The following is a 54,786-nucleotide window of genomic DNA, read 5'->3' as shown; positions in this document are numbered from 1 at the left end:
AAGTCCAGAATGTGTTAAGGTCTATGGGAAAATGTCAAGTATACCAAGAAAACATTTAATTAGATCATAGACAATAACCAGCAAGAAACAGTTCCCTCTTCTTCACTTCCCTTTGAGGATATAACTAAAACAGCAAGAAAACAGAAATAAGTTCATAGCACCTAGTTGCCCCTGCCCAGCATGTCTTCACCTGGAAAGTACAGAGAGAATTGAGCCAAAGAGAGGTAAGAAATAGTAAGAAAGCATCCAGTCCCATTAACTATGGTCACAGCTTCTAGGCCCAGCTGGACTGTGCAGGGAACTGTTTTCCTGGGAGACTGGCAGAGCTTGCAGATGTCAGAAGGAACAAGTGCCAAGGAACTTTAAAGAAACCAAGTTACCTCCATTCAAGAAAAGCCTCCTACTCAGTAATTGCTGCCCTCTTAATAGGCCAACTGCTGTTGCCTTCCAGCTTGTCACATCTCAACCTCAACTCCTCAGATCATGCTTCAGGGCTTTTTTTGCCCTGGGTACCGTTGTTCCACTTCATCTCACAAATCCATAGCTGCCTCCAAGGCCACCAACCTCTGCTCTGCACAGTTCCAGAGAAGAATCTATTGCAGCAAGCAATGTGTTCATGCTGGCATTTAAGTGCCTCATTGTCTTTGGTATTGTCCTGTTATTTAATGCCTTAATAGGTTCTTAAAGATGCTACTGGAGCCATTCAAAAGCCATGGACAATGTCTAAGCTAAACATTCTACATATATGCATTTTTCCCTGATTTGTGTCTCCATCTGCATCCACAATCATACTGAAGTTCATGTAAGCCATAGCTTGATTTGGAAACAGATAATCATGTCAGTAAACCAATGGACCAGTGGTTCTCAATAGGAGAATAGGATTTAGCCCTGAGGGAACATTTGGCAATGTCTGAAGGCATTATTGGTTATCACAGTGATATCACTGATATCACAATGATATGGTTTGGCTATGTCCCCTCTGAGAAGAGGGCTACCATCCTCCAGTTAAATTGGACTTTAATTAGAAGTCCAATTAAACCTCTTTTTTTCCTAGTTTCAGGTATGTCTTTATCAGCAGCATGAAAATGAACTAATATAGTAAACTGGTACCAGTAGAGTGGGGCATTGCCGAAAAGATACCCCAAAATGTGGAAGCGACTTTGGAACTGGGTAACAGGCAGAGAGGTTGGAACAGTTTGGAGGGCTCAGAAGAAGACAGGAAAATGTGGAAAAGTTTGAAACCTCCTAGAGACTTGTTGAATGGCTTTGACAAAAATGTTGATAGTGATATGAACAATAAGGTTCGGGCTGAGGTGGTCTCAGAAGGAGATGAGGAACTTGTTGGGAACTGGAGCAAAAGTGACTCTTGTTATGTTTTACCAAAGAGACTAGCAGCATTTTGCTCCTGTCCTAGAGATTTGTGGAATTTTGAACTTGAGGGAGATGATTTAGTGTATCTGGCAAAAGAAATTTCTAAGCAGCAAAGCATTCAAAAGGTGACTTGGGTGCTGTTAAACGCATTCCGTTTTGAAAGGGAAATGGAGCACAAAAGTGAAGAAAATTTGCAGCCTGATGATGCGGTAGAAAACAAAAACCCATTTTTGAGAAGAAATTCAAGTCAGCTGCAGAAACTTGCATATGTAGCAAGAAGCCTAATGTTAATCCCCAAGGCCATGGGGAAAATGTCTCCAGGCCATGTCAGAGACCTTCATGGCAGCCCCTCTGGTTACAAGCCCAGAAGCCCAGGAGCGAAAAGTGGTTTTGTGGGCCGGGCCCAGGGTTCCCGTGCTGTGTGCAGCCTAGGGACTTGGTGCCCTGTGTCCCAGCTGCTCCAGTCATGGCTGAAAGGGGTCAACGCAGAGCTTGGGCTGTAGCTTCAGAGGTTGGAAGCCTCAAGCCTGGCAGCTGCCATGTGGTATTAAGCCTGTGGGTGCACAGAAGTCAAGAACTGAGGTTTGGGAACCTCCACCTAGATTTCAGAAGATGTATGGAAATGTCTGGATGCCCAAGCAAAAGTTTGCTGCAGGGGTGGGGCCCTCATGGAGAACCTCTCCTAGGGCAGTGCTGAAGAGAAATGTGGGATCAGAGTCCCCACACAGAATCCCTACTGAGGCACTGCCTAGGGGGCTGTGAGAAGAAAGCCACCATCCTCCAGACCCCAGAATGGTAGATCTACTAACAGGTTGCACCGTGAGCCTGGAAAAGCCACAGACACTCAAAGCCAGCCCCGGAAAACAGCCAGGAGGGAGGCTGTACCCTGCAAAGCCACAGAGGCAGGGTTGCCCAAGACCATAGGAACCTACCTCTTACATCCAAGTGACCTGGATGTGAGACATAGAGTCAAAGGAGATCATTTTGGAGCTTTAAAATTTGACTGCCCCACTGGATTTCAGACTTGGATGGGCCCTGTAACGCCTTTGTTTTGGCCAATTTCTCCCATTTGGAACAGGAGTATTTACCCAATACCTGTACCCACATTGTATCTAGGAAGTAACTAACTTGCTTTTGATTTTACAGGCTCATAGGCGGAAGGGACTTGCCTTGTCTCAGGTGAGACTTTGGACTGTGGACTTTTTGGTTAATGCTGAAATAAGACTTTGGGGTACTGTTGGGAAGGCACGGTTGGTTTTGAAATGTGAGAACAAGAGATTTGGAGGGACCAGGGGTGGAATGATAGGGTTTGGCTGTATCCCCACCCAAACCTGAATTTGAATCGTATCTCCCAGAGTTCCCACGTGTTGTGGGAGGGACCCAGGGGTAGGTAATTGAATCATGGGGGCGGATCTTTCCCGGGCTATTCACATGATAGTGAATAAGTCTCATGAGATCTGATGGGTTTATCAGGGGTTTCTGCTTTTGCTTCTTCCTCATTTTTCTCTTGCCTCTGCCACGTAAGTAGTACCTTTCACCTCCTGCCATGATTACAAGGCCTCTCCACCCATGTGGAACTGTAGTCCAATTAAGCCTCTTTTTGTTCCCAGTTTCGGATATGTCTTTATCATCAGCGTGAAAATGAACTAATATACATACAACTTGACCAGGTGGTTGGGTGGTGCTATCGGCATCTAACTGGCAGAGTCCAAGAATGCTCCAAAATATCCTACAATGCACAGGGCAGTCCCCAACAACAAAGAATGATCCAGCCCAAAATGTCAACAGTGCTAAAATTGAGAAACCCAGTAGTAATCTAACAAAATATTACTTATTCAGTAATTATGATCTCATTTCTCATGTCATACATTCTTGAATAGAATTGCAGCACCTGACTTCAAATATTTAACAATGAAAAGAACCAGAATATGAGCCTGTTCTGCATACCTGCCATGCATACATTTAAAGCATATAGAGTTCAGCAGTATCAGATAAACAAAATGTCACAAACATTGTCTACTCATTTTTTGGTTTGTTTTTTGGGTTTTCTTTTTTTTTTTTTTTTTTTTTTTGAAACAGCCTCGCTCTGTTGCCCAGGCTGGAGGGCGGTGGCACAATCTCAGCTCACTGCAACCTCCACCTCCTGGGTTCAAGCGATTCTTCTGCCTCAGTCTCCCGAGTAGCTGGGATTATCGGTGCCCACCACCACGCCCGGCTAATTTTTGTATTTTTAGTAGAGATGGGGTTTCACCATGTTGGCCAGCCTGGTCTCAAACTCCTGACTTCAGGTGATCCACCCACCTCAGCCTCCCAAAGTGCTGGGATTACAGGAGTGAGCCACCGCACCTGGTCCGACTCATATTTTGTTTAATTTCCAAAATGCATGTGAGCTACTGATATGCATAAATCATTAAAAATTCATTTCATACATGCATAAAATAGTGAAGTCACTAAGAGTTACTATCCATCTGTCTCCAGAAGGGTGTCTCAGCCTCACTAAACCCTTGCCTTCATTGAACGTAACCGGGGAGAATGTATGAAGTCCCTCTCTCACATCAGGAGCTCTGAGCTACATACCTGACCCTGTGTGGTCAGAATGGACAATATTCTGGATCCTCCTGGTATCTTTATGATGCTCCTACACTGAAGTATTGATTTTTGTGTATATTTGTTAGAAAAAAATGCTAAGAGGAAAGATAAGCAAGCAAATGGTTTCAAAAATGGGTATAATGCAGGAGTGAGCAAGTGGAGAAGGAAGAGGACTGGGAGCACAAAGAAAGCGAGAGAGATTTTTTTAATCCTTTTTTTAATGCTTGTGTGAGAGATGTTGGGGGTAATTGGTTCAGCTGTGTTCTTTCTTCACCCTGCCTCTGAAACCCTGCCATGGCCGACAATTTGTGACTTGGTCCATATTTCTCTTGATCAACCTGTCACTCTGTCAGTTAAAATTTACCATCAAACACAACTTTTACCAACTGCTACCCTTATGCCCATTGGACTTACACCAGCTACACTTCCCAACATTTTACACTCTGAATTAAATTGTGTGTGAAAATTACCTTTTATTGACTTTAGTGAGTGCCTTATACAAACAACTGAGGGCTGATTTCAACTGCCCACTGCCAAAATAGCCCTCTGTCCCATCTGTTGGATGCACATATCATTAAGACTTTTATTAGCCTCAGAAATAGAGAACTCATTTTATGGTGTTAGCTAAAAAACCTGTGAAAGTCCGTGAAATGCAGCACTACTAGTCCCTGGTAACCACTGTATCTGAGCAAATGATGTTAAAAAACCAGGTTGGCATCAATATTAAAAGATAAAACCATGTCCAAATGAGAGCACCAAGATGTAATTTTATGTCTGTAAATTCACACTTTACATTAGACTACTCAAGGAAAATAAACGTATTGCCCTTCCAAGAAATGAAGAGCTTTAAAAATGTAGGTGTTGAAAATAATAAGAAAATGTCTTATTCTGTTTTTACTGATTTGTTAAGAAAAATACTTGTCAAAGGACACAAAATTTAAGTTAGACAGAAAAAAATAAGTTTGAGAGATCTGTTGTACATCATGATGACTATAGTTAATAACAATATATTGAATATTTGAAAATTGTTGAGAGTACATTTTTAATGTTTTCATCACCAAAAAAAAGACTAGTACATGAAGTAATGCCTGTGTTAAATATCTTAGCCATTCCATAATGTACATACTATAACAAAACAAGTAATACACCATAAATATATTTAATTTTTATTTGTAAAGTTATTTCTAATTTACAAATAAAAATTACATAAAAGAAATAAAGGGAAATTTCCTCAGAAGCACCAGGAAAATGTAAATTCTTAATGAAACCACTGGGGAGTAAAGACATGGCTTAAGAGTTACCATCAGAAGAGATCAAGAACTTTCTTAGAAAAGTAGTAAGAGGTTTAACCATTAGGGGCCCAGGGAGAAGTAATGATCTCTTACCAGAAGAAGAGAATAAAATCATGGAAGCCTAATATGGCTTTTTACAGTTCTGCTTACAATTACGCATTAAACAATTTACCCCTTGCAGATGAGTTCCTAAAGCCTGCTGAGATGTTGCACTTGGAGAAACGAGTACATGCTGTTTTTTCTTCTGTTGTGGTTTATTTTTATTAAAACAAAAACTTACAACAACTAAAAAAAAAAAAAAAATCCCTTTTGTTGAATTTTACTCTTTCCAAGAAGACCAACAGCTTGGATGAACATTTGTCCAATGTTTGTAGTAAGTTCGACCATAAAAGACAATGGCTTAGACATTCATGCCCAGTCAATGTCCTATGGGCTGAAATTCATAAAATAAAGGCAGCAGATGGCATACCTAAATTTAATCTGCTATTTGATTTATCCTTGTGTTACCACTCTGAAATGCAGATACCGAATGTTTATCTAATAACGCTGTTAGAAAACACAAGATCATGCTTCAAGCAAGTTTATCATGGAATCTGATGCTAGACCATCAATCCTGAGAATGAAAACTGTAGCCCGTCCACAGAGGCACTCTCCTCTGACTAAGTAGGACCTGTCAACAGCCAGTACTCTATGGTTCAGGAAAGGCATTTCATGTGGTTTAGAACCACTATTCTGGCTGTAATGCAATACCAGAGACCATCAAGAGGAAGACTATGCCTTTGATTCCGTCATTGCCATGAATGACAGAATGAAATTAGAGGGGATATTTTTGTGTGCTTGGGTCTTATCTCCTAATGTTCACTGAGAAAATTGATGATTGTTTAATTGTTGTGGTCACTTTTCCTTGTCAGTTCTTCTCTTGAACATTATGCTACTGTCTGATTGTCCATTGGCATGTATACATCACACCAATATTCTGGAACACCACATAATAAAATGAAAACTTTTTGAGTCTACGTTACTGCTCTGGCAGCTGTCAAAATAATTCTTGCTGACATCATGTTGAACAGACTTGCCTCCAAGTCAGATCAATGTTGGGGAGCATCATGCAGTGCTGCAAAATTAGGTCATTAATTGTGAAGCAAGCACAACCCTTCTTGCATTTGGAGATCAAAATTCTGACATAAAAGAAAATTGAACAATCAAAAACTCTGTAATCATCTTTTAAATCTCAAACAAGTTGTCAATTTAGTCATTTAATTCCCAGAGTTCTTTGGAAGGATTTTTATCACATAAAAGTATGGTAATATAATACCTCATTTCCAAAGGAACTATGAAACATTCCAACGTTAAAATATTTCACTCTTAAAGGGTAAAAATCCATGTCCTAACATCCATTGCACTGATCATATTTCTGAGCACTCGAATGCCAACTTTTTCAAATGAGTCCAGGAACTTATTGTCAACCTGTTTCTCTCAAGTATCAACCATGCTGATTATAGGTTTGTTTATAAAATTATCTCGTGGTAATACAGTAGGAAGAAACTAGAGTCTCAATGATTTAGAATCCGAAATAGAAAAAAAAAAAAAAAGGAACCCAATCTGGTGGTTAGAACTGGATTGCCAAATGACAGCATAACCAGCATTATCTGTGTGCTTGGGGCTTGCCCTTCCAAACTAATTTTTAAAATAAATTGAAATTGAACTGGAGCCATGCAAAGTAGAACAAAGACCTTTTTGAACATTCATATCAGGTAAACAGTAAACAGGTTGTCAGAAAATATTGACATTTGAATTGACTTTATGCCTTTATTTCCTATCCAATATGGCATTTTATATTATTAACATTTATTTATTAAAACCCTGCCCTTTCCTCAAAAGGTTTTAAGGAGTTTTAATGTTCTGTTACAGCATTTTAAGAATAAAAATAGTTTCCCCTTACCTTATAAACTGGAATAAAACAAATATTTCTCATATTTGAATTAAAAGTAGAAATGTACCTCTTCTTATACGTTTCCAAGAAAGATATTAATTTGAAAATATAACATGTAATTTATTTAATAATTCAAAATACCTAGGAATTTTTTTCTAAAATTTATTACCTATTACATGAATCAAAGATCAGAATCTTAAGACGGCCTATGAGAATTAACAAAGATAAATGTAGGAACAAAAATAGGTTGATTTATTTGGCAGTATTCCAGTTTATCTCCCCACTCTTCTGTCCTGATTAATTGCCCTTAGCGAGGAGCTGGAGCCTAGTTATGCTGTTTTCTTAATTCCTGTTGATGGAGTGTTGATATAAGAATAGAAAGAGAACCAACTACCTTTTAACTAGTCCATTTTTCTTGTACTAATCAATCATAACTTGTCCATTTTAATTATCTCCCAAATTCCAAATAGAGATACGCTTGGAGTTTCCAAATATTTGCATGATTAAATATGTTTTCCTTATTTCAATAAGGAACCTCAAATTGATGACTCAGGTGGTAAGATTTATGGAATGAAGCATTTGTGTTTGTCTCCCAGCTTTCAAAATACTGGTCTGCAATTCAGTAACAAACAACAGTCCCACCAGAGATATGCAGACTATGCCCATTAATGATGATGATCATGTTTGGAAATAAAAATAGAACCATACACCAACATTAGTAGATGCCAAAGAGTAAACCCAGCCAAGAAAATGTTTACTAGCATCTCTTTTCACATCCATAAAAAGACAGTTTATTCAAATATTAAGTGTAATTATACAAAACTAACAGGCCATGGGTGCACCTGTACAACATTTTCAGGTTGTTTTTGCCCTCCTTGGGGCAATACCAGCAGATTAGGTCACCAATCAGTTATATCCATCAAGTTACAGGGTAATTCTGTCTGCCTCACAAACAACTGGACAGTTCAGTTAAGAAAGGTATATAAAAGGAGAATTTTTACTGAATCACCTGAAGCAATCAGTTGTTTTGATTGGATGCAAACAAACAGAAGTTAACTCTTTTCTGAAATAACTCCCCATTTAGGAGCTTGCTTCTTCTATAATACAAAATCCTATTGCCTTTTTAACATCAGAATTGAAGCAACAAGGTTCTATTTTCATAGTAATTGGTCTAGGAATTGATGATAGAATATGATGATGATGAAGGAGGAGGAGGAAATAATGACAATAATAATATGAGAGGAAAAATAATTTTTCCTCTTTCAATTGGGATGGATCCCTAGAACAAACGATAGATTAACAAGAGAAAAACAAGCAGAAATTCATTAGCATGTATACATCATGTATACATGGGAGCTACCCAAAGCAAAATGAGTAAATATCAAGAATATACATCTAAGAAGGTAGACTAAATACCATCATCCACTGAAACAGAGAGAGGTTTACTATGCAGGTTTCAATCAATACTTCTCTATTAATAATACTTTCTAGTGATTTAGAGTCATCCTTCTCTTCCTGGCACAAAGTGGAGATACCATACAAAAGAAAATTTTTTAAAAGATGTAACTTTTTTTACAAATGATAACTTCTACTCTAGTTTTAGAGTTCCTCCTATGTCTCTTGTTTCCCATAATAATCAACTCAAAATAATCCTTAGGCTAAAGAGGCATATTTTGTGGTGGCATATTCGGTTCTTCTACAGTCATATTTTGGAATAGCATTTTCTGAACTTCATCAATGATAATGATAATAATGCAGGATTTCTTTTTTCAGTTTTAGATTCAGGGTGTACATGTGCAGGTTTGTTACACAGGTGTAGTGCATGATGCTGAGGTTTGAGCTTCTGATGATCTTGTCACTCAAGTAGCGAACATAGTACCCAATAGGTAACCTTTCAACCTTTGACCCCCTCTACCTTTCCCTTTTTGGAGTCCCCAGTGTTTATTGTTCCCATATTTGTGTCCATGTGTACCCAGTGTTTAGCTCCCACTTATAAGTGAGAACATGCAGTATTTGGTTTTCTGTTCCTGCATTAATTTGCTTAGAATAATGACCTCCAGTTGCAATGAAGTTTGCTGCAAAAGACATAATTTCATTTCTTTTTTATGGCTGTGTAGTATTGTGTGGTATGTATATACAGCATTTTCTTTATCCAATCCACCGATGGACACATGGGTTGAGCTCATGATTTTGCTATTCTGAACAGTGCTGCAACACGCATACAAATGCAGGTGTCTTTTGTTAGACTGATTTATTTTCCTTTGGGTATATCCCCAGTAATGGGATTGCTGGGTCAAATAGTAGTTCTATTTTTAGTTCTTCAGGAAATCTCCAAACTGCTTTCCACAAGGGCTGAATTAGTTTGCGTTTCCACCAACAGTGTATAAGCATCACTTTTTCTCTACATCACAAATATCTGTTATTTCTTGACTTTTTAACAATAGTCATTCAGACTTGTGTTAGATGGTATCTTATTGTGATTTTAATTTGCAAATGATGCAGGATTTCTGAAGGAATAATTTTCAGATAAAAATGTTCCTAGTTGTTTACAGACAAATTAAATGCAACAGAGTTTAACTGAGTACAGAACAATTCGTAAATTGGGCAGTCTCCTGAGCCAGAGTAGGCTCAGAGACTCTGGCACAGTCACATGGTAGATTTATGGACAGAAAAAGAAAAGTGGCATACAGAAAATGGAGGTGAGGTACAGAAACAGCCAGACTGGTTACAGCTCAGCATTAACCTTATTTGAACATGATTTGAGCAGTTAGCCCCCTTTGATTGGCCAAAACTCAGTTACTGGCACAAGTGTAGGCTACAGTCTGTATACACCTCTACATAGTTTGTACTTTAGTATGTACAGGGAAACCTATAGGCCAAACTTAAAATATGTTAAGTAGTCAGCTTTAGGCTTAACTTGATTTAGCATACTCAATATCTAACAGACACAAATACATGTACAAAGTACTTGAGCTTCTCCAAGTAATTGGAACTTCCTCTGACTTAACAGGAAGTACTCATTCTCTGATTTCTCTCTCTTCCCTGGTATCATCTGGTCATTTTAACAGAGAAGAAGACAGCCTTCTGTTTACTCCTTACTCATCCGTTCTAAGTAGCACTCAGGTTGAGAGAATGGTTTTTCCAGAATCATCATTTGGCCCAGTTGTTAAACTCACACCCTAAAACAAAGAAAAAGAAGAGCCAAGAGAACTACTTTAGTTTTTTTGCCTGTTTGCCTGCCTGGCACTGCAGGTATTAAAGAACACAACTAAGCCTTTTTTATCTCTGAATAGCCCACAACACTTAGCTCAAGAACCTTACCATTGAAATCACAATAAATTCTTTGGTTTTGAACAAAACAGACCACGAATCCACAGGGCTAGATCTTTAAGTTTACGTAATTGTAATTATGTACTCTGTCTAAAGCGTCCCAAAATGTATTCTCAAAATAACTAGTCTGAATTGATGATTTTGAAGAAAATATTCCACAGTCAAATGCACTGAAATCATAGGAGTGCTCATAAGTCTTCTAATTTTAGCTGGACTTTGTTATCCAAACCCTCTACTGTGAGACATGCTTGGGAAGTAGCTGTATGGCATAGCCCCTTTTTAATGATTTGTAATGCATATTAAAGACTCCAAGAAACCTTACACTAAAGGAGTTTGTTTGTTTTACTTTAAAGCAAATGTATTTGACCTCAGAACCTTTTTCTACTTAATATTATGGAATGCTTGGGGAAATCCTTTTCCAGAAATTGAGACATCACATAGGATAAATTATCACACCATGGACAGTTTAGAGAGTCTCCAAAATCTCACGCTGTTACATGAAACACAGATAGACACAAAGGTGCCGCTTGCCTTATTAATCACCAAAGCTTTAAGTAAAAAAGAAATTTAAAACATGTACATGAGACAGAAAGAGAAATTTCAAAATCTATGGAAAAAATATTGCGTGCCTGTAGAGGCCAAGGAAACACTTCCCCTTCGCATTCCGAAGTTTTGCTGAAAAATCAACTCACAAAATGCAGATAACCTGGAGAAAAGAAAAACAAATCTATTAATGTGCACACAGGAAAGAACTACAGACTGATTACTCTCCACCTTCCAGTGGGGTTCAGAAGGTCAAGTGCACCTTGAGGATACAGAAAGAATGAGGGCTTGGACTATGACAAAACAGGTTATGGGAGGGGAAGAAGAGGCAAGGCTAGCAAAAGTGGCCTTGTTATGCAGATGAAACCTCACAGGTAGCAGCCCTCAGAGGGAAGAAATAGTAAATGTTTCTTTCAGACCTTTAAAGGGGTCAGACTCTTCAATTAATCTTCCCTAGATCTGGACAGATGAGAGAAGGAAGGCCTCAGAGAAAAACTGGCTGCATCAATGTGGATTCTCCACAGATGTAAACCTCCCCCATGAAAGACCTTGCAGGGTTACTTCTGTTTGCAGGCCTTCTGAACAGACAACTCAAAATATGTCAAAGAAGTGTATTTGGGGGAAAGATATTTTGATTTCCCTCATACCTAACAAAATTTTTTTTTTTAATTACTAACTGAAAATCTTAATTGCCCTCCCTTGGAATCACAGTGCATGGATTGAGATAAACTTTCCAGTGTGTTTACAGTTCCAAGTACAGCACATCACAAGCCATCCACAAATAATTATGTCCTCCTTTAGTGGATATTCGTCACTCTTTTTAGCTCTCCAGATCTGAACCCCACTCCCTAAGACTGGGGAATGCTCTAGCTAAGGAGTCATAGGAGGCAGAGACACCCCTTACCATTAAAGTTAAAGTCAGACCCTCGTTTTCCCAGCCTCCTAGTAGCAAGGGCACTGACCTACGACTTTCACTTTGACTTGGAAGCTGGTGACAAACAGAAGTGAGGATTACTCAAGATCTCTTCTGCAAAGGGTGGCAACAGCAGCAGCAGTAGTAGCTGCATTAAGTATTTTGCGTGAGGTTTATGCCAGAGTCCTAGGGATGATCCCACTACCCTGGCCTGGCAAGCCAGCACATCCCACCATCCTGACCACAAGAATTGGTTCCAGATAGACACACATGTCCAAGTTGGTCCACTGAGATTCAATCTAAATATTTGGTTTAGAATTTGGTGGGGAAAGCCGCACGCGTTGGCTCATGCCTGTAATCCCAGCACTTTGGGAGGCCGAGGCGGGCAGATCACGAGGTCAGTAGATTGAGACCATCCTGGCTAACACGGTGAAATGCTGTCTCCTACTAAAAATACATACACACACACACACACAGAAAAAGTAGCCAGGCGTGGTGGCAGGTGCCTGTAGTCCCAGCTACTCGGGAGGCTGAGGCAGGAGAACCGTGTGAACCCGGGAGGTGGAGCTTACAGTGAGCCAAGATTGTGGCACTGCATTCCAGCCTGGGCGACAGAGCGAGACTCCATCTCAGAAAAAAAAAGAATTTGGGGAAAAAGGAAATTATCTTTTCAATAGGATTACCAATCCACTAGGATGCAAAACTGTACTTATTAGTGGCCATCCTGTAACTACATGACACAGGTGACCAAAAAATAGAGGCCTAGGCTTAACAAATATTGTAACTGCCCAGTGGGTTCATTTTGCTTACTGCCCAGATAGAGTCAATTTATCAAGACAGAAGAATTGCAATAGAGAAAGAATTTAACTCACCCAGACCTGGCTGAACGGGAGACCAGAGTTTTACTATTAGTCAAATCAATCTCCCTGGAAATTTGGAGACTAGTTTTTTTTTTTAAGGAATAATTTGTTGGGAAGGGCGTCAGGAAGCAGGGAGTGCTGATTGGTTGGGTCAGAGACGAAGTCATAGGGAGTCAAAACCATTTTCTAATGCTGAGTCCGTTCCTGGAGAGGGCCACAGGATCAGATGAGCCAGTTTATTGATCTGGGTGGTACTAGCTGACCATTGAGCACAGGGTCTGAAAAATATCTTAAGCAACAATCTTAGGTTTTACAACAGTCATATTATCCCTAGTAGCAATTGAAGAGGTTTAGAGTCTTGTGGCCTCTAGCTGTAAGGTTCCTAAGCCATAATTTCTAATCTTGCGACTAATTTGTTAGGCCTACAAAGGCAGTCTGGTCCCCAGGCAAGGAGGGGGTTTATTTTGGGAAAGAGATATTGTCATATTTGTTTCAAATTTCAACTATAAACTATAATCCTCACAAAGTTAGTTCAAGCCTACACTGAGGAATCAGGAATAAACGAGAACAGCCTGGAGGTTAGATGCAAAATGGAGTTTGTTAGGTCAGTTTTTTTTCAGTCATAATTTTCTTGCTGTTATAATTTTTGCAAAGGCAGTTTCAATATCATCAACTAAACCTGTGATGTCAGCACTATTGCTAAACTTTTTAGTTATATAAATAACAAGTTCTCCCGTTTAGCTAGTTTACTTTTAGTTTTGGTTGCAAACAAGGGGAACTTAGGGAAGTGAAGTGAAGAAAGAACCCAAATTGGGGTTGATGGATTGCAAAAGCTGAAGCTAGAAAGACATTAACAAAAGCCAAATCCAAAAGGCAAGGTCAGTGGGGAGGAAAATACATAAAACAGAACAGTGAGCAATGAGGTTATAATCTGGAAGAATCAGCAACAGACTAAAATGTGGTGTACGAAGCAGATTAAGTTACAATAATTTAGAACAAATCCATGAATAAGCAAATATTGTGATGTATCATTTTTGTGGTACCCAAAGCATAGTGTAAAAAAGACATCCCATGTGTCTATGACCATACCGCCCTGAATGCACCCAGTTAGCTGATCTTGGGAAAAAACATTTTATGTGTACACCACTCGATCATTAATTCTGAAAATAGAGAAGATTCTAAGAAGCTAAAAGGAAATTGTCAATTCTAAGAATACATACATGGGTCAGAATAAGATGATTTCATGACTTCAGATTAAGTTTATAATTTTTATTTGATGTAAATTTTCATAACCAAAAGGGAATTCTGGAAGGTATGTTTGCTATTAACCCAAGGGAAGAATAAAATTTGACTTTCCTAGGAAAGCAATATTTGTCTTAATATTACTCTCCCTATAATGTAATTATTGAACAATGTCAAAATAATCTGGTTTTCTTGTGAAAATGTCAGATTGTCATTATTTCTATATCCTTCCACTCAACAAAGTACCTTGCACTTGCTAAAGAACAAATTAAAATGAATGAGACAGTTTGATATTTCGAGGAGCTTATAATCTCAGGGAAAGAAGATTTCACAAATATTCAACTAGACTACAGAAATAAGAAACAATATGAAGAAATAAAAGCAAAACACTATGAGACTATGCAGAAAAGGAAATAATTAACACACACAAAAGAAGCAGACTTGTCAAAGTCAATGAATTGCCTAAATTTTCAACTTTTTAATCAGTTGTGTTGATAGAGTATCAATATATAGACCATTTATATCCTTTATATCCAGAAGGTTATGTAATTGGGCTTTAATTTATTTAATAAAAACACTTCCATCGAAGCATTGAGAACATCAACAAAACAGCTGTGACTTTTTTTTTTTTTTTTTTTTGCAATTACAGCACGGTATTCAGATAACTGAACAATGATTATTTTATATAAACTGCATCAGAGACAACTGAAGATGAAAACACTACCATCCTCATATATAACTAATTTGAACTGTGCAATGACAAGAACCTACTTTAAATTTCCACGCCCATTTACAACCCCAGTACTGTAGCAGGCAATGTTAGTGTCTATTGAAAATGCCAGCAGGACAGAATAATCAGAAGATATATTTAGTAGTGTGTTAACCATACAGAAAAAGATAGTATAAATAGTTTAAAAACATATCTTAGGCAGCCTTACCTTTCATTTTTTTCTTTCAAAGGAGTGAGGGTTTACAGGGGATTTAAATGCTTTATAGACAAGGGGAACAAGTTGTACTAGAGCCAACTTATTTATCATTATCTTCTTCACCTTCATTTTTTCATCTTTCTCCTCCTCATCCTTTTCATCTTCCTCATCTTCTTCCTCCTTCTTTTTCTTGCTTTTTTCAGACTTAATGACTCCCTTTTTTGCTACATCAGGCTTTCCTTAGCTCAGTGTGCAACAACATCCTTTTCATATTATTCTTTCAGCTTCAGAGCCTTTTTTTTTTTTTTTTTTTTTTTTGTAAGGCTGCTTGTCATCTGCAGCAGTGTTATTTCCTATCTCTCCCAGTTTCTTTACAACATTGCTGATGGATAGGCCGAGATGTTCTGCTTTGATTTGGGGGCAATACTCAGAACAGAACAGGAAAAAGGCTGAAGGTGGCCTCTTGGGTGCATTAGGATCCTTGAACTTTTTTACCCCCTTTTAGGAGGGATATAGGTTTTCATTTCCTTTTCACAAAGGCTCTGTCTGCCGTTGCCATGTATTCAAATTTTCCTTTCTCTTTAGTAGAGAGGGTCTTCCATTTCTCTGAGTACTTCTTAGAAAACTCTGAGAAATTGGCTGAAGCATCTGGGTGCTCCTCCTGGCAAATTTGCACAAGGAATGCATATGATGACATTTTGTCTCTTGGCTTCTGAGGATCTCCTTTGCCTATGTTTGGTTATTTTTCCCCAGTAAGGCATGCAGTCGTCTAGTGCCTGACCAACTCTCACTTGTTCTAGCACTTTCTCTATGGATCTCAAAGTATGGTAATGGCTCTTTAACTTTAAAAAAAAATTGTTGTACGCAGATTATTGCCTCAGGTGAAATGGAACAGTCAATACTGAAACTTAAGGAAACAGCTGCCTGTCTTTCTAAGGCAGACATTGATGGTTAACTATTGTTAACAATATTAACTATTGCACAAACCCTACCATGGCCTGCAAGGAGGAAGTCTAGGGTAATTCTACCATCCATAACAACCCTGGTCAGTGAATTGGGGCTCACCTTAATGCCTCCCAGGGCTAACGTGGTGTTTAGTGCATTTTGTGTGTGTGTATAACTTAGGATCCAATCTAGGATGTCTCTTTAGTCTTCTTTAATCTGGACTAGTACCTCAGCCTTTATCTTTCATAATATTGACATTTCTAGAGGGTAAAAGTCAGTTTTTGTGGAGAATGTCCCTAATTTTGGTTTGTCTCCTTGCTTCTCATGATAAACAAGTTTTTATAAAGGTTAAAGAGCCATTGCCATACATTGAGATCCATAGAGAAAGTGCTAGAACATGTGAAAAAAACCTTTTCAACAAATAATAGTGGATCTACTGAATATCCCATATTTTAAAAATGAATGATTCATATCTTACACTAAAGACTCATATCTTACATAAAGACCCCAAACTACAAATCTCTTATAAGAAAAAATAGGTGAATGTGTTTGCAACCTTGAGATAGGCAAAAATTCCTTTGAAAAAATGTAAAGGCATTAATTATAAAATAAAAATGTTGGTAAATAAACTTTATCAAGATTAAAAACATCTGTTCATCGAAAGATAACATTGAGAAAATAAAAATGCAAGCCACATACCGGGAAAAATATTTGGAACACATATTTCTAACACAGGACTTGTATCCATACTATATAAAGAACAGCTACAACACAAGAATTAAAACACAACCAATTTCTTTAGAAAGGCAAAAGACTTCAATAGATGCTTCACAAAAGAAGATTTGCAAATGATCAATAAACACATGAAAAGATGTTCACCACTACCAATCATCAGGGAAATACAAGTTAAAATTAGAAATTAAATACCACTTTATACTCATTAGAAATACCAAAATTAAATACTAAAAATAACCAGGTGTTGGAGAGAACACAAAGCCACTAGATACTGATGGAAGCTTAAAATGGTACAAACCATGATGGAAAAAATGTTTAGCAGAATCTTATTGCGTTAAACCTAGATTTACACTATTGCTTAACAATTCCACTCACATGTTCACCCTCCTTAAATGAAAACATATGCCAAGTAAAGAACTTGTAAAAAATATTTATTGCAGCCTTATTAACAATAACACAAAATTGGAAACAACACAAATATCTCAACAGTAAAACAGCTAAACAAATTATGACATATCCATATAATGGAATATCACTTAATAATAAAAAGTAATAAACCAATAATGCCAACAAAGCCAAGCACAGTGGCTCATGCCTGTAATCCCAGCACTCTGGGAGGCTGAGGCAGGCAGACCACTTGATGCCAGGAGTTCAAGGCCAGCCTGCACAACAAAGGGAAACTGCGTCTCTACTAAAAATACAAAAATTAGCCAAGCATGGTGGTGCATTCCAGTAATCCTAGCTACTCGGGAGTCTGAGGCACAAGAATCACTTGAACCCAGGAGGTAGAGGTTGCAGCAAGCTGAGATCACACGCCACTGCACTCCCACCTGGGCGACAGAATGAGACTCTGTCTCAAAAATAATATTAACAGTAATAATGGTAATACAAACAAAAATACTGATAAATCTCAAAAACATTATCTTCAATGATAGAAGCCAGAAACAAAGGAATATATATAGTATAATCTCATTTACATTAAGTTTAATACAGGCAAAATTAATGTATAAAGCTAGAAATCAGAGTAACATTTGCCTGAGAGGAGTACAGAAATAGACTGGAAAAGTGCACAAGGGAATTTGTTAGGGTGATGAAAATGTTCTATATCTTGTTTGATATGTTTATTACATGAGTTTATACATTTGTCAAAACTCATCAAACTTTACACGAAAATCTGCAGAATTTATTGTATGTAATTCTCAATTCAAAATGGAAAAAAAATACAAAATAGATTTGATTTAAATCTAACTTACTCCCAGGCTATTCAAGTTGTGATATCCAAATTAAATAAGTTGAATTTGAGAGTATTTACTCTATTTCCACAGGTGTTGAGAGAGATACTCTCTCAGACTTTACACAGCTACCAAGGCAACAATGCCAGGAAAACTATTAATCAAGATATGGTAGCACCTGCTTGCAATCAGGAGAAGAAAGCAAAGAACACTGGATTATAAAAGCAGATGAGACCTACCCACTAGGCCTAGTCAGACAGAATGTTGGCGCCCTTGGTTCTGGCAACTGTGGCCCTGGCATCTGCTCATCATGGTGGTGAGCACTTTGAAGGGTAAGTAAGCCATCTTTAAGGAGCAAGTCCTTCTTCCTTGCTAGCCCCAAGATTTGGACACATCACTCAATTTACATTTTCTGTGCTTCTACTATCTCACTATTCAGCGAGAAGGTGTTCCGTGTTAATGTTGAAGATGAAAATCACATTAACGTAATCCGCAATTTGGCCAGCACCACCCAGGTAAGTAACAATTTTGATTTGCTTCACATGTAATTTAAAATCGTAGATCGCACTGTGATTCCAACAATGGGAAAAAATAACATGAAATATTAACTATAGTACTTTTGGTAGCAAGAAATAAAATCTTGGAAAACATTTAATGCCATAATGTCTTCTTTTTCTGCCTAAATTAGATTGCCATAAGCCCTGTGGTATTATAAATCCATGGTAACTTTTAAAAGAGCTGACAGTGTGACAACTGGATGAGTTGGAACTGTCACGAAGGTCACAGAACATCTAATGTGCAGTCACTTTCCTTCTAAGGCAAAAGAGAAAAATGATCAACTTGGATATTACTGAAAAACTGGGCTTTTGTCCAACTTCAAATTCATTTCCACATCCCATGTATCATCTGTCCTCTTTGATTTTCTTTCATTCCAAATCAAACAGCTTGGGTTTTCATGACCTTGATTCAGGTCCCCCTAATGATATGACATGAGGGGGAAAAAGAAGGTAAAAAGCCATGAGTGATTTTCATACTTTTGCTTTCAAATCACTGACATCTCTGTGCTATTTTTTTTTTTAATCCACCATATACGAGATGAGAACTGACGTTTTAAACTGTATATATAATGTAGCAGGAAGCTATTGCTGACCACAAATACAGCAGTTCCACTTGGGCCAATGCCATTTTTTCATAAATATATAAACTAAAATAATCTGCTAGCTTATACACACACACACACACACATACACACATGTATAGTCATTCTGTAGCTTTTAAGGCCTAGAGGAAGGAAGAAGAAGGTGGATAGTGTCATAATCACAGGCTCAGAAGTTCAGAATTGAAAGAAATATAAACTCATCTATTCTGGCGATTCACTCAAATCCGGAATTTCCTTCTGGGAAACAGCATCCGCAGTTGCTACCCCTGGTAAAACCTGTTTGAGTAATTCCGGGAATAGTTCGTTTACTACTTTTTGGAATAGCCCACTTGCCTTACAAATCATTCCAACTGTTTGCTTCCTTATTCTAAGCTGAAAACTTCTTTCTCTAACTTTGACCTGTTGGGCTTAGCTGAGCCGAATATCATGTTACCTCTAAGATTTATCTTTTTCAGCCTTTCTGTCATTTTTCTTAAAACTGGTTTACAGACTCTTGATCATTCTGCTCACCTCTAGATACAGCTCATTCTTTCTGTCTACATTTCTTTTTTTAAATGTAGTTACCAGAATTGACAATTGGCCTCCAGGTGTGCTCTGATTAATACATACTACAGGGCCGTTGCTTGCCTTCATTTGTAAAGCAGACATTTATTAATGATGCCTAAGATTCTTTTTAGCATCTTGAGCAGTCATAGAACACTATAAGCTTATATTAAACCTGTGTTCAATCAAAACCATTAGGTAATTTTTTTTCCTCACATGAATCACCCTCGAACGGGGTATCCCTCCTTCTGTGCTTACCTAATTGACTTTTTTCACCTATATGTAGCATTTTAGATTTACACTTTTAAGATTTATCTTGATAGCTGTTTTCAGCATGTTGAGACCTTTTAGGAGACTAATTCAGTCATCCAGGGCAATAATTCTTCCCCCTAACGTTGTATCTCCAGCGAGTTTGATAATCATGCCTTTTCAACTTTTATCCTTGTCACAGATAAAAGAAAATATTAAGTAGGTCAGGAGTCACAGAATTAGAGGCCTTCTTCATGTTTCACTCATTCAGTACATATTTATCATGAATCTCCAATGTGCCAGACATAATGTTAAGCACTGAAGTGATTCATTAACCTAGTCTCCTTGCACAAGTTTACTCAACTGCCCAAACTAGTGGGGTGTTACCTAGGGGTAACTCTGCCTGATGCTTTCTGGTTTATAAAGAAAGATATCAATGCAGAGACTTCATCAAATACTTTACTAAGATCAAGATTCAACATTCTACCAGGTTAGTGTTCTCATCCAAAAATAAGGTGAAGTTAATTGGGCCTGACTTATTCTTGCTTTAAACCATACTGACTCCCAGAGACCACAGCTTCCTTTTCTCAGCATTCACAATCCATCTGCTTCCAGTTACTCTGCAGCTTTGCCAGAATCCATGCCAGGCCCTAGCAGCTCCTGCTTCTGGGCTTCACCTGTTTTCTTGTCTCTAAAATCTAAAACTTGCCCCCTCTACTCCCCAGTAAGCCCTTCAAGCTCTGATTCTTCCAAGATCGCTGAGAAAGTTCTGCAATCACATCTGCAGTAATTTTTTTTTATTATCTAAAATTCAGCATTTCATAGTGGTCAAGAGCAGAGAGTCTGGACTAAGACTGCCTGGGTTCAGTTCCTAGCCCTACTACTTGTTAGTCAAACTTGGACACCTCTCTGGGTCTCAACTTCTTCATTTGTAAAATGAAGATGATAATACTATTTTATGTAGGGGATTGATGTGAGATGTAAATGAATTAATATAGGTAAAGCACTTAGAACTTAAATAGTAAGAACTATATGTGTTTACTGCTATTACTATCATTAGGTCTGAAATTTTGAATACAATTTATATGGCTGGTATAATCAATCACCTATGTCCTCATCTACCTTAGGCCTCAATGTTCTCTTTCCAAAGAAGGTATTTCTGCTTAAATCATAACATGAAAAATTCTTTACTTATCCTTGTGGTAATTTCATCTCCAAGTAGTAATCGAATAAACAAGGGATAGTGTAACTCTCTCTTGGAAAACACAGAAGCCAAAAAAGAGTTAAATAGGGCTTCTTTCTTTCCCCTGGCTGCAGACATCATGCTTTAGCTCCAAGCAGTTGGACCAACATATTTCTTCTTTATTCTTTTATTTTCAACATGATTGAAATGAGATTTTTATTCTCCTTAGCAATTATGGGAACAGCATATTCTGGTCTGCAGCCTTCCTGATAAGATCATTACAAGGGCATCCAGTCTTTGTATTCATCCTTGGCCATGTGTCCTTCCTCTCAGCTTTTGAACATGTCCTTTTAAATGCTGAATATATTGGACAGATCTGTAACCACACTGTACTCCAGCAGCCCGTCTTTTCTCATCTATAATTGAATAGTAAGGATTTTATTTTATCTCCTCACAATCAGGGTTGTACTTTTTCCTTTATTGAAGGCATTCACCATAAAACCTGTTCACTTTTCTCTGGACTGTCTTGAAGTCTGTGTTTCTCAAATTTAAGGTGCATTTTTCTCTATACCTAGAGTAACATGGCTATTGTCTTCCAATGTTCTTATCATTCCTATTGTACCAGTAAGTTCCTCCCTGCTGTCTGGAATTGGGCCTTGAGTAGAAGTTGCTTTCTTTTCCAACAAAAAAGGAAAATCTCACCAAGATAAATGAAAAGTCTATCAGATGTTTGACTTATAGTCAAATGCAATTGTGAAGAAACAAATTCAGGCAAATTTCTGAAGAAACAAAGATCCCCAACACCAATATTTATGTTTTTATTGGCCAATCTTATTCCCAGAAAAATTTCAGGTTGGCATGCTACTTTATCTTGCTTTTGGCTAGTTTTCCGAGATATTTTAGGAAGGATTCTTTAGTTGTTAGGCAGCCGACTGATTAAATTAATATAATGCTATCACTTAAAGATATCTCTTAATCATCCAATAAATGTTCTGTATGGTTCTTTGTCCTATTTATAATTTTATAACTTCAGTTTTCTAACTTCATAATGTATAGTTTAATTCCCTACATCTACATCCTATATTTCACTCCATGTTTATATTTCAGACATACATCTCATTCACAACGTCTTAGTAATTTCTGAAATTTATATTTATCACCTTATGTTATTACTTTGACTTTAATACCTGTATTCATATTTGGTGCATTGGTAACTGCTGTGAGACTATAGCATCGCTCCTGATTTCCAGCCATGTTTCTCCTAGGAAGTACCAGAGACTAACTCCAGTATAGGGGGTCTGTGTCACACATGCGGCACTCCAGAGGGTTCTATGTTGACAGATTTGCTAACTAGTTTTCTCCATGTCAAACTGAAATTTTTAAGCAACCTCAGGTTAGGTCTGTAAGTTTCTGTCAAACATATTTATGAGATTTATTTGCCCCCCACTTAAAGAATCCCTAATGCTCATACTGTAATCTTAAAAGTAACACTTTCTCTACATATATATATATATATATATATATACTCTTCTAATATTTGGTAGAGCTAGGACCAATGGGTAAGAGCTTAGGAGGATACAGATGGCAATTTTCAGTTTGATATTAGAAAGAAAACCATTTATAAGCAATTAAGCTGTTCTGAAGTAGCACTAGATATACACAAGGTTCTGCTAGAACCACCACCAGGAACATCATGCAGGCATTTGATGCTTTGAGTGGAAAGCTGGCATCTTCATATTGGCTCTTCCAAAGTAGACCCTGAGACAAAGATTCAAGGGAAAGAATTTTATCTGGGAAGCTCAGGGAGCCCTGGTAAAGAAGTGGGGAGTGCTACATAGAGGTAAAGGCAGCCAACAAAGGAAACGGTGTTAAGCCAGCTACTAGAGGACAACTGGAGGTAAATCCACAGGGAAACTCTAGGAATGTGTACAAACAACACACTTCAGAATTATCCCACCTGAGAGGTGAAGGAGTTGGAGTAGTTCAACATTCGCTTTTCAGGATTATTGGTTGAACCACAAAGAGTAATTTCCTTGGTACCTCCTGTCTACCTGGAGCTGAGAATTTGACTTTTCCCAGTTCTATAGGAAAGAGCCCTCAGGCACAGAGAGCAGATCTTAGCAACAGGAGTACACGGAGCACACTAAAAGGTCCCCGCAATTATGTACCAGCGGGACACTGTCAGGTCAGCTACAGATACATGGAGGACTTTATGTGTTTTGCCAATTCTCAACCTTGTCGTCTATAATAAAGACATCCCTCCCTATCCCACCACACCATAGAATGACAGGTGTTTATTAGGAACATAAATTCAGAGCTAAGTTTCAAAAATACGTTTTCTCTTATAATGTGCTTATCTTCATTGCCCTTTTCTCCACAATGTTGGCTAACTAGAAGTTGTCACCAGCCCCTTGCTTTCTCTGTCCTTATCTAAGCATGTCTTTATACTTCCACACTTCATTTAACCCTCTCATCCTTGACTCACTAGGTCACCTTCTACAGCCAATCCTTATCCAAACATTGATATTCTCTCCTTTCAATCCCTTTGTGATACTCACCTCACCTCACACTTTTTTCTTCTGGAATGCCAGTATCCCTGCCTCCCATGGCCCTGACATTCCTTATGGGCCTGCTTTGTGACTCACCACCTCTAGATATCTACAGTGGTTTGAAGCTTGCCAGGACAGAATATAGGTTACTGGGAGCCCCACAAGTGTATCTGAAACTGAGATGTCTTATAGTATTACCTCATCATTTTCTGCTGCACAACCTCTAAGTCTGCCCAGACTCCCTTCCAAGTTTCCAAGCAGTGGTCCTAAATATCACCATCAGACACATTTCTAGCCCCAAAGCAGTGTGCAAACATGTGAACAGAGATTGGCTGAGACACAGGGACAAAGAAAAATCCAATGTCAGGCTGACCTCAGACTTCTAGGCTTCCACTTAGCACAAGCAAGGAAAAGAAAAACAGACACCTACAAGACGCAGTATGTTTTAGTTAATATTTTTCCACTGAAAAGTGATACTTAAAACTGCACATCCACAGATTTTTTAAAAATGCTGTTTTGGACTTCATATTCTCCAACGTCTCCCCCATAAAGACAAAGGCCATGTTTGATTTGCCCACTAATGTATTCCTAGTCTCAGACACAGAGCCTAGCATGTCGTAGGTTCTCAACAATAGTTGATGAGTAACTAAATAAATGAAAATGTCAGTACATGACTGGATCCCCAAGAGCAATTTGTTTCCAGCCACAGTGCCGATATACCCATTGTGAAAAGATATCATTTTTCTTTCTGATGTATCCACCACAAATCAGGGATGCTCCTGGTTCCACATATTACTGTGACTTGCACAGAATTGAGTTCCAAGAAAAATGCATAAGTCCATTAAAAAGTAAAACAGCTTTATATTTCTCCATTAAATTTTGTAGTTCTAGTTAATTCATCATTCATCTAACACATAGATCCATTACCACAACACTACTATCCCAATAAGCTAGTGATCCAGAAAATCAATAAATAGAAAAGAACAGTTACAAAATACAACTAACTAGCATATGATGATATGATTTTCATGTTCATTGATAATCAATCAAGGTTATATATGTATTAGTAAACAGTTTTATCAACATCTAACTGCTTGGTTCCAACCCTTGTTCACTCAAAGGAAATATTTTCAACAGATTTCATGGATGATTTGATTTTGACAATAACTCAATTGAGTAGAGCAATAACATGCTCACAGATGATCATTCACCCATTGAATTATAGGTATGCAATATAGTTTATCTTGCCCTTTATTCAGATTGACTTCTGGAAGCCAGATTCTGTCACACAAATCAAACCTCATAGTACAGTTGACTTCCGTGTTAAAGCAGAAGATATTGTCACTGTGGAGAATGTTCTAAAGCAGAATGAACTACAACACGAGTAAGTTTATGTTTTATAAATATTAAAATTCTCTCCCATGCATGCTTTCATCTGAGCCTTTGAATAACTCTGGGAGGGTAGAAATGAGACCAAGACCATGCCTTCCCCAGGACCCCATAAATAGGTAACAGCAGAGCTGGCCCTGGATTCCAAGTCTTAAGACTTCAATTCTGATGGATTTTGTGTTTAGTTATTGCTCTAATGAAAATGGTTTTTATTCTTGAACCCCAAGTCTTCTGCCAGATATCTGACTTGGTCCATTTTACAAGCAATGTATAGAGTACAGGCCTAACCAATGGATACTCTATTCTCAGCCAGACATAGTTTTAACCCCAAATCTTATCAGCTCTTCTTTCTAGGGTATCAGCCAGACCTATTGTGAGCTATGAGGGCTATTTATGCATTTTTAGCCTAAGGAGAAGTATAGAGTCAGTCTGAATGACACTTCTGTCCTTTTTTCTCTAAAGTCCCACCACTATCTCTAACGGTAGGAGAAGGCATGGAAAGAAAGATGCAAAGACTAGAGTAGTTGGCTAAGCTGATCCTGTCTCCCTCACTGAATACCACTTTGGTTCATCTAGGTCTTTCATACAAGAATGTCTTCCTAAGTAAAGGCAATTGTCCATTTGCTGATCCAACAAATCAATATTGAATGTCTACATGTATCAAGTTCCAATAAGGACAGATATGGCCTCACATCCTTTAGGGGAAAACAGACTTTAAATAAGGAATTGCGGTAGTATTTAATAGATGGTAAGAAGAGTAAAGAGCTGGAGTTCAGAAGAATAGACCAAGTCTAGGGGTCAGGGAGGGCTGTCCTAGGAAATGATTCTTCAGCTGAGAACTGAAAGATGAGTGGGAGTTGATTAGCCAGACAAAGACGAGGAAAAAACCATACTTTAGGCAGAGAACAGACCATATGCTAGGGCTTAGAAGCAGGAGAGACCATGCTAACCCAGGACATTTGCATAAGAGGGAAGGAAGAAACAAGGTCTCTAGTGCAAAGCAGAGGTCCTCCTCCAGTGGGTGGATTAGGGAGGAACAAAGACAAAGTCTTGGGCTCTGGTCCTGTAAATTCGAATGTTTATCCAGCAATCCACCATCACAAACTCAAGTCGTCGTTATGTTTTGGAAAAATGTAACCTATATAATTTTAACAGAAATTTCTCTTGTTTTTCGCATCTTAAAAATGTAAAAGAATAGTATCTGTGCCAGTGAAGATGTCAGAATTGTCACCTATAAAATCTGTACCTCCATTAGGAGAAGTGGTATAGCATAGTGCAACAAGTAAAGGCTTTGGGGAAAAAACAGACCAGATTCTAATCCTGGCTTTGCACATTGCTGTATGATTGTGGGTAATTTGCTCAACCTTTCTGAGCTTCAGCTTTCTTATCCATAAAATGAAGACATAATGCCTCTCTCAAAGGGCTGTTGTAAAAATAAAACAAAACAATACATAAATAAATTACAACTGGTATTATATTGCTGAGAATGCTGCTATGGTTTACTGTTGTACAAAGAGGGAGATTATACATTTTTTAAGAGTCTACAGAAACTGCTATGTTTAACCCCATTATCATGCCTCACAAAGCTTAGCTATGTGCTTTCTGCCTGAGGGAAGTGTCAAAATGTGACCTTAAGAATTGACTGTCTTTTTACAACAAAGATATAACCTAGTAAGTCTCAAAATGTGATTAAGATTCATGTCTACAACATTTTGCTCGTTTTATTATACTGAAAAGAACATCTAAAATTCTAGTCCTTGGAGCATTCAGAAGCATTCAAAAAGATGAGTTTCTTTGTAATTCTTTAAGAAAAACAAAGATCAGCGACCATAGATTAACTCTAGCTACCTGAATGATGTCTTAATTCTACCCTTATCACAAAACAGTAAAATGGTTTCTGATAGAATTTCAATCTCTATTTATAATCAGATAGAAAATTCACTTTCCTTTTTAGTGGTGAACTTTTTGGGAATTGTGTATGAATGTTGTCTCATCTAGAACATAGGACACCCCCTGAGGGCTAAGAGCTTGTTAATTTTTGCTTCTCTGTTCACTGCTTAGCACATTTGTAGCATATAATTTTCAAAATATTAAATAATAATAAGTCCCTGGAAATCCTGGAGAAGCATACCAGCAATATCCTTGCTGGGGTTGCAAGCAGTCCCTGTGCATCCCATTATTACCTCATATGGTAACTAACTTGTATTTAGACGATTTCCTGCTGGCAAAAATTTGCAGTAGTGTTTGTGTATGACAAGAACCATCCGCTGCACACAAGTTCTACCAAAATAACTTCTCAGATTTTTTCGGTATTTCCAACCCTCTTCACCAAGACCTGTATTATTTGGCAGCTTTAATCAGATCCTGAATTATCATAGGAAAAAAATCAAAATGTGTGCAAAAAGAAAGATAACTGTAGTTTTAAATGCCAAAGCTTCACCCTTAGTAACAGAAAGACTAGGAATCAGACAGCATAAATTTCCAACTTATGGTTATGAAGCTAAGTTGACAGAACCTTTAGGTGGTCTGCCCTCCATGGAATTCTCTGCTACAGACTGTAGAAAGATTGCCTTTGCCCTACTTGATCCAGGGAGACTGATTGTTGCTCAAACATATATCAGCATTTTTCTGCATATTTCAGAGGTATACAGGAAGGTGTCCTAGGATAGCAATAGGCACGTAGTAATGTTCTTCAATAGCAGTGGGCACAAAATCCAGGTACTGATCAAATATTCCATTTTCCAGACATCTGAAAGGGGGATAAAACTGAGTCATGTCTTTCTTTACTTCTCAGACATTGTGTTCCTTGCTTTTTGGGGAGTCCCAGTTATCTAATTTGCTTGCGTGTTTAAAAAAAAAAAAAAAAGGAGAAGTTGGATGGCACTATAAAACGAGCATATAAAAGTATAAAACACTATACATGCTTCTCTATTTTGGAGCTGTGAGGCATTGTTTTAATCTTCTAGAATGGAAGCTCATTATTTAGTAATAATATTTTGTAATATAGCTAAAGTAGTACTTTGTCCTAAATCTAATAAAATCAAATAACCACAGGACTGGGAAGGATTATTTGAGGTCAGTCCCCCACCTTCAAGCAAAAGTCGGCACCACATTTCAACCGCACTCTGATGCTCTTTTGCAAGTTACTAGAGGATATTTTTACTCTTGGGTGTCATCTTCAATTTAACTAACTGGTTTTTTATGCTTCTTTGTCCTGGATATTGATGAAAATGTTTAATATTTAACGTAGTAATAACTCTAACAGAATGTCTCTTAGTACCAAACGAAATGCCAGCCCCCACATAGTCACCAATCCTCCTAAATAATTTAAACTCAGCCAGTCGCGGTGGCTCACGCCTGTAATCCCAGCACCTTCGGAGGCCGAGGCAGGTGGATCATCAGGTCAGGAGATCAAGACCATCCTGGCTAACACGGTGAAACCCCGTCTCTACTAAAAATACAACAAATTAGCCAGGTGCGATGGCAGGTGCCTGTAGTCCCAGCTACTTGGGAGGCTGAGGCAGGAGAATGGCGTGAACTTGGGAAGCGGAGCTTGCAGTGAACCGTGATTGCACCACTGCACTCCAGCCTGGGTGACAGAACAAGACTCCATCTCAAAAATAAATAAATAAATAATTTGAACTAAAGGGTTGGGTACAGGTAAGAGGATAGCAATATGTCTGGAAGCTTTGAAATGAAAGAGATGTCATTTTCTGGTTCCTCTTGGATTTTTTTTTTTTTTTTTTTCATTCCAAGAAGCTCATCCTTGCTAGGTAAGATTTGTTCTTTCACATTATGATATCGAGACATAATTGTCTTCTTAGCAGTTTCTGTCGGTCGATTTTTTGTTGTCATTGTTTCCAGGTTTTTGTCTTGCTTGGCTTGCTTTGTTTTGGTTTGGTTAGTCTGTTTTTAGTTTTTTGTTATCCTTGAATATCATTTTCCTGAACTATCTATTTTTTAGTTTTCCTCCACGTTTTCCTGAGTTATGACAGTGGTAACTGGCAAATTTTTATTTTTTTCATAAACTTGGAAGACATGTATGTAAATGACTAAGGCTTATGGATTGGAATCAAGCCACAGCATTTTGGAATTGAAAAAGATGTTGAATATTTACTAATCAAATGACCCCATTCTAAAACTTATGACATAAGGTCCAGGGATTAGATGACTTTTCTAAAGTCAATTTATGAGTTGGGCAAAACTATGACCTTGATCTTTTGATTCCTTATTCATGATTCCTTCTACTTCCACCCTATTCCTTAACAATTCAATTGGGGTGGTGAATATAATTGGGATAGTGAATATAGTGCTGACTAAAATCACTGTTCCTAACTATAGCAGACTGACTGATGTTCCCCAAAAACTCTATATCCTAATTCCCAGAACATCTGAATATGTCATGTTTATCACAAAGAGGAATTAAGGTTATAGATGGAATTAAGGTTCCTAATCAGCTGATGTTAAAATAGGGAGATTATTCTGGATTGTCCTATAGGTCCACTGTAATCATGGGTCTTTAAAGTGAAAGAGAGAGGGAGAAGAGGTCACAGTGATTGGATGTGAGGACTTTATCTGCTGTTGGAGCCTTGAAAGTGGAGAAAAGGGTATGGCCAAGGAATGCAGGTGACCTCTCAGAACTAGAAAGGGCAAGGAATTAGATTATCCCCTAGAGCTTCCCTGTTGATACCTCTTTTTTAGCCACACCTCATTTTTATCCCAGTGAGACTTATGTTGGAATTCTAACCTACAGAACTATAAAATAATAAATTTTATATATTTCAAGCCACTAAGTCTGTGGCAACTGACAGCAGCTATAGAAAACTAATATACTCACAAAGCATTGGCAGCTGTTCAATGGAAAATGTTTTTCCATGGAATAACTTCTAAAATCTGCATTTTTTCCTTTGTAATTACTACCTTAAGATAGTTAAGACCTTAAGAAAGTGTTTGTCTTTTGCTAGGAAACAGATCCCGTTTAGTATTAATTTATTACACTTTCCAAAAACAGACGCAAGTTCATACCCAAGTTAACCAATTGAAGGAGTGACCAGGAGGAAGCTTCAGAGGATGTCCCTGACATACTTCATCAGAATGTCCTTGGGGCAGCCAGAGGAGAAGCAGACTTTTGATGTGTGTCTGCAATTCTCTGTATGTCAGATAAAATCATTTCAAGGTTTAACTGGATAATAGAAATTTCTGCAAAGTGGCCTCTGTCTGTAATATTCACAGTACTGTGATCAAGGATACTAATGATCATCAATTTTTCTCTCTTCCAAGCATACTTTTCACTCAAAGTAGAAAGGGAAGTGAAGTCACACACATACACACCTTCAGACTGGCCTCATAATGGAAACTATCACCTGAACAATTCATTTATCTAAATAGGTAGGCCTCAAAGGTTTCTGTTACCACTTTTCATATTACCTTGCTACAGAACCATTATTAGATTACTTAAACCACCCAAAAGACAAGCAAATAGAAACTAGTTCTTTAAACCCATTCTTCTTTTACCTGGTAAATCTTCAGCTTGTTAATATTTCAGAATTTCCAGACAAGATATTTTTCTCAGAACCTAGAGACAGTTCCAAAGTGACAACTCCTCCCATTTACCCAGGATTGAGTAGCTCTCTGGAACACAAGACTTTTAGTTCTAAATTCAGAAAAGTTCTGAGGAAGAAAGACCATAGACAGGCTTCGAGTACATACTGTTGTGTGGAAACCCAAGGTCCTGACCCAAAATGTCCCAGGTACCAGGGGCAACCATTTTTCCAAGTTTAAGGTTCACAGATAGTCAAATACCTGAGGTTTGGGCTGAGGAAGATCCTATTTTGCTTGCACTCTCCAGTATCCTTCTTCGTGACTTACTCACTCTTTATGATCAGTAACAGAATCTCCCTGGAGCAGCTGAAGGTCATCAGGAAGAACCAGAGGACGACATGAGAATTTATGGAGAGTGCACTGTGCCATCTGCTAAAGCAGCGGCTCTGGGGCTTTATGTGTGTTCACTGGGGAAAAATACACTTATGTTCATAGGAACACCCACTTTGGTTCATTGCAGGGTACTGATAAGCAACCTGAGAAATGTGGTGGAGGCTCAGTTTGATAGCCGGGTTCGTGCAACAGGACACAGTTATGAGAAGTACAACAACTGGGAAACGGTATGATGTACACATGATTTAGACAGATATTACTTTGGGAATTGAACCAAGAATGCCACACTGATCTACAAATGATTCTATTTGGTAGATAGAGGCTTGGACTCAACAAGTCGCCACTGAGAATCCAGCCCTCATCTCTCGCAGTGTTATCGGAACCACATTTGAGGGACGTGATATTTACCTCCTCAAGGTAATCATTTTTAACCATGACCTTGCCATGTCTGAGGGCTTTAAATCAATGAATTCTAACATATGAACATCTGTTTCACAGACATGCTTATCCCAAACATTGTTATAACTCTTTCCCGCCTACACCCCCGAGGGAACCAGATTCCCCAGCTTCTTTTATCATATGTGGATTTTTAAATCATTATTTTGATTTATTCAAAAGGAAAAATGCAAAAAAATAAGAGAAGACCTATAAATTTAACCACATTCCTGTAAGCAATGTAAATGATTATCTACCTTGATGAAATTCTTCTTTCCCAGCTGTCGTTTGCAAATCCATTTGCTAAAGAGGTTCATAAACTTCATGTCTATCAGACAACATTACAAAGCATATCAACAATTTGTTTCTGTCATTTTCTAACACCATTTTTGTCATGTAATTCTAATGAAGGAAATAAAAAGACAAGGAATAAGTGAGAGAGTAGTAAAAATTCTTACAAGATTAGCAATAATCATGATTACTTCTAATTACTCATCCAGTTGTCTTGGTCATGTCACCTAATAACAGCAGCTGAAAATAACCTCCACATGAGTAAAATTAAGCAGGGTAATCAAGCATCATCTGAAAATACGAGCTTGTCAAGCTTAATAAAAGTAATAAACAGCCATATAAGCTTTCAGCTCAAACATTGTGAGTCTAGAAGCGAGAACATACTGTGTTAGTATTATATTTTAATTTGATTTAATCATGGGATCCAGCTCTTGCTGCTGTTGGGTTTCACTTGTTGAGTCTCAAGCCCAGATGGGTAGTGAAGGTTAACCCCTGAATGTCCTATGATGAATCATGGTTTCCCTTTTCCTTTTGCTTGCAATAGGTTGGCAAAGCTGGACAAAATAAGCCTGCCATTTTCATAGACTGTGGTTTCCATGCCAGAGAGTGGATTTCTCCCGCATTTTGCCAGTGGTTTGTAAGAGAGGTCAGTGTGTGAGTGGTTTTTGGCAAAGAGAATGTATGTTTTAATTTTCAATTAATTCCTTAAAACCTAGAGAGAATAATAACACAGAAAAAAATCCACAATTACAAGTTCCCAATTTTGGAAATTTGTTTCAACTTCCACCAACAGACCTTTATAAGGCAAGATTTTAAACAGAAAATTCCATTTATGGGCCAGGTGCAGTGGCTCATGCCTATAACCCTAGCACTTTGGGAGGCCGAGACAGGTGGATTGCTTGGGCCCAGGAATTGGAGACCAGCCTGGGCAACATGGTGAAACCTCATCTCAAAAAAAAAAAAAAAACAATTGTATTTATTTGAATTTCACTCATCTGAACTTTCTCACCCACATTTGGTAGAGAGTCCAACAACTAGCATAGTGGTTGGTCATGTAAAACCTAATGGTTGTGGTTAAACCAATTGGATCATTATCTCCTGGCTAATAATAATTTTATACTTCAGAAGAAAACAGTGCTTAGTAGTCCTTACTCTAAATGGTACTGTTTTTCATGCCTTATCATTCTAATAATAAGATATATGTAAAAGTCTTTTAAAAACAAGTTTTAAAATATGCATAAGTCTATACTGATATGCATAGATGATTCAATAAATAAAAGAGAGGCAAAGAACAACTCCTTCTTGCAGAAGAATTACAACTAATATATGTACAAAGAATGAGCAAAACATAAAATCATCACTAGAACACCACAGCAATAATCATGTCAGGCAAATCCACAGATGGATATAAAATTAGTGGGTAAAAGTTTAGGGAGAAACAAGATATTTGCACAGTCTCAAAGTTATCTCCTCCCAAAAATGTGTTCATTATAAAGGGAAAACTTACAGTGGATAAACCTAGCAGAAGGAACTACCTTAACTAAGTAATCAAGGTTGACATCACCAGTAATAAATAAGACATATCAATATCATGTACCTTCAGATATTATGAAGTGAAAAGACATATCACACTGTGATATGTGGCATTCTTCCCTAAAATAAGTGACCTCCCTTTAATCATAAACAAAATTTAATTTTGAAAAATAATTTAGACAAACTCAAAGTAAGGGGCATTCTGCAAAATAACCTGACCAGAACTCTTCGACAGTATTAAAGTCATAAAACACAAAAAGACTGAAGACCTGTCACAGATCAAAGGAGACAATGGAGACAAGACAAATAAAGGCAATGTAGGATCCTAGATTGGAAACGAGAATGGAAAAAGGATATTAGTGGATAAACTTGTGAAATCTGAATAAAGTCTATAAATTAGTTTATAGTATTGTATCACTGTTAATTTCTTCACTTTGAAAATTATACCATGGTTTTGTAAGATGGTAACATTCAGGAAGCTGGATGAAGGGTATATGGAAACTACTTTTGCAATTCTTCTATAAGTCTAAAATTATTTCAAATTTAAAAGTTGAAAACATTGAAGTGCTTTAAATATATAAGAATATTATCATATACAACATAATTTTTTTGTGAAGCACTTCCGTATATATTTGTTATATAGTCTTGGTTTCTAGACATTATGTATCAGATTGGCATCACTTCGCTTCACTATGTAGCTCACCGTCTGCCTTTTAGAAGAGGATAACTGGATCTTAGAATGAAATTTTACTATTTTTCCAATTTGCAAACCATTAAAAGAACATGATTGTATAGCTCCTGTAACCTAAAAAGCACATGCTTGATCATGTAATATTGTAATTAATTTATATATATATATATAATTACAAATAGTATATAAAAACTGTTCACACATAGAAGTCTAATCTATTTTAATGTTTGTTCAAGCAAGCCTAGGGAAGGGTTGAATTTAAGTTTAATATGATGCTGGATCAGAGGGACCATGACTAAGGGAACATATTAAGTGGGCATGATGTCCCTCATTCATAGACAAGTGTCTACATTACTTAACAGGGACAACAGGATTGTCCCTTCTTGAGAAAGACAACAAAGGAAACTCCCATCACTATGCAGCTTGGGGTGTTGGTGAGAGCCTTCCCAAAATCCCTGAGTATCAGCTTATTGTGAGAGGCATTTCATTACCTTGTTATATCGGACATTCCCTCTAGTGAGATCATCTACAGGAGGTTTCATAGAAAAGAAATACATTTCTAAATGACATTATTAGGAACACGCAGAGCTATCCACAGAACTTCTTACCAGAACTAGGTCTTACACTTATACCCTACCAACTTTGAAAAAATCTATTGTAGTTGTTATCTTAAAAGAAATGAGTATATATGTTCTTCAGAAGTCTTTAATTAAATAAGTTTCTCATTAAAGTAAAAAGTTAAAATAAGAAGGATGCAATAGAAATATCCTGGAAGCAGAGAAGAATTAGAAATAACAATTATAAATAAAAACATCAAGTATTGGTAGTAATTTGCTGACTGCTTTTTAAATATTAATATTGTCCATCCTCAATAGGAAATACTGTTTTTGTTACCAAAGTTAACATTCAACAGTCTTTGTAAATTTTAACAGCATCATATGTTTCATTTTTCCATGACATTCCTCTTCATAATTCACATACAGGCTGTTCGTACCTATGGAAGTGAGATCCAAATAACAGAGCTTCTCAACAAGTTCGACTTTTATATCCTGCCTGTGCTCAATATCGACGGCTACGTCTACACCTGGACCAAGGTATATGCAACAATACTGAGAGAGGCTGATTAAATTAAAACCAACCTCTCTCTATTATATTTGTCCTAACCATATAGTCCACTTTCAGAGCCGATTTTGGAGAAAGACTCGCTCCACCCATGCTGGATCTAGCTGCGTTGGCACCGACCCCAACAGAAATTTTGACGCTGGTTGGTGCGGTAAGTATCTGGCTAGCCATTTTGCATGTATCCATTGAAAAACATAAGAGGAAAAATAAGAAAACACAATAGTGTCTAAAATAAAAAAAAAACTGCAAAGTTTTATATTTTAAAGTTCTAACTTTCTAAAAGCACCAAAAAAAAAAAAAATTTAATTCAATTGACTAAAACATATTGAGAACTCTGTTGTGTTCCCAGCTGTGCTAGATGCTGAAAATACAAGGCTGAACAAACCAGACATAATCCTACTACTCATGGAATGTATAGTCTAGAGAGGGAGACAGCCATTAAATAAGTCATTATTTACATAAAATTGTAATGCAATTAAGAATAATCACACTAAAAATGTTTTCATGGATATTAGTTTGTCCCCTGCTTATTAATATTCTTACACTATATTGATACTACACGGAGACACATTGGTGATTCCACGTGCAACTTTTTACCATGTTAGCTTAAAAACATACCATCCTAATCCTGTGATTAAATGGGTATTTTACTACATAATATATACATAATAGGGACAACTATAAGGACTCCTTGATTAGGACTCCTACGAAACAACTTCCTAATTTGAAAGTTTAAAACATCCTCACAAAAACCTCATTAGGCGATCCTTGCCATTAACATTACATGTTTTTCCAGAAACTGGAGCCTCTCGAAACCCCTGTGATGAAACTTACTGTGGACCTGCTGCAGAGTCTGAAAAGGAGACCAAGGCCCTGGCTGATTTCATCCGCAACAACCTCTCTTCCATCAAGGCATATCTGACAATCCACTCGTACTCCCAAATGTTAATCTACCCTTACTCATATGCTTACAAACTCGGTGAGAACAGTGATGAGTTGGTAAGTAGCAAAGTAGTAGGTATGACATTTTACTGTTGAGATTTTTAAAATTCTAATCCTGAAAAAAAAAAAAATCATTATAAGAACACTTTCTGGAAGCCCCTTTATTGATTTTTTGGTAGTAGAATTGAAAAACTTATTACAGATGTATAAGGAATCTGGAGTTGGCTAAAAGAAATACGATTTTCATACAGGAAATTGTTCCCCACATGTGATTTATTGACTAATCTTCAAAATGACAATAGCTCCATTTCCTCTGGCTTCACCACAATACTGACTCACATGATGATTTCAGATGCATTTGAGATAATCAACAAAGTTGCTTGATCACATACGTATTTTTTTCAGTCAGCTTTGTCAAGCTGCCCTGAGCTGAATTTGACACAGATCCAGAGCATAGCAGAGCATAGCAGATGTCATTAGGAATTTGTCACACTTGGGTGATGTCAGGTTTAGTCATTAAATACTAAAACTGTTTATTTCACTTTTTGATTGGGTGAGACTCAAAAGTAAATCAATCAAAGAACAAATAATGTGAATGAGTCTTTACCACATACAGGGCATAAAGCAAAGAAATTTAAGAATCTCTGACATCAAAAAAACTAGCAATCTTATTGAACAATCAAGACATAATCACTTGAGCAGTTAAATAATGAGTTTTCTCGTTGAGAAATATCACATGTCAATGAATAATTTTTTAAATAAGCATGTTTGAATCTTTCAAACAATATTTCATTAATTTGTGAAACATCTGGCTGCCAGAAGTTGGCACCAATAAACTAAAAGAGCAAATATAAGATTTAAAGCATTTGAGTTACGCCAAAAAAAAAAAAAAAAAAAAAAAGTATTCCACTTAGACAATGACATGCATATTTGGCTTACCTAAATGAATAAATTTGAAGACCCAGTAACTTTAAAACTAAAAAATGTTGTTTTATACTTTCAGAATCAGTCTTTCAGAGACCAAATAAAATATGTAATGCTGTAAATATTTTGAGAACAAATCGGAAAAATAACCCCATCTCCTAGAAAATTGATAGCTAATAGTTGGATGGGCCCTTTTCTTTAAAAAAAAATACAATTTTTCAAAAAGCTTTTCATTTTTCCCTATCCGTAGCCAATATATATATAAGTTAGCACCGCTAAGCATTTCAGTTTTTCATTTAAGCTCGGTCTGTATATGTTCCCAGTGGGCGCTCACAGTCTTGCTGTCCCAGAGATGGGTGTGGTTGGCTCCTCATTTCTGTCCAAAATTTCTGGCCACCAGAAAAGAGGAGGTGGGGGTATGTAGTTTGTATAGCTCATGTAAATATATTTAAGTTGTGCCATATCAGAAGAGAAAAAGTCAAAGCCATAACCACATACTAATGAGTTAATAATTTAAATATAAAAATTAAAATTACAAAACACATTGAGAGTAGCAATAATATACATATCCAGTTTGCTTCAGTATCAACTAGGTTTAGACATAAATACTAAAAGACTAACACTAACAAAATAAAGCTTAAAGTGTTCCTGGAAGCTGAGCTGCCAAAGTTTTCTTATTCAGTACACTTCCTATTCAAGGAATAAGTGTAAGCCCTTTTAGTGATGAGACAGCTTTGTTGCCACTAGTTGTATACAATAACAACCAGAATCTGGGCTACCCTAAAAGTCTCCAAATCATCCTTTAAAAAAAAAAAAAGGCAAGTAAGTCCTGCCTCTAGAATATTACGAATAATTTTTGCTACTTCCTAAGGGAATTTTCTCCAGCAAAAGAAGCAAGCCTCAGAGTTAGCAGTTTTAATGGGCCAATTCACATGTGCGCCAAATGGTGTAAAACTGTTCCAACAGAACGTGAGTCACTGATACTCTTCCCTAAGAGTCACTTCTTTGTTTAAAGTCAAGGAGAGGTAATAGTAAAAGAGATACTATTCAAAATCCTGTCCTCCAAAATTGTTGTTAAATTCTAATTGCCCATGAAGTATAAGTAGAATTCTACCAAAGTAAAATGTTCATAATCTATTCTCAAATGGAGAAAAAGCACAAGCCACAAAATAATCTTATTTTGGATGCTTGTTTCTATATACACAAAACTAAAAAGTTCAAATAAAAGTACATGCCACTTTTTTTTTTTTTTTTTTTTTTTGAGACGGAGTCTCGCTCTGTTGCCCAGGCTGGAGTGCAGTGGCCGGATCTCAACTCACTGCAAGCTCTGCCTCCCAGGTTTATGCCATTCTCCTGCCTCAGCCTCCCGAGTAGCTGGGACTACAGGCGCCCGCCACCTCGCCCGGCTAGTTTTTTGTATTTTTTAGTAGAGACGGGGTTTCACCATGTTCGCCAGAATGGTCTCAATCTCCTGACCTCGTGATCCGCCCGTCTCGGCCCCTCAAAGTGCTGGGATTACAGGCTTGAGCCACCGCGCCCGGCCACATGCCACTTTTATGTTTACCAGAGTACAAGACAGGTGACTAAAGTGCAAAAATTGAATTTGATATATCATACTCATTGATTTAAAAGTTATTTTTAATTTCCAATAATTTTCTCTATTGATTAAGCTTTCCTCTACTATCTTAAAAGAAACGCTTAAATGCCACTAGTAAGTGGCATGCTACTTAATGTGACTGTTACTTGATTATCTGATTCATTTGGTGTCTGAATTTAGTTTAGTACACCAAAGCAACTTTAATATTTTGAGTAGCTAGAGATCCTTCCAACATTTTCTTGTATGGTAGAATTCCAATTTACTTTCTTCCAAAGCACATTTTGCTAAAACAAGCTCATTAACTATAGTGCAATTACAAATATATGTATAGACAAAAAAGAATATGAGTCTCTCAAAAACATCAGTCTTAACATTTTTAGTTTTTATTTGCAAAGAGGATTTCAGGGGGAAAAAAAAATAAGCCTTGGTCTAGAAAGGTTAATTTTCCACCCAAATCTAGTGCCTCTGTATTAATTCTTACACAGAGAAATGTGACTCTGCTGCAGAAAACAAAAGGTAGCAAAACATTAAGAAGATGAATTCTTGCGTCATACCACATTAAAATTTAAAGGAAACAATGGGGACTTATATAGCATTCTGCCAAGTCATTGGTATACATGGGATTTCTATTTTTCTTTATATCTATAAAATTATTATTATATTTATAGCAAAAAATATATGTTTCAATGACAATAAGACTAGACTAAAGGAAATTATTTTGTTCTTATGTTAACATTTTCAGCCCAAACTTAGGACATCCTATAAGCAGCAGCCCTTTGATATCTGAGTCATGATAAAAATTTATGTGGCTTCATTTCTGAATGATTTTACATGTAGCTTGCCTAATAATTGCTCACATCATAAGACAACCTTCCAAAGAAAGAAGGGCAGAGATAAGAATGCAAAAGACCAATGAAGTAAAGAACAGGAAAAGTATTATATGGATTGCAGAGAAGACTACTAGAAAAGATATGTTTAGCAGAGCAGAAGGGAGATGGAATAACAAGAATATCTCACACATATAATGCTTTCCCATTTGCAAACTGCTTTTACTCATACTATATTGTTTAAAGCAAGAATACAAAGTGCACTCTGAGCTTCTAAGGGCCTCATAAACTGTCCAGCCTCTCAGTGTAGACCTCTTTAATATAAAGTGGCCACTACTGTCAAAGGAAGTTTTAAGACTTAGAAGAAAAACAATGAATTTAGATTTCCAAAATTGTAAAGGACAATGAAATATTGAATTCTGTGACCTCATTATTGCCAGAGAAATTAAAACTGGGAAAAAAGGCTTTCAAACCTAACCAAATGGCTGCATTTATTGGGCAGGAAGAAGCACTCAATCTTTGGTACACCTTCCCCTGCAAAGATGTCTACATGACACTGTTAATAATAATAATAATAATACAACTTCAAAGTGAAAAATGGGATGCCAGAAGAATATCCAGCCAACAAGTATCTTGTCCCTCTCCACAGATTAACAAAATGGAAAGCAGAGTGCACTACACAAAGGTGCCAATCCAGGGCATGAGTCTCGCACCATTTCTCTGCATTAGAAGCACAGAATGTTATGCCTAGAAAAGTCTTAGAAATTCTCTGGTCTGTTTCTCATTTTCCAGCTGAGACATGGAAGACTTGGTGAAGCCAACACTAGTAGTCAGGGTAGCCCTGGGTCTAAAGCTACTGGCTCCTGAAGAATCTTCTAAGCTGCCTCAACTTCCAAAGACACTCAGACACATATTTAAGTGGGTACATTCTATGGTGGTACCCCATAGAACTGCTTTCCAGAAGAAGATTCATCAGAAAGTCTTTAATCCTACACAGTACATCATAATTACCTCTGCCTCTGGACATTACTAAAGATGTACTCTGGTTAGCTGAGATGACTGACTTCTAATGGCCTAGTTTTTTTGATTCTGGCCCATTCTTTTGAGAGATATATATTCATTAACCAGGAAAAAGATAATAACCAGAAGAAAAAATATGACAGACTTTCTAAAAAATTATTAAATGTGAACAAAAGATAGAAAGCTACTTCTAAATTCTAACACCTTCCAGTCCAGTGACACCTCACTCACTGCCTCTTAATTGAAGTTTTAATTAAGGCATTACTAAGACACAAGTCCACTGCTCACCTCAAGAATGTGAGTATAATGCAAGATTATGATTAAAGATAAACATAAAAATCAGAGGAAAGAATATTGTGATTAGAAGGCAGACAGTTGCAGGGCTATGCACACACCCATGCACATCACCCATCACAGCTGCTCCATGTCCCTAATAGCAAGAGCAGCAAGCCACAATTCTGCTTTCAGGTGTGCTTATCAGCGGCTCAGGTGAACAGAGCTTTAGACACAAAACATCTGCTGCAGGAATTTTCTCCAAATTTATACTCTCACTTAAAAGACAAAAACTTTAAATGACAAACTCAGAATTTATTTAAGAAACTAGTTGCTTATTCACCGTTATGCTCTTTAAGGGACTTCTTGGCCTGATAAAATTCTCCTACTAGGCCTGGTCAGTACATGGCTTATCAATCATCAAAAATTTCATAGCCAGGCCTGGTAGCTCATGCCTGTAATCCCAGCACTTTGGGAGGCCGATGCAGGAGGATCACTTGTGGTCAGGAATTTGAGACCTGCCTGGCCAACATGGTGAAACCTCTTCCCTACCAAAAATACAAAAATTTGGCTGGATGTGGTGGCACACACCTGTAGTCCCAGCTCCTCCGGTGGCTGAGGCATGAGAATTATTTGAACCCGGGAGGCAGAGGTTGCAGTGAGCCAAGATCATGCCACTGCACTCCAGCCTGGGTAACAGAGCAAGACCCTGTCTCGGAAGGAAGGAAAGAAGGAAGGAAGGAAGGAAGGAAGGAAGGAAGGAAGGAAGGAAGGAAGGAAAGAAGGAAAGAAATTTCATTAAGCAACTATTAAGTGCTCATTATAAAGTATGTTTCCCTGCCACTGAGAACTTACAATCCTACTGAAATGACTAGACTTGGGTACCAGAAACCATACAAAAGGAGAACAGAATTGGGAGTTTCCCATTAGTGCAGTAGTAGGAATTCAGGAGAGGAAAATGGCAATGTTTGCTGAAGCTACTCAGTGAAGATCATAAAGAAGGGATGCAATTTGTTCTGAGCTTTGAAGTCTGGGCAGAATTTGAGTGGCAGAGAAAGGAATAGGATGTTTTAGGCACAGAAAATAGCCAACAAATGAGCAATGGAGAAACTGAAAGATGAAGTTGAGGAAGGAAGTAGAATGGGGTCATCTTGTATCGAGTGTTCTCCCTGGGGAAGAGTTGGGGCAAGGGCCAATCAATGAGATGACCAGGTTGTGTAGGCACTTGAATGCCAGGATGAATCCTGTGTCACAGTGGGCCCTGGAGCCAGGGACCTGGAAAATAGGATTGTAGGTCCATTACAGAACTTCCAGTAGAATTTGGAATTCAAACAACAAACAATTTTTATTGTAACCATGTCCAAATATTTCATGGGACAGACTATTACTGAAAAATTATTGTTCATCTGAAATTTAAATTTAACTGGCCAATCTGTATTTTTTCCTAAAAGCCTGAAAGTTCTTGGGATAAAGTGATGTTTTAGCAAAAGTGACCTAGCAGAGATGTTTAAAAGATACCTGTAATGTCATCAACAGAGAAAAAGGCATTCTCATAGCACCTTTAAAATCAGTTGTCTTTCTTTTTAATCTTTTTCCTAAAATAAATCCTAGTTTGCCATGATTAAATATTTTATATGACTTCCATTTCAACTAATTTTGTCCCCCACCCCCACTCCCACCCTGAGATGACATTTGGCAATGTTTGGGAGACATCTTTGGTTGTCATAACTGTCAAGCTCTACTGGCATCTGGTGGGTAGAGGCCAGGGGATGCTGATACACTTCCTACAATGCACAGAAGAGCCCTCCCATTCCCAACAAGTTATCCAGCCCAAAATGGCAAGAGTGCCAAGGTTGAGAAACTTGCTTTAAATAAAGATAAGAACAAAGTCACATTCCTGGACAAAGCCTCTTGCCTTTCACAGGATCTTATACTTTCTTCACAAAACTTTACAATGTTCTGCAAATTTCAAGTGCAAGAGAACCTACAAATCCCCCATTAGACAGTATTTATTTATTTGGGAGAAACTCCACTTCTACCAGAAAAATAAATAAATAAATAAACAAATACATTCTCTAGACTTTGAAATTTCAGCTGACTCACACTTCACATTTCCCTTGAATGTCAAAGAGCTTAAAAATATGTATGCAGATCAGTCCAATACAAAGTTTGGTTTTCATCAGTGAAAGCATTCCCACACTCCCCTGGGCTCTGTGGAAATCGGCAGGCCTGGTTCTCCTAAGTCAAACTTTTTCCTAACTCCTTGCCCTTCTCTAATCTCAGGGCCTCCTTTTTCTCAAAACACATTTGCTTTTTCAGATCTCAAATGCTTTCTCCTTGGTGCCTGCTTATAGACTGTAAGGACTTCTTCTTTTGCACCAAAATTATTAAAGTTAAGTTTCGTATTGGTCCCTTGGTATAATTTACCCATTATGGCAGGACAGAAGGAAGGAAACTGCAGTTAAGGGTCATTTTGATGCTTCCCTTATCACAGATATTCACCCATAGGGATGGCTAAACTCAGAACTTTCAGTCAGAAACAAAGTTCTACAGAAAATTTTCTTTAAATTGTTTTATACCTTATAGTTGGTTTGGAGCTTTGTTTTCTTATACTGTAATAATGGGCCACTGGAAGATTGATGCTGGCCGCGAACAAGAGATTGGAATGAGAGCGATGTGCACAGTCACGAAAGGGGAGTTTATCATATATTCAATGGGAATGCAGGTCAGTGGAAAAGAATATCCTCTCCTTATTCATCTCACCAGGTCCTTGGAACTCAACACCTGGAGAAACATTACACTAGCTTTTACTTTGTCTCTTGGGCTGTGAGCTAGATGTGACATTTTAGACTCTCTCTGTCTTTTGTTCTAGGACCAAGGCCTCTTTTTGAGGAAATAGATGACAAAAGAGAACATGCATAAGATGTGGTAGGAAATTCATAGCTAAGGATTAATAAAGGCTGACCATGTTTGGCCTTGACTGAAAGCAAAGTTTTCTCTGAGGCTGATTTATATTTAGCTCCCTTCTGTTCTTTACAATTGGTAAAACCAGCTCCAGCAACACTTCTTTTGAAGTATTCCAAGGCCACAAGGAGAAGTGAAAAAGAGCAGAGGATTTAAAGAAAGAAGAACCTAGCTCAAGTCAGCCACTTATGGGGCTGTGTGCCCTTGAGCAAGTTCTTTTATTCTCTGTGAGTTTTAGTTCTTTTATCTGTAAAATGGGGATAAAAATATCTAGCTCTTATCAAGAGCTCTTTGTAAAGCTTAAGTTTTTATGTAAATGTTAGTTCTGATTTTGAATCCACTGAGAAACAATGTAAGATGTCCCTCAAAAGACAAGTTGTATAGAAATCGTCACTAATTGGAATTTCAAGATACGGACCGAGCTGTCTGCTGTGTCGTTGCTTCTTGGCTCTTCCATCATCTGCCCTCATATCTTTTTACAGAAACATGCAAGAGAACAGAGTTACTGCTCTAACATTGTAGCAAATGCAAGAATTACCTTTCTCTCTACCATTCTTGGCAGGGGTCAGTCATCCAGGTTGATTGGAACATTCCCACTGAGCTTGCTGCCCCGGATGGCATTCCATTCTGCTAGAAAATTCTGTGTCAGTGAAATGTGGACAGATAACGTTGAGAAGATAAATGAGTAACATTTGTGAAATTATTTGAACTCTTCTAAAGAAAAGACGCACACTGATTCCAGGGATTTTTGTTAACATAATTGGAATTTAAAATATGATATTTTACTTGATTAATGTCTGTTCTGACTTTTTTTTTTGTCTTTTGGCCTTGGAGGGGCTGAGAGAAAGGATCCATAGACTTTTTTTTAATTAATAGAAATAAGTAAAATGCACAGAAGATGTCAATGTCTAAATGTAGCAACCCATCAACCATCAATAAATGGTACCACTGCCCTCCCCAGAGGCATCCCCAATCTCCACTCAGGTGGGTTCAGCCTCTGCAAAGCTCAGCACTCTGCACCTCCACCCAAATCTTGACTATTCATAATGCCCCTAAGCCAGAGTGTTAGACTCAGTTGACTAATCATTTGCTAGGTGCTATGCAATTTGCTGAGGATACAAAATGAATAGCCAACAATTCCTTCCTTCAAGGAGCTCACCTGGACAGGACATAGATGCAAAAAGAACTGATTATAGCACACAGTGAACACTGATAAAAGTGTGGGCACCCAACAAGGAAGGGTGCTCAATGCTTCCTAAGAGAGTAGAGGCAGTTTCTTAAAGAAGATAACACTAAAACTGAATCTGGAAAAACAATAGCAATTATTCATATTAGCAAACACAGAAAGAGGATTCCAGTGAAGAGAAAAGGGTACCCACAGTCATGGAGGTCAGGAGAAGCAGGAAAGGGTGTACAGAGAAGTAATTCAGGAAAATCTACCTCGGAAGGAACACGAGAATACACAACAAATGATGTAGCCTGAGAGACAAGGCCGGACCTCGTTTGTAACAACTGTTTTTGCCAAAGAGGTTTGACATGATAGAGCCATCGAAGACGTGCTGATGAGGTGATCTTCAGAAGATGAGAGATGAGGTGGATATCAAGATGAGAGAGCAACTGAGGACAAGAGCTGAGAACTTAGGCATAAATTAAATGTTCCTCCAGTGTGCACCTGTGACATCAATAAACTAACAACCTTTTTAAGCCCACATCAACCTCAGGTATTCCTTCAGCATCAAAAAAATAGAGCAACTGTTTCCAAAAGATGCCAATGAAGGCATAGAGAGAACTCAGATGTCACTTCACATACCCAGAGTGTGGTTTGAGGAAAGGACAACTAAACATTTTTCTGTGGCCTTAGTGGAAATCATGATTACATTGACAAGACAATAAGTCAAAAGAGATAACAGATCACAAATAGCCCCCTTTGATTTTGTCTGAAAACTGTATTATCGCATTGCACCAGTAAATATGTTGAGAGACTTGAACGACAATCAATCAACACAAGTCCAATAGATAATGACAGCGACTATTAAATCTTCTCAAGTCTTCGTAACTTTTCATGTTTGGAACTAATCTTGAAGAATATTTCCACTAACTAGAAATAATAATTCAAGGCTTAAGGAAAAATTGAAGTAAAGCCTGAAGAAGGCAACCAGGGAAGGAATAAGAAGTCTGTAAGATCAGAGGTTCTGCCTTCCAGAAAAATAACTAACTAAAGATTTCCTCGGATAAATGGCAAGTTAAAGAAATTGTAGAATGGTAGAAAATATCATGTTTACCTACAAAAAGAACTATTGCCTCACCATGTTTCACATCTCTAGAAGATGGTTTTAAATCTATTCTGAGCATTATGTAACGTTTAACTGGTTCTGGTTTCAATTGGCAGTGGAACCTAAGGGTTTAACCAAAGGGTTAAAAAAATCTAAATCTAGTGTGTTTGTTACAGTAAGATTAAACAAGAGGAGCAATATATTTAGGCCACAACAGTAAATATTTCATGCAGTTAGAGAAAGCATGTCTTAGTTTATCAGTTTAGAAACAGGAAAATGGAACCCTAAAATTTGCAAGTACTGAACCAAAACTCTGAGAATAATGTTAGTTCCAGGAAGCTGATTGCATCATTTCAGTGGACCAGAACAGAAAATAATGAATTACATTTTATAACTCTCTTTAAGTTTTCTAATTTACCACCTGGCTGATGAAGTATTAATGCTTTAGGAATTGGAATCCTTGAAGTCTCATGGCCATGCCCTCATCAGTTTGACATAAGATTCTACTAAACTGGTTTCAACATTAGAATAAGGGAAGGAAAATTCCTACTTTGTAAAAATCATATTATTCTGATTTCATCACCAACCTCACAGTTTTCCAGGCATATGTAGAAGAAGTAATTATAATGCCAAAGTATGAAATACAGCCAGTTTCATTACTGGAATGAATTATGGCTAATTCTCCTGCAGTAAACAATTTGTTTTTCAAATCTGTATTCCCCAGACAGCTGAGCCAGGCCTTGCTTCTCAAGTGTTTTATTTAAATAGGCAGTATGTCAGCGGAGTTTTATCACAGAGTTTCTGAGTACAGAGAGCCTTTCCCTAGGAGTTGGGTGCAGGGAACCGGAGGGCAATGGTTCTTATGAGAAGGTGATGATGCTTCTAAGAGAAAAGATTACACGTAAGTTAATACTTAACAACTTTTTTAAATTCTGAAATTCAAATGTTCTGCATTTTGAAATAGAATGAATATTCTCTAACTTTTTAGTCTAAAAATTTTCCAAGCTGCAGCTACCACTCATCTATGGAACTGCCAGTCCTAAGCATTTCCATGCTGGCACTGAATGTTGCATTGACTAGCCAATCCTATGGGCAGTTTCTAATGCTCCTGCCCTAACTCACACAACCCTATAGTAACTTAATCTGGCTTTATAACCTGCACATTGCCAAGCGGTTTTTTTGTTTTGTTTTGTTTTCTTTGGGTTTTTGTGTGCGTGTGTTTTGGTTTGTTTGCCTGCAAACAGGTAGACAACTTCTTTGCACAGCCATAAAGCCTTCCTTGTCTCCTGCTTTACTCTTACAAACTCTTACAAGACAAGATAAATAGAGGCTCTGAGTGAATGCTTGGGGAGGGTATTAGGGAAGACATCCTTGCACAAGAATTACTTGGATCATATCACTGAGTTAGGTAGAAAAATGAAAATGGGTCCTGAAAAAGCATATAATACTATCCAAATTGTTACTTTACACATTTTGAATGCCTTAAAAATAAGGTACAGGGCATTTATTTAGCAGTGTACTTTTACTTCTTTCCTTACTTATTGCTGTTTCTTTTGCAGAATGCCCTGGCTAAAGCTGCTGTAAAAGAACTTGCCTCACTGCACGGCACCAAGTACACATATGGCCCAGGAGCTACAACAATCTGTGAGTCTTGGCTTCAGAACTGTGCAAAGAACCATGTGCCTAAAAAGCCAACAAATGGTTCCTGGGGCGTTTATTTTCTGATAGTTTGAAGCATGTGGCTTTTGCCTCACAAGTAATTTTTCTAAAATATGTAATGTTTTCTGTTCAAAAAAAAAAAAGGAGGGAAGGCCTGGACAACATGGCAACCTTGTCTCTAAAAACATTTAAAAATTAGCTGGTCATGCACACCTGTAATCCCAGCTACTGAGGAGGCTGAGGCGGGAGAGTCCCCTGAGCCCAGGAGTTCAAGGTTACAGTGAGCTATAATTGCACCATTGCACTCCAGCCTGGGTGACAGAGCAGCACCCTGTCTCAAAATAAAAAGGGAAGGGTAGAAAAATATCCTTTTCAACCCACAGAGATATTTGCTCTCTGTAAGTATTTACTGAGCACTTACTATGTGCCAGGGCCTCACTAGGCACTTACAGAACAAGAAAGTAAGAACAGAGAGAAGAAAAGATGAAAAGAGAAAAGGAAGGAGGGAGAGATCAGGGCAGTCTTTAAAAAACTGGCAGTAGGGAAGCAGGAAAAAATATGCAGTCTTTTGTGATACAGGTGCCAAGTGCTGTGACATCAGGATGCACAAGGAAAGCACACACACAAAGACCAACCATCCCCACAGTATCAGAATTAACTTCCCAAGATGATGACACCACAAAAGTTTTATTTGAAAGGACCGTTGCTGGAGGAAAATATAAAACAAAGTGTTTCCGGCCAGGCACGGCGGCTCATGCCTGTAATCCCAGCACTTTGGGAGGCCGAGGTGGGCGGATCATGAGGTCAGGAGTTCGAGACCAGCCTGCCCAATATGGTGAAATCTCATCTCTACCAAAAATACAAAAAACTAGCCAGGCATGGTGGCGGGCACCTGTAATCCCAGCTGCTCAGGAGGCTGAGGCAGGAGAATCACTTGAACCCAGAAGGCAGAGGTTGCAGTGAGCTGAGATCCTACCACTGCACTCCAGCCTGGGTGACAAGAGCAAAACTCCATTTCAAAAAAAAAAAGACAGAGTGTTTTTTTTGTTTTGTTTTGTTTTTTTGTTTTTTTTTTTTTGGCTAAACAGACAAGTACCAGGGCTACTTGAGGCACAAGTCACCTTCAAGAGGTAGACACCAGTCCCTCTAATCAGTCACTCAGTGTATGCAAGCAAGTGGCTAGAGTGGTAGGGGCTAGACTCCAGAGCTGTAGATGCTGCAGCTTAGATCTCTCTGGAAGGCGCATTCCACAGGCCTCATTTTCAATTTCTACGTATATCTTCCTTTGCCTTCAAATGATTTCTTTCTGCCTGAGGTTGGAAAGAAATTGAAACACACACATGAGAAAAGACCTGGTCTCATCATCAAGTGGCCTCCAGTGCAGTTGGAGAGGCTCTGGTCCTGAGTTGTTGGAATTTATTTTAAGCCTTTATGAAGAATACAATTTTCTTTCTTTTTATTATTTTTTAAAAACCGCTCTGAATCATACGAGGCATACTGTTTTCTTAAGGGATTTCTAGCAGAGATAGCCCACATATTTATATATTGTGAACTTGGTGCATATTTTATTCAATTCAGCTAGGTTTCTTTTTCCATTACACTGTAAGACCTTGGAGGGCAGAGCCAACATCTCTCCCTTGTTCTGGCATCTTCAGAGTTGAGGCCATAGCCTGCTGTTCAGTGGGGGCTATACAATTGTTGACTGAAAAAAGAGATGAGTGAATAAATGAACAAATGAATTAATTAATACATATTTTATGTGTTAGTGACAACATGATTGTTATTGAATAAATTAATAACAAGTACCTTATCTATGCCAGGCCCTGTGCTAGATAAACACTAAAAATATGAAAATGAAGGCATAGCCCTGCCCTCAGCTTCTTTAATCTTATCATTTGGTATAGTTTCAGCCGGGTTTAGAGTCTTCTCCTCTTGCCGATCATCACACAGCTTTCCTTATTTTCCTGAGAAATACATATCCTTTCACATATAAAGTATAGTTCACCATAGCATACAAGTACACTGGGAATTTTGCATTACAGGCTACATGCTTTCTGAAGTATTAAACACATCATTTCTACAAAGTGAAGTGGTGATACGTTTAATAAGATTGGAGTAATTTTTTAAAACGGCCCCCAAAACATTTATGATCCAGTTTACTAGAAAATTGGCCTACTCAAAATATTTTGCACAGTGAAACATTTATAATGATAAAAAGAAAGTGGCAAATTTTTAAAGCTCCTTCCTAGATTTAAAGTTTTTTTTTCATTGCTATTTGCACATTTCAGATCCTGCTGCTGGGGGCTCTGACGACTGGGCTTATGACCAAGGAATCAGATATGCCTTCACCTTTGAACTCCGAGATACAGGCAGATATGGCTTTGTCCTTCCAGAATCCCAGATCCAGGCTACCTGCGAGGAGACCTTGCTGGCAATCAAGTACATTGCCAGCTATGTCCTGGAACACCTGTACTAGTCGAGAAAGCTGATGGCCTTGTTTCAAAATTCTCATTTTTCATTTCTTTTCCTTCTTGAATTCTTATTTTGGTTTGCCTGGATGTTTTACAGATCCCAATCTTTCTTTTAAGTTTCTGAGTCTATTAAACTAGGTAGATCTTTTCATATTGATCATAATAAAAGTGAATCATTACTATTGGAAAACCTGACATACGGTCTACTTCTTTGGGGGTAAACCGACGTGAATGAATGACTAAGCAAGCTGTGCACAGTGAGGATCCGGTCAACTGTATAGGAGTTAACATCCTCGGGTGCTGGCCAAGACCATCAGGGTGCAGATGCACTGATTACAGTGGGAGGCTTGTGAGCTAAGAAGAAATGTAAATGGAAATTCAGGACTATAAAACCTGGCATACATGAAAAGACACCATCTTTCTTGGTCTAGCTTTGGTATACACTCATTGAAGTTATTTTGTCAGCTGTCTACTACATGCCATGCACTTTGCTAAACAATTGAAGATGGAACAATGAAAAAGAAAGATAACATTTCTGCCCTTAACGTGTGTATAGGCCCTTAGGAAAGACAGACATTACACAAATAATAAACTCATTAATTAACAATGTATTAATTAGTGATCTAATTTACATTAATCAAATAAGTGCTGGATGAACTACACAAAAAGAACGTACAAGAAGTCTACCTGCTTGATGTAGGGGAGAAGCCTCCCTCAGAAAGTGCTGTAACCTGACAAATAAATCACAGTTAGCTGCACAAAGGGAGCACCCCTTCCAGGCCTGTGGCTATCCCAAAACTGTAAGAAGAAAGCCATTGAGGGTGAAATTTAGAGAGCTGAGGAAAGAAGAGCATGTGTACAGGCTAGGGAGGGTGGTAGGAACCATGTCAGGCAGAGCTTAGAGGTCATGTTAAGGATTGGGGACACTGGTCTAAGAACAATGAAAATCCATTGAAGATATTAAGTCATCAATGACATGGTCACAGTGTTTTTCGAACACCAACTAGGCTAGGGTGTGGAATGCAGATCAGAAGTGAGACAAGAGGATGCCAGGGACCCTGACTGGACCACTTGGACCAACGAAAGTGGCAAAAATCACTCCAAGACTTGAAGTTTTCCAGGACTGGAATTGAACATACTAATGTTGGGAAGTATTGTGCCAAGTTCAAATTTTAAAATAGAATGAGATGTATTAAAGTTATGATTTAGGAGCATCTCTTACTTAAAAATAATAGACTATTAACTCATTACTTTCTATATAGACGTTTTGTAGTCTGCTTTCATAGACTATTAACTCATTACTTTCTATATGACGTCAAGAAAAATGAGACTCCATATTGGACATGATATCTTAAAATATCTGTAACAGTGTTCTATTCATAAAGAGAATCCATTGAAGTAGCAACGGTTTGCGAAAGTTGTCAAGCCAAAGAATAATTAATTGCATTAATTGTCCACTAGATGGTAGCAGTGCAGCTGCTACAATGTGTCACACACTCATCTTCAAACTCATTTAGTAATATGTCATTTAAAAGAGAGACAGAGACCCATACGTGCGAGAAAAAAAAAATCCCATTAATTTATCAGCAACATTGGTGGTAATTAAAAACCAGATGTAATTTAGCTAAATATTCTTCCTCCTACTCTTTAAGTTATATCAACTATGTGTATTGGAGGGTTAACATAGCCATAGTTACCTGAGTGAGGTAATCTTGCTGGAGGTGTATCATTAACTCCTGTTCCACAGGAGACTCCCCTGTGCTATCTCTGGCAAGTAACACCAACCCCTGACTAAGGGATGCTGTGGCCCAAAGTATGGAAATCTTGGCAAACCACAAAGAACTCTCCTAATTCCCTAAATTGAACACTTTAAAATAGAAATTAGGAATATGTGTGGGCTGCGTTTTAAGTTTTAAGGGTAGGAACAAAGAATAGGAGAGCAAATATACAAATATTCTTATTTGAAATCCCATGTATCTGAGATGTCCTGCATCTGAGAAATTTTTACTATAGCCATTGTCTACTGAAAGTTAACAGGAAGCTGGCTAGAATTTCCACTTGCCTGGGCAAAACCAAGAAAAACAGAAAGAGAAATCTGCCTTAGTCCTCACTGCAGTAGTGTCTGACCAGCTAATCAGAGACTGCTGTGAGTCCACCCAGCCTTACCCACCTGAGAACCCCAGGTTGGGGGGATACCTCTTCTCCCTCCTTTATCCCACTCCAACCCTGAGATCCCAGAGCAGGCCCTGAGCCTTTCCTTCAGCTCCAAGCTCTTAGCTCCCAAAGCAACAGTGAACCAACAGCACAAGAGTGGCCCCTGAATCTTTCTTTCTCAAATGGTGTGGGTAGAAAATAGCAATACTGATTTTCTCATCTGGATTATGGAATTCCTACATACCTAGAATCGTATGCCATTTGTTCATCTTATTTTGCAAGCTCACCTATATGAATTGGTCAAAGAGAGAATTTCTAGAAGGAAAAGAAGGCAGGCCATAGCAAGTTAACATGTTAATTTGGGTGCAAAAAAGGGTTCTGCTGAGCCTCTTAGGTCATCTCATGGGAGCAGATAGTCACTACCCCCCACCACAAGGTCAGACACTGCCTGAATCATATACACCCACATATGTGTCCTCAAATGCCACCTTCACTGCAACTAATTAAGAAGAATTTCTCTGCAGCATTTGCAGGGTAGTTTTGTTTCAATGTTAAGAATCCAATGATGATAACTAAAAGCAACAATTTTTTCTTTCAACGTACCTTTTGTGAGATATGTAAATGTATTCCAGAAGTTTACTGGATTGAATTTGAAGATAAAAAATTATTTGGAAGAGTATTAAATCATACTTCCATTTTTATTGTTTCTTTTCTTTTTCTTTTTTTAACTTTTTTCTGTTTTTACTGTTTTTTCTGTTCACCTTTTTAAGGCATCACTTCCATTTTCTAGGATATTTCTTGTATAGTGATAACAATTGAAAATACATATAGAAAAGCATAGCTAAACTATATGGTGATATTTAAAATCATGGCTAGACATACACTACTACAAATACCCTAGAAGTGTAGAGCTCAAGAAACATGGAAAATTATGGCTGCATGAAGTATTCACCTCTAAGTTACTTTTTAAAGAGGTTGATTTAATCTGTTAAACATCACAGTCTTACATAGTCAATCCTAAAATGATATGGTGTTTGACAATTATTCATCCTACCCACACATATGCCCAGACCTTTTATAAATCTTGATGCAGTAATATAAGGCTGCACTGATCTATGCTTGCCAAGAAATAGACTTGTTCTGAGAAGAAGCTCTAGAACATTCTTGAAATCCATCTATTGTATTTTTCTTCAGGGGCTAAATAGATTGGAGAGGCAGTGGGAGTCTCCAATGCATCACATGTTTATATCGAATTCCAGAAACAAGAAATTACCAATATGTAATCTATTAAGAAGCCAAAGATGTACTTTTATTTATTAACAAAGTCTTATCCTGAGAAATACCACGGTCTTCAAAGCACTCACCTAGATTCCCCAAATAAAATAAAAGTGTTCTTCCTACTTGGCCTGAAAAACAGACATAGAAGCTTTCTCTACACAATTTTAAAACCAGTCACAGAGGAAAAGGCTTCAAGAAAATATAACAGAATTCTAAAATTAAAAGCATTTCTATTTTTCCTCTTTCAGCTTTCCTGTATTTTCCCGAATCGTTTTCAATGGGCATTTATAATTTTTAGAATCAGAAAATAAAACTCTAAAAAACAAAGCAATAACATTTAAAAAAAATCTTGAAGTAGTCCGCATTAAAACAAATACAGAGAGATATTTTATCCCTAAAGGTCATGGCCACCACTTTAATCTACCACATGATCTATTTTGATACCAGTTCTGCAGGCTGGCAGTGGCCAACTGTAAGTCTCTGTTAACAGCACATGAACATTTTATCAACTGTTTAGAGAGCATGGACATGTTTCTTAGCACCTACCACGAAGTCTGTAACATATGCTGTCTCACTAAGCCTCACAGCCACTTGTTAGAGGCACGTTAGCATTCCCATTTTACGAAACCAAGGCCCAGAATAACTAGGCAGCCTGCTCAAGGTGATGTAGCTAGTGTGTGGGAGCCACATTAAAGTGATGTCTGTCTAAATCCAAAGTCAAGGTCTTTCTTTTTCACTGTTCCCTGGTCAAAAGTATCTTTAGTCAAAAGCAATAGAGCAAGCGTTTGCTTTGGGAGTTCTCAGTGCTGATGAGCTTGCCCAGTGTCAAGAACATGAAGGCACTTGTAAAACCCTCCTCTTCCTTACCTGCAAGGCTGGAGACAGAAAGTCCATTTGGGGAAATAAAAAAGGCTTGAGTTCTACCACACACCCATGAGATAGAGAAGAATGGAATTACTGCTGCCGGACATATAACAGGGTCGTGTCTCCAACTGCACTGTTTTGATAATACACAGGCATGACTCTCAGAAGTTTTATATGCAGTCAGCTATACATTTGTCAATGTGAAGAGGTGGTTTTCAAAAAGGAAATTCTAATAAGTTATCTGATTAGATAAGTCCACTTACTCTTTTAGGTTACCTGTGATTCTAGGTAAAGGTGTTATTCTCCCATAATTAATCAAGTTGTGTTCAAAATTAAAGATCCCTCCAGAGATGGTTTTAAATGATCTATAGGTGGCTTTCATTAATTCAACTTTCAAAAGGCATTATTTGGCAATTACAGCATCCAGTCTCTGAAGACAGTGTCCAATTAATAAACATTACAGCATTGATATTTTCTTCCTCTCAAGAATCCTCAAATTGCCTTAGAAATAGGGGTCGACTCTGAGGACAAAGAGAAGAGAAGGGGCAAAG

General features: G+C 37.8%; 1 protein-coding gene across 2 annotated transcripts; it reads left to right on the top strand.

Annotated features, from left to right (window-relative positions):
• Nucleotides 1–18,004: 18,004 nt before the first annotated feature.
• CPB1 (carboxypeptidase B1) lies at nucleotides 18,005–50,134 on the top strand. 2 transcript variants are annotated; one of them, XM_033212372.1, is made up of 11 exons: nucleotides 18,005–18,243; nucleotides 18,351–18,426; nucleotides 24,854–24,978; nucleotides 31,045–31,144; nucleotides 31,233–31,334; nucleotides 32,188–32,289; nucleotides 34,851–34,961; nucleotides 35,050–35,140; nucleotides 35,786–35,988; nucleotides 47,369–47,453; nucleotides 49,757–50,134. In XM_033212372.1, the coding sequence occupies exons 1-11, from the start codon at nucleotides 18,173–18,175 to the stop codon at nucleotides 49,942–49,944; spliced, it is 1,254 nt and encodes a 417-aa protein (XP_033068263.1). In that variant the 5' UTR covers nucleotides 18,005–18,172; the 3' UTR covers nucleotides 49,945–50,134. The 2 variants fall into 2 exon arrangements, with proteins under 2 accessions (XP_033068263.1, XP_033068265.1); XM_033212374.1 differs by lacking the exons at nucleotides 47,369–47,453; nucleotides 49,757–50,134 and adding an exon at nucleotides 44,099–45,592.
• The last annotated feature ends 4,652 nt before the right edge of the window (nucleotides 50,135–54,786 follow it).

The sequence above is a fragment of the Trachypithecus francoisi genome, unplaced genomic scaffold (genome assembly GCF_009764315.1).
Source record: "Trachypithecus francoisi isolate TF-2019V2 unplaced genomic scaffold, Tfra_2.0 Lachesis_group0, whole genome shotgun sequence".
In the NCBI taxonomy this organism is placed as follows: Eukaryota; Metazoa; Chordata; class Mammalia; order Primates; family Cercopithecidae; genus Trachypithecus; species Trachypithecus francoisi.
This window is presented reverse-complemented; position numbering and strand designations above follow the sequence as displayed.

Excerpts from the sequence above, each read along its gene's own strand:
- CPB1 (XM_033212372.1), top strand. The coding sequence starts at position 18,173 with ATGTTGGCGCCCTTGGTTCTGGCAACTGTGGCCCTGGCATCTGCTCAT. Across the intron at positions 34,962-35,049 it reads ACGTCTACACCTGGACCAAG|AGCCGATTTTGGAGAAAGAC; the intron begins GTATATGCAACA and ends GTCCACTTTCAG. Across the intron at positions 35,989-47,368 it reads GTGAGAACAGTGATGAGTTG|AATGCCCTGGCTAAAGCTGC; the intron begins GTAAGTAGCAAA and ends TTTCTTTTGCAG.